The sequence below is a fragment of the Vidua chalybeata genome, chromosome 2 (assembly GCF_026979565.1).
Source record: "Vidua chalybeata isolate OUT-0048 chromosome 2, bVidCha1 merged haplotype, whole genome shotgun sequence".
Taxonomy (NCBI): domain Eukaryota; kingdom Metazoa; phylum Chordata; class Aves; order Passeriformes; family Viduidae; genus Vidua; species Vidua chalybeata.
Window position 1 is genome coordinate 25,043,488 of NC_071531.1, and position 72,089 is coordinate 25,115,576.

Sequence of the window (72,089 nt, forward strand, 5' to 3'; positions counted from 1 at the left end):
TTTTAGAATTATAAAGCATCTTTTTTTTTAAGAGGAAGCACAGAGATTCATCATTTTTTGAAAAAAAAAACAAACCCATAGGTATGCTAAACTGTGCAAGTTAATGAAGCCCATCTTATATCTAGTATGGATTGACGTCTTCATAGAAAATCCTTTTACACTGCTTTTTAGATTTCACCCCACCCCAAAAAAAATTTAAAGAGCAAGACAGCTGAGGTACTGCACTGCTCCCTAATTATGACAAAAGATTCCTGTCAATGGACTTCTTTCTCTGCCACTCTGGGATTACCTGTGAGAGTGAGTCAGGACAAAAATGCTTAGAAGAATGAAAAGCAGATGTCAGAGAAAAAATTATAAGATACATTTTACAGACTAATATTAAATGTCATGCAAGAAAGTATCATGTGCCTCACAGTGCAAAATGTTTGTTTAACTCAGAATTCAAGGCCCTGAAACTTAATTTCTTGTGTTTTGAGGACTGTTGATTCTCAACAATATTGTTGTGTTCAAGATGGACTCCTGGGTCACAATGTCTGATTTCAATATCAGAAGATGTCTAAAAGCTGAGTGTACTGTTCCCCTTCCCTCCTGTAACAGAATGATGCCATGAAAGAAATTGCTAGCTGTCTCTACACCCATAAGTAAAAACAGAGAGAGACCTAGAGTAGGCTATATAGCAACTGTATTTCTCAAAACACATTACAGTAACTCAAGCTGCTGAACTTTTAGGCTACCACTTCGTCTAAAGTCACTTTTCTCAGTAACGTGGCTGAGGACCAGCATAAGTATAATTTATTGTCGTTCATGAAATGTCAGTAGCACCAATCAAACTCAAATCCAAGACATGGTTCAGAAACATCACATCTATGCTTATTCCTTACATATAAGGTACACCATAACCTTTTTCTTTCTCTGGCAACTTAGTAAAAGTATCCCAGTCCACAAGTGGCAGAAGAGGTTCAACAGAAGTATCTTTTCTTTCTTGTTTTCATAAAAGTGCAATGTGTTGCTTTGCTGTCATATTTATTCATGCCAACAGAAAATGAATTCTTTTAGAGTGTTAAAAATCTAAATAGAGATGACAGATATTGGAAAAACACAGATCAAGACAAAAGCAGTGGGCATCTACCTCTTCATGACCCCCTTGTGAACTTTATTTTGTACCTCGCTTAACAAAGTCATCTTGCACTTTTTCACTGCCTAGCCAAAACTGTTACTGAGATTAAAACTAGCAAGTTACAGATGAGTTCAGGGATAGCTCTCACAATAACTTGCTTACTTTAGTGTGTCTCCCGCTGTTCAGAGTATCTTCCTTGAGTCTCCTCAATTGCTTCCTCACTTAGTAGGAATCTTTTGGACTTTCAGAGGCTTCTCAATGTCCTGACACTTCTTCCACCAAAAAATTTCTGACTTTTCCTCTGCAGTCTTGCTGTCTGTGTCTGAACTGATGTTTGGCCCTACTGTCTTACATAACTGACTTCAGGGATTGTGTGTTTCGTTTCAATATATTTGGAATTAAGCAGAACCTTGGAAAGAATTTCAACCAATCGAGGAACTGCCTGCTTGACAACAAAAGTCAATTATGAACGTATCTTAGGGTTCAGTTTTCAGCTGAATTCTGATCCATGGTTTAAGGTCCCTTTCTGATTTTTACAGCTGTCCATGAGATTGATCCTATCTCTTTCAGCATGTGTTCTCCTCTCTGTCTTAGGAAAAGACAACTGTTGTGACAGACTTGCTCCATTAGAATCACAAGAACTGTAAGGGAAAGTAACAAAAATGAGAGCTTGAATCATAAAAAATCATAGGCTCAAACATCTGGAGAATAAAATACAAAACTCTAGGTTTTCTGGTTGGCTTTCATTCACTTTGCCATCAATACATATAGTCAATGTATTTTGGTTTTTCCTTTTTTTTTTTTTTCCTTCTGTATATACTTTATCTTTTGTGTGTGAGTTCATCATATCCCAGGATGTGACTAGAGGAGCTTCAAACAGAAAACTGAGAAGACTAGTAAATGTTCCAGCTTTAGAAGAAATTTAGGTTAGATGTGAGTAAATACTTCAATTGATACTCATACACTGTCTCTCTATACTTCATTATAACCTAGACAATCCATCATTTATCTGCAGATCTCACACAGGTGAGGCAGCCTTGAAGAAGAGTATCTTTGCTTGATTTGATTATGAAGCCAAACACTCAATTGGGTGCAGGAACAGGATCTTACAATATAGCCATTTAAATGTTTGGGCTAAATAAGATTAGATTTAAAGCCCCAGGTGCTTCAAAAATTCAAATGTTAAAGGCAAGTTGCCACATCTTGCAGTGTCCCTGGCTTCCTAAAGCCCTAAACACATATAAATGTGTAATCCTTCCTGGTAAACATGACATTTGCCACTAAAAATCCCTGTACCAATGGCGTGTAGTGATTTTGCCACTTCATTTCAGATCTATTTTTCATTGTAAAGAGCACAGCATTTTTTATTAGGATGCAATCTTACATCTAAAGAGACAATCATAAGTTAAAACAAGCAAAACACACATATGGACTAACTATATGGATGACAATACCAATTAGTAGAGATTTTGTGGTTTTTTTTTTTATTTTTTGAGCACAGGGTGAGACCTGCCTTTTTCCAGCAAGTGGCAAATTTGAATGTGAAATGTCATTAGTGCTGTTTTTCACTAATACAATTTCTTTTCTGAATAACAAAAAACACATCAGTGTTATTTTTAATAAAAAAATCCACCCTTTAATTTACATACATTTAGGGTGAAGTAAATGAAAATGCATTATGTTACCACTGTGCTATTGAATAATGAGCCTATAGGGTTCTAAATGGGAAGGAAAGTTGTTTTTCAAGCCCTGTACCCACTGTTCTCTTTACAAAGGCTCCTTTGTGACCAGGATACATGAACTGGGTTTCTAACAGTAAAGATCCACCTTCTGGCTGAGAGACTGGGAAATAAAGCACCCCAGTAAGCCACCACTTCAGCAGGAGGAGCTGAACTAACGAAGGAAGGACAGGTGGAACTGGTCCCTTGGCCTTTCAGTGACATTTACAGCCTCTCTGCAAGGACATGCTCTTTTCTTTCTGTTTCTATTTTCTCCAGTTAATCAGGTGACTTGAAAAGAAGCTAGATAAGGGTATTGTTTGCACTGACAACATCCTGATGATACTGTCAGAGGAGATCACAGGAAAATGTTCCCTTTTTGAACCAATAGAGTCATTAGGGAGAGTACTCATCACTTGAGTGCATCTAGGTTAATTACCATGGAAAATCTGGAACTGGCAGCTATAATTTTTCTGAAGAAAGTACTGCTATTTTTACTCCTGATGCTACAGAATGTCTCTTAAAGTACCTCGTAGGACCCCATTTTACAGTTCAATGGTAAAATAATTTTAGAAATGTAGCTTTCTGGCTGAAATTAGTGGGACACTCTCCACGGAAATTTAAGGAAAGTGCAAACTGCGAGTTATGTACTATATGAATGAAATTCAACTCCATTTGCCAGGACTTATTACTCTCCTTCCCATAAATGAGCAAGCATATTTCTCTATTGCAGTGTCACTTTGGAAAAGAGAAAAGTGTCAGGTTGAGATGAATGACTTATCGCAGCACAGATGTAGCAAACTGTCACATGCATGATTCTGTTTGCTATGGTACATTATGGCACAGATTAGCCAAAAACCCTGCAGCATGAGACAAACACAGAATGCTGTTTTTGGATCAGCATCAAAGCACATGCAGTGGATGCCTTTTTAGGAAAACAGAGACATGGTGTAGTTTTAACCCACCCAGTATTCAATGAATGCTTACAAACCCTAGCAGTGTTCATGATGTTTAAAAAGCCTCAAACAATAAAAGGAAGTCGTTTGAGTGTGCTGAATACTTATTCAACTAATAATTCTTAGAGTATTTATTCTGTGCTGCCCGTTCTCTAAGGATCAGAATACTGAGTGCTTTTTTCAGCCTAATTTTTTCTTTTCAAAAATTATTTGTGGTCAGGAATGCTTTGTGGTGTTTGGCTGTCTCTGATACAAAGGCACGTGACTTGTCTATCATGTCTAACAGGTTATCAAGCCAGAGAGGCAGAGGAACTTGGAAAGTTGCTTGCATTCAGTAGCATAAACAGGACCTAAATGGAAACTTGCTCTCGTGGGTTGAATCTGCGGACAGTTAAATGGGTCATGTAATGAATCTCATGTACTGTTCTCCCCTTCCAGTTTACCTTTTTTGCTGTGGTAAAATTATGAGAATATCCACTGTAAGATATTCTTGAGAACTGTTTTGATTCTGTGATAGTTACTTGGGAATTGACTAACAGATTTCCTGTTTGATGTTAGTCATTTTCTATAAAAAGTGAATTATTTGGATGCACTGTCTTCTGTAAGCAGCTACCACATATAAACTGTGAACGCTTTCCACTTAAATCTAACTGAGGAAATGAAGTTTTCAACAGATTAAATTCTGTCAAGTTTCTTGAAAATGACAGCCACAGTAAGGAAATATACACCAGCTAAAACATATTATTAGACTTCATAGAGTCTCCATTGGACACAAGAAATTAAGCCACAGTTTTGCAAACACTCCCTGGTCACAAAACAACTTATTTATTTATAAAATTTTGGTTTGGACCCATTTCTAAATCCATGAGAGAATGAGGTGACAATAACTGTTTCAATGGGGAAAAAATATTTCTGGTTTCCAAAGCAAACATTTTAGTAATTGCCCCTCATTTATTTGTATTTTCTAATTTGCTTTACATACTACAGGGAATCCTGCAATTACCCATAAAATGTACTGTCTGTACCTTCCTGATTGAACTGCCACCTCCCCTACACTTTGTTAGAGCTGCCATTCACTGCAGCTCTGATTCAGACTCGAGGGAATAGCCTTGACACAATGCACTGAAGGCAATATTTGCAGAGAAAAGGGATAATCGCTGAACAGCAGCCTATCTCCACGTTTCCATGTCCCATGACCTCTTTTCTCTCTAGCCTTGGCATGAGAACTTAGTATAACTCCCTAGGACTCTGCTGTCCCCTTTGATGATCTCTTACCCTCAGGCACCGTTTGGAAGTACTTCTGACAGGTTAATATGTTTCACATGAAGAGAACAGGGAAATAACACAGTCTGTTTCTCCTAAGGCTTCAGAGAAAAATAGCGTGAAGTCTTTATCTGCTAATATTTGCATCATCACCTCTAACTGCACACATGCCCAGTAAAACAAACTTAAAAATGAAACTCAGTATGTCTTGTTTTTTTCTTTTTCTCGCCATTCAGGATTATTATTCATTCTTAATGACATTACTTTTCCCTCAGGCTCTGTTCAGTTTTCAAAAATCTCATTTTCACATCATTTTAGGAAAAATATTTAATAGAAGCTTACCCTTAGATTCAACTGTCCTTAAAAAAAAACAGTTTCCTTTGTGGTGTCCAGCTGCAGGATCTTTCTTCAATTAGATGCCAGTATGTAAGAAAGAAAAGTTGTCAAAGCACTGATGAAAATATAAATTGCATAAAATACCGGTGACAGTATACCAAAGTCACAACTCAACATTTACAATCTGGGGTTTTTAGCATTATGATAATAGGACTGTGTTTTATTCATGCAGTACTATAGATTTCCATGATGCTTTGTAAAGAAAATATCTAAGTTAGTATTTCTTAGTGCATTTTTCTGCATCAGGCACAGTAAAGCACTGCACAAAAGGATTTTGTATGAGAATGGAAACACTTTAACAGGGGAAAATAATCTAAAGCTTCAAATTCTTACCTAAAACCTGCTATTTTCATGTAACAAGTTGAAAATGTCTGCAATGCAGCTTAGTTACATCTCAGTCTAATGAATTTGTTTTGTGTTACCCTGATTTTCAGGAGGATGATATTTCACCCTTCAGCCTCTGCACTACCTTTACTCTTAAAGGGAATAGTGAATTACCAGAAGTGTGTGTACTTTTGTATAGTCCTCACCACAGAATTGCCAATCCTGGGGAGGGAAATTTTACATCTGCCTTCATCTGGTTATCAAAGATTATTTGCAAGTGATCACTACAGTCACTTTTGCTTGACACGTGGCTTTCAGAAAATGTCAGCTGATGGTATTGACTACAGCTCTGGCATGGCAAGGATGCAGCAAAATTGAAGGTTCATGAAGGTGTAACATTTATATCATAATTACCTACATCAGCTGAACGTGTCTTGTGTGTCAGCTCTTTGCTGGAGACGTGCTTGTGGCAGTATATATGTACACTAGAGATGTGTCCCTTTCCTTAGGTCATGACTGTACCTACATGAAAGAACAACATGAATGTAAACTTTGCAGGCTGCTGCTTATTGTGCATTGTTCATGCTGTGCAGCTACCTATTCAAATCTTACCTACTCTGGCTTTGTACACTTTGTCAGAAGATAAAAAAGGCAAGTCTAGTAAATAGGATTTGCTGGGACATCAGTCAGTGTATGAGACAAGCTCAAGGGAGAGGGAGAAGGGAAACGTTATTATTGTCTTGCTTTTTTTCCTTAAGAGTTCAAAAGAGGCAGTATAGAATAAAAGAAGCAAGCTAAAACTGGCCACAAACAAACCCCATAAATTTTCTGGCTAAACCTCAAAAATCCACAGTAGAAATCCTTCTGAATGCTGCAGCTGGGCTTCTTGGACAGGCAGTGTAACTCCCACGATGCACAGCAGCTTCATCAGGCAGGGACTCACTGTCATGCACGACAGGAAGCCCCTGGCCACAGGCCTTCAAGGACCAGCTACTGGGACCAGTCTGCAGGGCAGGTGCACCTTGCATGCCATAACTCCCATAAAGCATCTCACAGGTGTATTTTATTGTCAAGTACAGTAAAATTATGTTATATAAATGTAAATGAAAAGGTAAATATCAATACATTGAGGGTGTCTTCATGTGGATCTTTAGGCAAATTGAGTTAAAGTTAAATGCACATTTTAATGAAAAATTTACATTGATGAAAAGCTGGCCACATTTAAAAGTTTGACTGGCCAACACTACATTCCTTTTACTTCCAAATTCACTTCTGCCAAATACAAGTTTCTTTCGCCAATGTAAGATTTTTTTTCTGTGTACTCCTCAGCCTGCCAGAAATTAGCATTGCAAAGAGAGGTGAGACAGGTCAAAAAGCTTATAATATCTAGCACCATAAAGCCTATAGGTAATTTTTTTAAAACTTCTAACAGCTTTCATGTGATTGCTTTACACAATGCAATTTGTTTATTTTACTGACCTTTAGGCATTTCAGTAAAAGTAGCAATTTAATTTCCTTGTCATTCAGCACAGATCTCTCATTTTCATAATTCTTAGAATAATGGAAGTAATTAAAGCATTTTAATTTTTGAATTACTTCTTATGAACTTCTAGGTCCTTTCTGAGGAAGTGAAAAATGAAACAAATTTGAGGCAATCTATCCCTACTACACACCCTTCCTGTTATATTAACATGACAATGGTTAGACAACAATATGATTCTGGACATCATCAAAATCTTCTGAGAATGAAAAAATAAATCTCTGATACAATCTCAACTACTTACTCACTTTGAATTTATTTATTTATTTACAGTATTAGGAGAAGCTAACAAGAAAATCTTATAAATATATAGTTAAGTCTATTGTATACATTTGATTTAAGATATTTTTATAATGAAGTCTCTTTGTGGCCTTTCTGATTTTTGGCACACGAAAACCAGGCCCTACAATACTCCCTTTAATTCAACTGGAATTACTGGAAATTTTCACCACTGAAGCCCAGTCAGTGCCCTTGTAATTGTATAACTGAAGGAGGCATTCGTGTCCTACATACCAGCAGGTTACCTAGGAGAGATGGTAGCAAAACAATAATTATATGTATCAGTTACAGAGTTATGTTATTGAGAATCATTGGTGGAAACAATATGTACAGGATATTCTTAACTATTCTTTCACTTCGGTAGCACATTTAAAGCACTGGCAGAAATCTGTGTTTCCCTCTCCTTTACCCCCTGTCAGCTTCTGCCAACATATTTTTGATTAGTACTGTTTGAATTCAGTGTATCTAACCAATGGTATTTTTATGTCTTTCAAGACATATTTTCTGTATAATATTATATGAGATGATATTACTTATAAATTTCTTCAAAAATTGTATAGTAGCTTGAATTTTTACATATTTTAAAGTTAATGAGATAATTAACATTTTCATTCTATCCTGAAAGTATGGACACTTCAGAGCAAAGGTAACACTTATTATCCTGCTTCATTGCTTGTGTTGAAAAGTAGGAACTCACTTTATCAAAGGCTAATTTGCTGTATAGTTCATCTTTGGGGTACTTCAGTTAAAACCCTTTCCCACAGTAAGGTATGAGAGGACTGTTCTCTTCCTAAAATATTGTCAGAAATACATCGCCACCAGTACTGCTGACTGGAGGCAATTCCCTTTGACTTCTACTGAGGTTGGCAGTATGTTGTCTCCCGTGCTCGAGTCAGCAATCATTGCATAATTTATTTTTTAATTGCTCAAGAGACCTTCAAATTCTGAAGTTCTCAGAAACAGCAAGGTGAACTAATATAGTAGAGTTTATCTTCCTAGAACCTGTTCAACAGGTGGAGCTGTATGCTGCAAAATAGAGTTCAGAAATTAAATCCTTATAATGAGATGTTTGTTGAAGTTATGGAGAATAATATAACTGTATCAAACACACATTCTTTCAAGTTATAGGAAGAATATTTCTGCAGTTGCTCCAGACTGGGTAAAGAAAAATGTATCTTAAAAAGGGTTGTTTTGATTTTCAATGTATTTGTTGGTGGGCAGAAGTCCAGTAAGCTTTGCTCCACTCTTCCTCAGAAACTTAAGATGTAATAAATGTAGCTGGGAGACCTTGGATGTCACAGAGCTGATGCTCAGCAATGTATTACTGGTAAAGCATAAAGCTACATCAAATATTTATTAATCAGCACTCCTTATGACATTTCTTCTTGCTATTAGTAAAAGCAGTTTGGGTGACAGAAAACTCACAAAAGACAATCCAATGAAAGTGAGGAAATGCTAGAGAATTTATTAAAAAGCATCCTTCTTTCTCTGTCTCTTTCCTTTATTGCCAATTCTGACCAGTGCCCCTTTGAATGATAAGAGCAAGATCTCTGTTCATCTGCAGGTGCCAGCTGTCCTTTCATCCTCCCTAGAAAAGAGTACTATTTTCCTGAATTTTCTAGTTCTATTAGAACACACTGAAATGCAGCTTTGGAAAATGAGTGAGCTGTAATGATAGTCCTCATTCATTCATATCTACTGTTAGTGGTACATCAGAAGGTGTTCGATTTGCTCATGTCAGTGGACAGAGTATGATCTAGTGCATGATCTAGTGCCATCCTCAGTTTCCACCTCACTTTCACAGAGAGAAAGTGTTTTTGAGTAGCAGGAGATACCAAAGACCTACTGTAACACTTAAATGTATAAATAAGTAATAAATATATCTAGGAAGGAAAAGAGAGTTATTTATCACCTGTTCTTTGACAGCATTATATCAGTGCAGTGTACAGTGTCATACTACATCTGTTTACAAAAATCCATATAAACATTATCAAGCAGTAAAATGGTGGCTACTAGAGGAGTCTTTTATTTACAACCAGAATAATTTTTTGTCATAAATTAGTTGCCACTGTTCAACCTTCTAGCAATTTTGCTTCACTTCATTAGTAAGTTTTTCCCTTCATTATTGCAGACTATGCCAGATTTTCTTGCATTTCCTCAGGCTAAAGTAACTTGTTTCTTTAGCCAGGTTTCTTGGAAATGTATCCTACCCAACATGACAAAGGTGCAGACCCATGTCTTATCATTTAATGCTCTTAATTAGCTACCTTTATTAGGTTAGGTACTTCAGAATTGTATTCATTGATGCCACAGCTGGAAAGCTTTGCAGGTATGCAGTGCAAAAGTATTTCGGTTGATTAAGAGGGCCAGTGCTCCTCTTTTCCTTATAATTTTGGATACCTGGACTTGCACAGTTTGGGGGTTTTCTGTCACTTCTGGTAAATTATCTTATAATGCCAAGTTATATTACCTGTAAAGGCCTTGTGTAACATCTGTGTAAGCACACAGAAACCAAAAGTCCAGCTGTAAATCCCCTAAGGCTCAGGCAGGCAGTGGTAATGAGCAGATAGCTGGATGGAGTGCTGCAGCTGAGTAACAAGAGTTCTTGCATGCATGAAGGTGATTTCTTGTGCACTACAGAGAAACAGTTTCCAGATGTTTCCTCTGAGCTTGCTAGGAAGAATATTGCTATTGCTGCATTAACCTATAGAACTGACCATCAAGTAGGACCAACACACCCATCCCTGTTGAAGTGACCATTTGAATGTTTTAATATAGGGCTTCATTAAATATTATATGAGTAGGTGTGAAGAGGAAGGAGAGAGAAAAGTAGAAGATATGGCATAAACCAAGAAGGAAAATCCAAGGCATTGGCCAGATGGACCAAGAGAAATATTGAGAGAAATCTGTTTTGGTCTGGGAAATCATCAAAGTGGCACTGAGTCTGGGAGAAGGAGAGCCATCTGTCTTCAACAACCCCACTTCTCTTCAACTTCTGGAGAGCAGATTTAGATCCATCTGTGTGACAGGTAAAAGACTGCATCCAAGAAATGCTCGACTCAGTGTCACACAATTTCTGAAACTGTTAAAATAAGTAGTTGGGCACATCTGCCCTCATCTCCCATGTAAGGACAGTTCATGGGGGGTTTGCCCAACATCAGACGGGAGTAACTGTGTTGTTCAGGAGTGAAATGAGCCACTGCTCTGGTTCCCAGATATCTTCCTATTCAGTTGTCACATCTACTAATGTGATTTCTCATGATGAATACGTGTTTAACTGGTTAACATAGGGGAAACTAGCTGTATGACTAGCAAGTATCTATTGAACATGGGGCCACTTTTTGACTTTAAATAAAATAATCTGCTTCCAGGATATTATTTTAAGTTGATGAAATGACTGGGGACACTTAGTTAAAAGAAGATTTATCTCAACAGTAGAGAAAGAGTAATGTCTTTTTTTCTTTGTCAGCTTTTTGCCTGCTTTTTCCTTCAAAACAAAAGTACATAGAGGTTTTACTTCTCTTTTGACCAGCAATTTCATATGGTTCCCTGGAACAAAGTTGTAGAATTTACTCAGCTGATTTTTTTATTAATTTTTTCTGGGTAATTTAATAGTAAATTAGATTTGCTGTCATAATGTCTGATCTTTGCTTTCTATGATTCCAAGTTCTTTGAAATGAAATGATCACCCAAAAGAAGTTTCAAAAATCACAATAAAATTATAGGCTGGTTCACACAAACTGAGTGTATGGGTTAGTCTCGATTTTTAAAAGGATCATTTTTAATGAGCGTCTCTTGGCATCTCTCAGTATAAACAGCAAAACTGAACTTGAGATTGCAAATCAAAAATATTAAAAATTAATTAATTCCATAAAAATGAAACTAATATCAACTTGTATCAGACATGCTGTAGAAAATAATTTTGGCTTTTCAGGGTTTGTCTTTTTTTTTTTGTGGATGAAACTGTTAATGGCATGCGAGTTGCAAGTACAACTGACTTGTCAGAAACTCTTTTTCATTGTTATTTTTTGGTCATGAATGTGATTTGTTGCTTCAAAAATTGCTAAACAAATCTTGTCCATTGCTCTTTTTAAGAATTCCATAAGTATTCATTTGAAATTAGTTAAATTCTGTACAAGAACTTGGATTTTCATGTAAAGGGTTGGACTGAGAATGAAATAAAATCTAAATGAAAGACGATGTATCTTTTTTTTATTATTGAATCATCAGTCTATTTTTCAGAATTAAGAACTTTGCTTATTACTAGATTCTATTGTGGATAGTCATCACTTACACTGATAGGGTTTTTTAATTATCATTTCAGAGTGAAATGAGCATTCATTATAGTACAAAATAGGAGAAAAAAATCACTAAGCAACATCATCATCATTTTTTAACTGATTAGCTTAAAAGATACACCCGTCACAATAACAAAAAGTAGCATGGAGAACACAGTTGAGTTCAAACACATATGGTATTAATCTCAGGTAATGAGCTTTGCTTCAGTTGGCAGGAGAAACTAGACTAAATAGATGCTAAGCTACAAAGGGCTTTCTAAAAATTCATGGCACTTGACTTTAATTTGTCCTCTGCATCAGTTTTTTATATTTAAGAACTCTTATTATTAGGTCTTCTTGCTGTGCTCGCCTCAGTTCTATGCTACTAATTGGTTGTGAGTGAGTATGGTGTTCTCTAATACATCTTCCTCTGCTGCCACTAAGTCTGCTGGAATTGCCACCACCCACTGTCCTCCCAGTGCTGTAACAACTGCATTTATTACACCATATAATAACTCTTTTGTAGTATTTTCTAGTAATCTCTCCTGAACCAAAAGGTATTCTTGATAAGATTTTGGCATTAGTATTCATATTACATCCTTGATATTTTATATGGTAAAATTAAAATCAGTTAAGTAATTTTTTTTTACCTCTGTGTTTATCAGGTTTGAATTTCATTAATGCTAGAATATGAGGCTTTTTTGCTGCATTCACTGATGTTCATATATGTGGATGTGAATATTCTGCATGCATCTAGGGACATCCGTGTATGTGTGTCTGGAATAGAATCTTCTTGTAGGCAATAAATAGATCTTTAAATATGTATTGGTGAGACCAGATGCAGAGAGATATATGGTCACCTGACTGTTTTGCAAGCTGGGCAATGTTCCCAGAGGGGTTTATCAGCTTGGGCATGGAGCCATACTTGCACAGCTATACAAGTCATGGGACAGAGCTTGTTCACATGCAGCCAGATGAGAGCAAAAGCAAGACAAGGCAAATTTCTGCATCCAGATGTACCCCAAAATCTTCTCAAAAGCATTGTTTGTGCATTTCTTCATTTTCTTCTGATTGTATCAGATACCAGACAGACAGAATTTCCTGCTTTTGTAACTGAATTTTAAGATTTGACACATTGGAGGGAGGGGGGTGCAGGGGGGTGCAGGGGGTGGTGGTAAAAAAAGTAAATTTAGGTCTGAAGGTAAGATAAATTTTTTCCTACACCTTTAACTCTGGCCTGTTTTCTTTGCTGACAAATATTGGGGAGAATCAGTATTGTTTGCTCTGAGCTATTGAGTCCTCTTGCTGCTTCCTCCTTCAAGCAGGACCCATTCTTTCACATAATGCAAAAGATTAAATTAATGCACTGTGGAGCTGAGGCTCCCAGCTAACGCAGAATTTCTTTCAGCCATTTTGGGGAGCAGCTGTGATCAAAGCTAATAGCCTTGTAAGACAGTGACCATTGCCATCACCATAAAAATCAGGAAGGGATGCCCTGTGCAGTCCCGTATGTGCCACAGAACATTAGAATCCATCAGAATCACAGAACTCTGAGTTGGAAGGGACCCACAAAGATCATCAAGTCCTACTCTTAAATGTATGGCCTGTCCAGGGGTGGAACCAGCAACCTAGGCTTTATGAATTCTTCTCCACCATCACTCAAGTTAGGAGACGGAGCTTTTATTAAGAATTTGGAAAGTGCCATTCTAAAATTGCTTGTTTCATAAGAAGATGAGGAAGAAAGTGGTCAGTCTGGGCAGTTTGAAAATATTTTGATTTAACATCTGAGGAGGAGATGCTTAGAACTAATATTGCAGTATTGATTTGCATGCAGTGTTGTTCTGTGTCACTTTCAAACCATTTTTAGAACTGGCCAGAACTTCTCATTTGGTTTTCATGGAGAATTTTTACTCTTACTAAGATTTCCTGTTTGCATGGATTAGAAAAATGCCAGAGCTTCTATCTGCAAGTGTTTTTCAGATATTTAAAGCATTTCTTGAAATATTTTCTTGGAAAATAATGAAACATTGAGTCCTTAATAAAATGAAACATTTTGATGAATTTCTATTAAGGGATATCATTAAAGACTATGTTCCCATGAAACACTTCTGTGCTTTCTGATATATTTCTAGCAATTTTGACCAGTTATAGTAATTGATGAAAAGATAATTTTACTGTAATCACTTCTGGTTCCTCGGGCTTACACATATGCCCACCACACAGAATTAAATTAGGTACCTCCTGTTGTCTCTTGACATCTGTTGTTCCACTAGATCTTAGTGACCTGCATTTTTTTTTTTTCCTAAGAGGCATCATTGGGTGTTTGAATAATGGAAAACATATGTTCTACATATATCCATAAAACATGCTTCTTTTTTGTCAGTACATAAGCTTCTTCACAGCTTTCTAATAGATTTTTTTTCATCAGTTAACACAAATAGTCTATCATAGCAGAGAACATGCAAAGTATGGCACCAAGAACAGTTAAGGCATTTTTAGTTTCTTGCCGAAGGATAGTTTTTAATGTGATATTTTTGTGTGCTAAGTACTCCATATAGTTGGAGTCTATTGTATTATCTTTAAATACTTCTTCTTCTTCTTGTATGTTGACATTTTTGCTGTGGAACACATTCCAGAACATCCGTCATTTAGCTCTCATGGTTACAAGAACCTTTCAGCCACCAAGTGGAATCTCTGAAAGAAACATTGTTTCAAATTCAGTTCATCTTTTACAACTTGCTGTACAGAAAATTGTAGGAATGACTCTTAGCACCTTACAGGACACTGATACAAACGTGCACTTAGCATGAATTATAAAAGTGGTCTGAAAGTTGGTAAACTAGTCATATGCTAAGGCGGGCAAGTGCCAGAGCCCTCATTGAACTGAGGCTTAAGAAATTGCCATTATATAGTAGAGCAGTGTATGAACCCTTCCTTTCCAATAGGTCATTTACAATTCCTTGCAATACAATCTTTTAACCTTTTGTTTCTATAGGTGAAGTTTGGTATCCTTGTTCACACTTAAGGAGATGGATTTTTTTATTAATTTACCCTCTTAGGAATGAAAGAGACAGGAACAAAAGGCCTTTTTCTGTTCTGAAATCATCTCTGGCACTGTCTTTTGAACTGCTGTGGCATATATATGTGATAAATTGCATAAATTAGCAGTGTTGTCCCTTCTTGGTGGCTACCTCATTTTGTAACTGTCTGTGACCAACCTCTGACCATGGAGTGGATGTTTAGAACCCAGAGCTCTAAGCATCTGTGCCAGCCCTGTTCCTTACCTGCATCAAGAACACTCTGTCTTATATCCCTCTGCCACGTCTCGTCCCCACTTCACAAGAGCAGATCCCTTGCTAGCCCCGGCTAGCTCTTTTCGGGGCGAGAAGGGCAGCGAGAGGCACTCCCTGCTGAACCCAGCAGGGCTTTAGAGAGTGCCTTCGTGGGTCCGAGGACACTGCTGATCCCACCGGCAAGGAAGGAGGCGACACTCTTTTGGGGTAGGTCCAAGATTTATTGTGACTCTGAGGAGAACCCCAGAGCCCAACAGCACTCAAAGATGTCCCAGAAGAGAGCGAGCTCTGGGCCTCGAACAGGCCCTGATATAGGGTGGGCGGAAACACGATCAGCCAATGGGAGAATACATGGGAGTGGCACTCCAAGGGAAGATCAGCTGGGGTATCCACTGAGCAGGGAGGAGGGGAGGGACCCCAGGCCATTGTCCATCACCCAGCGACCCCGTCAGAAGCTTCCAGACAGACGGGAAGGATGGACAAGTCACCTGGGCGGGGTCAGGGGTCTGAGTCAGGGTTTTTGGGATTGATGGACACAGAGGTGCTGATGGGAAAACCCGGGATGAACCAAAAAGGCACAAGGGGGGTACAGAGGGATAAACCATTTTGAACATACATACAGTGGAACCTAAAAACACAACTTCACACCCTCTGTCTTAATCCTGCAGCTGATTGCCAAGACTATTTCCTTCTTCTAGCCAAGGAAGTGGTAGAGGACTTTTCAGATTCCAAAACAGTCTGAATCACCAGTATTCAAGATATTAATTCATACACTGATGAGTTGATTGCCTCCAAAGTTCACCTTCTTCCACTTACAGACCTTCTGTGTTACATATGCTGTGAGGTCACTAAAGAGCGGGGACTGACAGGCCACTCATGGTTATGGACTGAATTTGCAAGGCCAGGTTAACAGCTTGATCATCCTCTGTCATTATGCAGTACCTGCAGCAGGACTGAGTCTGACCCATGTCACTTTGTCATCATCAGCTATCAGCTCTGCATAGGCACCCTAAGGAAACCAGCCAGCTCTCTTATCTCTTTACAGCTCTGCAAATGGTCTAAACCTGAATGCTGCAAAACCTCACACCCTCGTTAGTACCAAATTACTCTGTGAATATTTCTGAGATACTTCTGTCTCCCAGACTGATTCAACTAGTACTGGTTACACACAGGTTGTATTTTCTAAATTACTTTGCAAGCAGGATGGCTATACATTTTTCTTTTGCTGTGGAAATTTGAATTCCAAGGTATTTTGAAAATTTAAATTTGCAAGGATGAATTCAACTACCATGGACCTCTAACATTATGTAATTCAGGTGCTTGAATACAAGATACTTGCAGTAGTGTGTCAGATGTAACTAGGCTCCTGTAGGTGATGTCTGTCAATTTAGAATGGCACTTGGAGGCTAAGGTGGATCTCAAAGATGAACCATGTTTGTCAGCCATATCTTCTCTCCAGTACTTCCAAGAGAAGAGGCTCTGGTTGTAATTCCATGCTGAAATATGCCCATGGCAGTGCCAACTGCTCTAGGACTAGAAGTGTTCAAGCCTGCAAATTATTTTGCTTTGTCTCTCCTCCACACCCATTTTGGAGTTAGAAAATACCAAGTTCATCCTGATGCTTCATGATGGTAGAGGGATACCGTGAAGGCTGCTGCATTTGTACCTTAGTGCGTGGAGGATGTACCTTAGTGTGAATTGATGTGAATAAACACCACTTAAAAAAAAAAAAAAAAAAAAAGCCAATATACCAGCAGTTAAATGAATATTGCTAGTCTGTTAGTGAATGGTAAAAAAGTTGTTATAGAAGAGTCAGCAGCATTTTTTTAGGTTTTATTTGCAGTAGGAACAGTTTGAAGGGAGCATCACTGCTTTACAAGGAATGTGAATAGCCATAGAATGAGACCATGGGTAAACAACTTTGAATTGATTCACTTGTACACTTATCTGTTAAAATAAATGTTAAGGTATCAGGGGTATTTTGTATATCTACTTGGACCTATGCAAAATCTTTCATCTTGGGGGGTCTTGGATTTTGAATAAGTTAAATAAGCATCTTTATATTGCCTCTCCATCATGCTCAAAATGTACCTTTTAAAAGTACAAGGTATCATGAAAAGTAGTCAGACTGGGGTTTTGTTCAGTGAGTGGAACAAACTTTTTAACCTGAAGTTTATTTGTGATCTCATGCCTATGAATTAGCATGCAAAGCCACAAAAACCTTGTAGAGACAGTGGAGGAAGCCAGCATTTGGAAAGAGCAGCAGCTAGAGAGGGAGAGAGCTGGCTGTAGGAGGAGGGGAACAAAAAAAAAAAAAAAATAGTATAGAAAGCAGCTTCCAAAAGGGAGGGAAATGAGAATGAGGAGGGCAGCAGCAACAGTGTGGAAGGGTGAAGGTGAAGAGGGAAGAACAGCTGCTTTTGCCTCTCGCATCCTTACTGACTTTTTCTCTGAAATACCCATTTTTTGAGCATATTGATTCTGTGACCCTCTTTAGCTGTTTGAACTCTCTATTGGAAAGAATCAAATTCAATCCACGTCTTTTTCTGGGGTCTGTATTATTTTGCATTCCCATGAGGCCTGAAGGAAACGGTAAAGACAAATGGTGTGATAATCACAGACCACACAAGAAATAAAACCAAATAGGGGTGAAACAGCCTGGGAGAGGGGTCTGATTTTCAGGGACTGACAATGTGATGGTCAAATTTCTTCACATGTAATTTAATATATCCTTCTGAGCTCTGCAGTGGTGGTGATAAAAATGCACTTCTTTGGGATATGGAATAGATTGATTTGTTTCAATTATTGGTTTCAGCACACCTTTCATAACACCAAAAATGTTTTTAATTCAAAAAAATCCCAAACACAACAACAACAAACAAACCAAAATGCACAAATGTAGAATCTAAAATTGAAAAGAAGATGTTTGAAAGACAAGGACAGGGTCAATAATTTAATAAAACCCTGCAAACATATATAATAACAGTAACAAATCTTAGCTCTATAACTTTTCGCAGGCAAGTTATTTTTCCCATGCATTTTGTAGAAATTTTGTCTTGGCACCTTTAGGTGACAGCTCCTGACGATTTGTGTAGTTGAAGATTTTTGTCCACCTGAATTCTGAGACCTCAGATCCTACAGCTGTATATGAATATATGACGATATATGTATCAGTCTGTGCTAAACAACTACTTGGGAATGGCACCTAGGGTTGGGTACCTCAGTGCAGCTGTGAATTGTAACTGATCCAGAGTGGAGGAGTGAACTCCTATGGAACTAAAATACATTAGCACAGCAGAGCCATTTAAATGTGAGTGCAGTGTAAATAACAAAATGTTTCTTGGAGAGGACACTCAAAAGAAACTAGACTAACTTGTAAAGGGAAATGAATGTTGATTTAATTGGCTATTTAACGATTATCTGTTTTCTTCTTTTTCTTTTTCTTCTTCCCTTTTTTTTAATCCAAACAGAAAGGTTAATCTAACTATACATTTAAGGCTTTTAAAGGCTCCATTACAAGACTTATTATGCTAAAAGAAACATACCTGGCATGCTGCAGTTTTCTAAATGTATCAGCGATGCATGTAATGATTCACTTAAACCATCATGGTCAGAATTCTTTTACATTATTTCTATGTAAATTGGATGCTTCATGATTACTATAATATGTGTGAAATTCCACTTATTATTTCTTTTAACATGAAAACTTTTATCACTTAACTTCAACTCACTGGACAGAATATTTGAACCATTTGCAGTCATTAGAGCATTTTTGTTTGGTCAAAACCCTTGTGGGATTATACTTTGGAAAAATAGCATGAATTACATTCGATGCAGCTGAATGGCAATTTTAAATATATAAGGGGCATCAGGAGTGCTCATCATTATACTTAGAATTCAACATTGTATTTTATCTGTTATGGACTTGTTTTTACATTTTCTTCTTTTATCTTCAAGAGACTTTTTCAGCCTATAGCATTAAAAAAAATCCATATAGAAAAGGCCATCTGATGATGTACACATACCTTTTCATGCTCTGGAGGACCAATTTAAAATAGAGGCTTGGATCAGAAGGTTTTTATTTTCACCTTAGTACTCAAAGGATATTTTCCCATATCCTAGGAAACACTGGGCGAACTGGTGCAGCAGGAAGTCTTCTCTAGCAAAACTGACAATGATGATCTTCTCTGCTAGTCTTGAGTTTTGGCACTGAATGTCTCAAAACTCTCTGAAGTTCCCAGAATTCCAAACTACATCAAGATGAAGAAAGCAGAAGAGAAAAGAAGGATTTCAGAGCAGCCAACAGCGTCATAATCCAGGCAATTAGGAATTGTAGGAAACTCTGTTTTGAACATCTGCTTTGCCATTCTCCCAAAGACAATCTAGCCTACTCTGTTGGCTGTTGGCTCTTCTGGATGGATCTCTCTGGCAACATCTGTTTATTGCAATAGGGACTTGAAGTTCAGATATCTTGAAGTTGTTCCAACAACCTCCCTCAGGGAATATTATTTATTAACTTTAAATAGGCCCCAAGAGTTTTGGTACTAGAGAGAGGCAGAAATCTAGAATAGCCATGAGACTTTGCTGGAGGTGGTATGCGTTCATGTCTTCCATAATCTAGTGTAGTAGGACATTTGCCTGTTCTGGGGACCTTTCCTTAATGCTTTTTCTTCCATTGCCTTCCAAGCCGAGTACATTGAGCAGTCATTTTAAAAGAACTAGCATCTTCTATCTCTGTTTCTTGTGGCTTTAAGCCTTCTCGATCTGTTTATATTTTAACCACACTTGATATCATTTTTCCAGAAAAGAGTTAACTGAAATTAGTAGATTTTAGTAAGATAATGGGGTTTGGTTTTTTGTTTGTTTATCATGTGCAGATGCCATTTTTGAAACAAACTGATGAAACAGGTTATGATCTCAATGCTTTAGCTTTTATTTCAGTAAATTCTGCTTCTCATCTCTCAGTGAAGCTCTTTGGTTTTAATTGGAGTCAAAATGCCTCCAGTTAAAAATATCCATCCTGACTTGAAGGATAAGTGCTCCAAGCCTTCCACCACTAATCTTACACCTTTCATTTCCAGAAATAACAGTACTTGATGCCACATAGTTCTGTGACTTTAATTTCAGCATCAAAACACAGAAGACATTTTATAAACATTTCTTTTACAGGAAAGTTGAAGAATCATATCCTGGGCTGTGGCATGAGGGTGCTGGTCTGCTGAGTTATATTTGATGTTTGAACTTCTGTGGCTTTAAGCAGAAAAAAATTGCCTCAGTTTCTGTTAAAGTGAAGGTATTATACAAGGTGATAAACGCTTTCTTTTTTTTGCTATGACAGGTATCAAGCAATAATTTTCATTCAATTAGTTAGACAATTCTTTCCTTCACAACAACATGGAAACAGACAGTGAAAAATAAGCTTAACATAATAAACATAGTTATTTTTCTTTATTTAAAATAAAAGCATTATTTTTTAATTTGAATTTTTATTTGCAATACAATTTTTGGCCAGTTTTATAAGTGCGTTGACGGACATATATTGAATTTTCTAGGCTTTTTTTATGTTTTGTATATTTCAGTTTAACTTACATAAATAACTGTAATATGTAAACAAATATCTATAACTTCATATGTTGTGCATACTGCGATTTTTAAAATATGTATTTAAACTTTATGTGGCTAGTATAATCCAGGACAGATTAGGTCAAATGATTTTTAAGACTGTTTCCTCCACGCCTACGCCTTAGCTGCTCTAAATGTCTATTATTTTAGATGTGGCATTATTTTAGATGTGTGCACATGGATTTAAAAATGAACTATTCTTCTAAATATTTGCTTCCTCCATTCATTATGTTTGTACCTCACTCATTAAAATGCTTACTTTAGATTATTCTTTTGAAACTAAGCAATCTGGGAAATATATTGTAATATATCTCTCCCCAGTGCACCCATAAGCTATTTAAACAGGTATAGCTAAAAATGGTTAAGACTTAAGGTTTCATCATGAGTCATATTAGAATTAATGACTCTGCTCACAGACATTGGTTTGTAAGACAGAGACTGAACAGTGCCATTACAGAGAATAAGCCACTGGCAAGTCAAGCAATTCACTGAGGACAGAATGATTAGCCACAAGGAGCACTTACAATGTGCACTGGTAATTTAGGTAATTGTATTGCAGGGTTTGTAGACCCATGAATTACAGAGATCTTTTTAAAAATATATATTGTGCAATTTGAACAGACCCTGAAACAGACACCAAGAAGAAACAGCTATCAAGTCATTCAGATAAGATAAAGCATCACTTATGTATAGTATTTTAGTATTTGGGAAAACATATATAAGTCGGCATACAGTAAAACAATAGCATATATAATTATCATAATAACTTCTTCACTAGAATGCTAGGTATTTAAAAACCACAAACCCCACAAATTTCCTGCAGAAAATTAAAAGCAAACAGAAAAGGTGGGGGAGAACCTTTAGAAGGAGGTGATTTCATTGGAAATACAATGTAAGGTTGATTTCTATATAATTTCTAAATGTATGATATAGTCATACCTAATCTAGCATAAAAATCCTTATATTTACTCCCTTTTTTTTCCACTGTATATTTTCAAAGACCTCCTATAGTTAACATTATAATATAGTTAGTTGCTACAAATAATCTGCACTGATTATAGGAAAACTGTCAGTGTCTGTTCAAGGTCTGAAAAGGCTGCAGCAAATAGCTTTTCTCTTTGCCATGGAGACTGGGGTCTGTTTTTACGGTTACTCTGGTAACCAAAGCCTTTCTGGTGCTAGTCCTTTTCAGTTACCTTAGCTATTAAACCCTCTGGTTGAGACAAAAGGAAGGCAGTATGCAGATACTTCCCCATAAAGCAAATCTCAGGGTTAAAATTGAGCAAAACCTGTAATAAAAGAAATAAAAGCAGCTTCTAATCATCTGGTTACATAGTAGCTGTGAGGTGTTTGCGTGCTTGCCTACATGTGGGAAGCTAAGGCTTGGTGTGTTTGAATATTAATCTGATTACTAAAGGATGAGAAAATGGATTAGGCATCTTCAGTGCTGTCTCAAGGAACAGTCTCTCAAACCTATGACCCTCATAGTGCTAAAGACATCAGTTTTTCAAAGTTATCATCTGGGAAGAGTTTCTTTTTTTTTAAGATGAGGATTTTGACATTTCTTGGAGCGGTATATATTAAGGTAATTGTAAGTAGGGATTACAAAATGCTGCCCCAAAGTCATGGGTTTGTTGTGTGGCGTTAATGACCCTTCACAGTGCCTGGGATCTTTTAGCAAACAAAGCCAAAAAATGGATTCTAACTGAAAGCTTATTAACATCACAATAATAAAATACTCAATTCAGTGATCAATGTCATGAAGTTGAGTACAGAAGACTGGCAACAGAAACATCATAAAGATAGAAGGCTGAGTAGTAAAATATTTAACTGCTAAGATGGTAGTAAGTGTCACTTTTGCTTGGAATCAGTAAGTGTAGGCAGACTCCCAGATTATCTTGTTTTTCAAAACAGTTAATGTTTTCACCTTAGGTAAGGGCTTATTATGGCAAGCTTTTACCATCCCTACACATTTTGGTTTGAGCTTTCTACTCCAAATGAAGAGGATTTTTCTCTGGAAGAAACAGCTAACTAAATAGGCAACAAATAATATGCTTCACAACTGAACAATCCATTCTTGCTCTAACATGGTCAAACTAAGTAGCTCTAAATATTGCAATACCCATGGTGATAAACCACTTTTGAGCTACAAAGTGTTCAATTATTTTTTATTTGAACTACTAAATATGGTCACACAGAAATTCCCCATTGCTGTTTTCACCAACATAGATTACAGTGTTTAAAATAAAGGAAAACTTTGTCCTATCAGAAGACAGTTCAAATTAAAACACCACAATATAGCAACTAAATGAAGATGGATTGGTATTTGTTAACAGAGAGGAAAACACCTGCAGTATTAAAAAAGCTAAAGTATCTGTTCATCCATAAATTAAGTGCAGCATCAGAATACTGGACTGATCTCAGTTGAATCAGATGTGTGCATTTCAATAGAGAATGCTCATTTCAATGAGCCACTGTTTGATGTCAGCATCACTACTCAAAAGGGCAAGTACTGATCCCTGATACCAGGTGTGTAACTAATATCCAGGTGTTCCCATACTAAGAAATAAAATATATTAAATACTCTCTTTGTTCTATTTCCTGGAGAAGACAGCTGTTACAAGAAGGGGAGAAACATATGTCTATGGAATGGCTGGCATCAGAAGAAAGTTGACTCTGGATTCACTGCAGTTACTGAACAAGGAATTTATGTACATTTGTGCTAAAAATGGCTCCTGCCATTTAACCTGGTTTTGCATGATGTTTCCAGAATTAGTGGGTTCAGTGCAAAACTTTGGGCCAAATCTGTCCCCAGGCTTTCCATCACGTTAGATATATTTCTGGTTTTAAAGAAGTGGAGATAATTCATGATAAAATATTGATCTTCAATATTCATATGTGTGAAGAAATACATATATATTTGGTAAATGGAAGATGGAAGGTTTGTGACAGTCATATGCAATCACTAAGCTAAACACAGCAAGCTCTTGACACAAGAAGATTTTATCACCATATTTATATCTAGCCTCTTTTACTAATTCCTCATGTTGATATTTTATTTCCCAGGAAATCCTCCAATGATGCAGATGGCATCAGTGGAGTGTATGGAATATAATCTATCAGGTCCCCCATAACAGAATGATCCACAAAAATCAAACTTCTTGTTACCTGAGGTAGCAGATAAAATGCAGGTCAAGCTCTGACCCGTTAGAATTGGTTTCCCATTCCTACACCCAGGAATTTTATCCCTATAACTCTCTTGGTAACCCTATAGCTCCCCTTTAAACCAATTACCCAATGCTAATGCTGCATGCAGACACATTTTTGTGGTAATTCTGTCTGGCTGAATAGTTGAGGATTTCCTTGCAAAGCACTGCATGAAGCGCATCTGCCAGGTGTCTCATACTCCTACTTTGCAGGGCCAGGCACAGAGACCTGCAACTATTGCTTTTGCCCTTTCTGTAGAAGGGGACAGAGATCCTCACTGCAAACTGTGCAGCCTGGAGAAGAGAAGGTTTTCTGGAGACCTCATAGCAGCTTTCCAGTATCTAAAAGGGGCCTACAAGGAAGCCAGAGATGGACTCCTTGCCAGGAACTGTAGTGATAAGTTCAGTCCTTGTAGAACAAGAAGTAATGGATGCAAACTGAAAGAGGGCAGGTATTGGGAAGAAATAATTCACTCTGAGGGTGGTGAGACACTGGAACCAGTTGTCCAGAGAAGCTCTAGGAGTTGTCCAGATGCCCTATCACTGGAAGTGTTCAAGGCCAGGTTGGACGGGGCATTGAGCAACCTGGTCTCATGAAAGGTGTCCCTGCCCATGGCAGGGTGGTTGGAATTAGAAGATCTTTAAGATGCCTTCCAACACAAACCATTCTATGATTCTGCATATGATGATAAGCAATCTTCAGTCCTTCATGGCATTTTGCCTGCAGGGAAAAAAAGTCATTATTCCCATTTGACAGCTGAGGAAGCTGAGATTGAGGCTGAGTGACAGCTACAACTAGAATTTAAACATGAGCTCTGGGATCCTAAACCTGGTGTTGAACTGAAAACTTCATAGCAAACAGCTTAGATAAAAACCTCAGCTATGCTTGAGACACATTCATCTGAGGCAAAAGCATTTCTGAACTGAAGAAAAGCAGTTCAGATTGAACTGAAAGCCCACGTGTGTGTCCTAGTTTGGACATCACATGTCTCAGATGGAGTGCCGAAACAGAAACCACAAGATATAATCATCTACCCAAGGGTAAAAGATACACAGGTAAATTAGGAGGATTTATTGATTTTATACATATGTACTGACACAGAGAATGTTTGGAGTGGCACATTTATCTCTAGGGGATGAGCAAAAGCCTCAAAAAAAACATGTGTTAGTGCATACCTGGAATTCTCAGCCCAGGATAAGATGCTTTATTTTATATCTTTGAAATTTACTTTTGTCAAACAAAAAAAAAGAGGTCTGTGTTTGCCAGACCTTTCACACTAGCTCAGGACTGTGCACAAGTGTCCTCAAGGATGATCTGTGGCAAAGCTTCTAAGAACCTTCTAGCCCTGCTACTCTTTTGTAGGATTAAAAGACAAGGGGCATCAGTACTTGACCTGTGACTTCTGGGAGTGCATGGATTTGTGGGAAGAGATTCAGCTGAAGCTTTAGGCTGTGTAGGTTTTTAGACAGGATATCTTCTAAAATGAATGTGTGATGTCTGAGAGGGCAGAGATAAAAACAGAAAAAAAGAACACTATTACTTGTGAAAAAGGATATTAACAATGACTCAGTACAGTGACAAGCTGCTGTATGCATTCCGTTTCATATGTCTCCCACAACTAAGTAGGTACTTTGTCCTCATACAATTGCACAGGATGTTTGGGGAAGGTCCACACTTTTCAGGTCATTTCTTGGCTGCAGCAAAGTTCTCTTTTGTTATATCATGATCAACTATGCAAATATAGTTCCAATTTCAAGGAAGACCTGTTGATGCAAAATAGTGTTTCATCGTGAGCTATGTTTAAGTGCAGACAACTTTTATAAAACATCTTGCAGCAGTCTCAGAAATGAAGCAATATTCTGAAGTACAATTTAACTGTTATCAAATCAGAGCCTTGAAAATATTTTCCTGAAAAGTCTTGTATTAGTTTGAAAGTCATGAAACATAACTCCTGAACCTGCTGTTATGTGAGTCTGGACAAGTCATTTGACATCTGCAATCTACAGCTACCTTCTCTGCAAGAAAACTATTTAGGACCTAGTTGTGCTAAATCAAATACATAGAACAAACCAAATGTGGAATTTTAGCAATTACAGATTTTTTTGTAGTGGGTTTATTCAAGTGAACAGGAACCTTACACATATAGGTAGTGCTCAGAGCCATTAGCAAACAGCACTCAGCAGCAAAGGTTGGATTAGAAGATGCATTGCAATGGTTGGCAATCTTGTGACCTTGCTGCAGTTGCTTAAATGTGGACAGCTACAACCATTTGAGACAACCCATTTTGCCTGACACATCCTTATGATGCTGCCAGGTACAATTTCAGGACATATGGAACACTAGCACTGCTCTGGACTGATGACTGAGGCAGCCTGGATACCCTCACCTATCTCAGAGTAGTTGCTTGTTTAGGCAAGTAAGGCAACTAAGTTTACCTGTTTAGGCAATTAAATCACACATGCAAGTGGTTAGCAAGAATAATCCCTGCAGCTTTTGCAGACATATGATCTCATGTAGCACACAGCTTTTTTTTTCCTGCAAGAGATGACCATAATAGTCCAAAGAACATCCTTGAACATACCTTGAAAATATTCCTCCAGCCAAAAAAAATTTACTTTTGGAATAAAATGTATAAAGTTGTTCTAGTTCAAAGGATACTGTACAAATAAGCATCTGACTTTCTCTCTGTCAAAACCAGAATAAATCAAAGCAACCTCCAACCAATTTTCTTTTAAACATTTAATGCCACCCTTGTAGTAGCTTACATGAAGCCCTTTTGAGGTGCTAAACAGTTAATAAATATGTTACTGGTGAGAATCTATACATTAAAACAGTTAAAACAGGTTTCAGTTGAGTGTGGACTTAAGTATCATTCAGGTATTTTTTTGTTTCAACACTTCCTAGATTTCTTTTTATTTTCACTTGTTAATTTTAACAGATTTTTTTTTCTATGCCATTAACCATTCATGCATTTGCTAGAGTTACTTCTTAAATTGTTCCTGTTTCTCTGCATATTTTTAATTTATCACCTCCCAGCATCCTGCCTATAGTTCCAGCTTGGCAGGCAGCCTCATCACAAGCATCATAATTGTTTTTTCTATGCCACAGCCCCTGAATGCTAGAGCTCTATTTTACCTTTTACTTTCACACCATCATTTAAGTGTGAGAGAGGTTTACAAACCTGATGGAATGCTTTACCACCTTTACAATGCCTTCTCAAGGTTTTATGGGTGGTCATGTTTTCATCAGCCTTGTGTTGACCTTGCCTAATGCTGAGAATGGGTTCCCTGCTGTACATACTCTATCCAAGCTCCCTTTAAACAGCTGAGGTGAAAAACATCCTGAAAACTCTAAATTTTCATTGAGAAATGAAGACCATGACTACTTGTTGGGTTTCACTTAGCTGAAGATGGAGAGGTCTGTTTTCAGTTTGCAGGTGGCAGAAGCAGCTCCCCATGGAGGAATGTGGGCAGTACCACATCTCAGTTGGAAAGCCAGCACACACAGGGCAGTGCATCCCTCACACCACATTCGACACCTCTCTCCCCAAAATTTTCATCTTGCCAGCTAACGTAACATGTCTGAGGAACTGACTAGAAGCTGATGCCACAGGGAAAGCTCGCTCTTCTGATGTGCCAAAGAGCATGACCCATGATGTGCATCAGAGCAAAGGAATATGAGTCATAAAATACGTTTCAATGTAATTATACATCTGTTTAAGATTCTTTTTCTCCTACCATTGAAATTTTCTTCACCACTTTCTGCTGAAAGCAGGATTGGTTTCATATACCTGCTTTGAGAGATGTGAACACATGTAGATAAATTTTTGGTAGGGGACAATACTAATTTTCTTATCAATTTCTGTTTACTCCATGCTTGTCTTGAAGAAATAGCTATTTAATATTTAAGTATATTGGAAATCTTTACCAATATACAGTAGCACTGTCTTCAAGATTATTATTTTCCCTTTGTAAATCAGGACATTTTGTTAACATGTACTCTTTGGCCAAGACAATGTGATGTCTTTGTTGGAGCCACACATAAATTATTACTTTGGCTATTGTAAATCTTTATTTAACAACTTATTCAAATGCAGCATGTACCCTCAAGCTTCATACATGTTCCAAATGTTGTAGAGACAAAATCCATGTAAAGGATTGACAAAGCTTTGATTTATTTAGCTACCTACACTTGTGCCTAATTTTACCACAGGAATAATTATGTGACCTTACAGAACTCAAATTTAAGTCTTCTAGGCCTCAGAACAAAGTTATTTGACCATAACATTTTTAAAGCACAAATAACTAATTTTGTGCAAGCCTGGAGTCAATACTGCTAACATTATTCCTGCCAAGCACCAGCTCATTCCACAAGATATATTGGCAAAACTGCCCTTGATCTTCAGATACAGTGCAGTACAAATAAGTGTAGCAGTCTGCATTTTTGTGGATAAATGGCTTCTCAGTTTAATTGTTATTTTGGACTCTGATTTTGGTTGATTGCTATTTCCATGTGCAACCAGCTCAGCCTTTCGAAAGATGAGTGGATCTAAAGTTTTTGATTCATGTTTACATTCTCTGTATTCCCAGTTACTGAATATTTTGAGACAGTTTGTTTCATTAGCAGTTTTCCCAGTTAATATGTTATTTAAGTATATATATAACCTATAATCTGTGGGCTTCTCTATTAGTAAAAATACTAGCAGTCCTCTGAAAGTTCTTGTGCTAGGTTTCTAAAAACAGATGATTTCAGAGATCACTTACTTCAGTATCATATAATAAAAACAATGTTCCTGTAGTCATATGACTATTCAGAAGTTTATGCAGACTTGACTTGTTACATTTTAAGCATCATTCTGTATTTTTTCTGTTTATTTTGTTTTAAAACATCTAAATGCTATCAGGAAATATATTGCAGTGAAGGAAAAAGAATGAGTTATACATCTGAGAAAGCTAATCTGTATACTTAACGGAAGAAACAATAAAAATACATAAGGCACTTAAATCCAGGAATGAGAATAAATGTATTTTTCCATATCCTATAATCTATTACCTCAGTGTAATGAGTTTAGCTCTCAAAAGTGTCTGAGTTAATTGCTCTGTAATTCATTTTTTGTCAATTTAACTCTTTGAATCTTAATCAATTACATATTAGTTGGGGGGGCTGTTGAATTTTAATTGTTTGCTCTTTATAGACTATCCCTAAAACTTGCTTATTCCTTTAAGAAAAAATATATGCCCCTTTTAGGTCAAGGTTAATAGAAAACACTATTAGCTTTTTATCCCGGAATTAACAGAACAGATACATCTATATCTCAACACAAAATAAAATTATTATATAAGCGTAACAGTGGAAACGTGTATCTCCACTTCCATTGGTTAGAAGGCTTGCGCATCATGTTCTGTCTCCTAGTACAGAATTTCAACAGGTACATAAAGGCCTAGCTATCTCACCATGTTTCATCTCACTGCTACTCCTTTTACCAAATGTGATTTATCACTGGTAATTCCTAAGAGCTCGCTTTTTTCTTTTTCAATAACTTTGTCACTTTTAACTGACACATCTCTGAAAAGAGGAAACTTGATATTTTCTCACAATATCTTGACTTGTCTTAACTTTGCAAAATGTCCTCTTCAGAATCAACCTCTGTCAGTCCCCATCGGTACTGTAAAATCAATCCAAGCAATTTTATGGGGTGGGCATCCCCAGTATTCTCCATGTCTTTGAATTGAGCATCTTTCAGCAGAATAGACCTTCTGTACCAGGCTTCCAGATGGAAGCCTGAAATGCCAGGGGCAGTTTCTTAGGGATGTTTATCCAGTGATACATGACCTATGTCTCGAGTTATTGTTTCTTTGTTGATTTTCCAAAAATGTAAAATACTCTGCATCCTCTGCACAGCTGCACCTCAGCAGATCTGCAATTTTATGCAAAGAAAGAAAAAAAAAAAAACATGTTAAGGAAACCCTAGCCATTGGAGAAATTATTTGAGTGTACCTATTTGTTTTTATTTAGGCGACCTATATGATGTTGCATGTTGTCCCTTCTAAGAGGACAAAAAGCTTTGGAAATGTCAGTGCCTTTTATAGCTCTATAGGGTTATGTCTGTTGTGTGTATACACGCACACACACTCTCACGTACATAGAAGAGAGGAAGTCATTTTATTTTACCCAAATCAGCTACTTAAGTAAATTGAGATATATAGAATTTACCAATGAAATGAGTGATTTGATGTGAATAAAAGAGGTGGTGTGTTGTAAATCAGTACTGACAGCCAAATGGGAAAAATTGACAGAGCACTGTAATCACTCCCAACATCCACTGAAGTTATTGATCCAAAACCTCTATAATCCCCTTCACATAACACAAGCAATTTCATATAATACCTGTAATAACAGTGCATTCAAACTCAAGTAGCCATCAGAAGCTTTGTATCTAATGGCAAAGCAGGCCTCTGCTGAGTAAGTGTAACAACTAGAGCACAAAAACCCCGATGACTCTTGCCTTTCATAGGTAGCGGCCTGCGATAAGAGCTAGTTCAGAAGATAAACAGTTCCCAACGCCAAGGAAAATGAGCTATTAATTGCCCTCTTGCTAAAGACATCATAAAGGCCCTAAAGCCCTGGGTGCAAAACAGGGAGAAGGTAAGCAGGATTTGGGGACTGATAACGCCCCGGGTGCCATCCACGCAGCAGCGATCTGATGTTAATTACAAGAGGGGAAGGAGGGCTGAGAGGTATTTAGCTGCTGGGTCATTACATCCTTCCCAGGTGTTTTTCCCATGAAATGTTCCACCAGTTTTACAAGCTCCTTCTCTGGCTGATGGATTATTCCACTGCCTTATCAAAGCTTTGCCAGCTCCTCATTAATATATAGAGCGAGCGGCGCTGTTCTATATATCATTGTCTTCTTCTCGGGGAGGGCTAATCAGTCAGGCATTATCAGCCCGTCAGCAGAAGGCAGGCAATCAGGCCTGACAGCGGAGAATCATGGGAGAGCAGGGAAGGTTAAATGAGGCTGACAGTTGTGATAATGATGATTATACTATAAATTAAGATATGATGATAAAGGAGAATAAAAGACACAATCTGAAGCAATATTTGGTTTAACATGTCTCTCTTTTTCGGTACTGTTAAATGGCCATAACATTTATCACGCCGAACAAGAATGGACATTTAACTACCATGATAAAATAGGACAGCATCAGATTGAAAACCCAACAAGTTGTGATTATTGTGTCAGGCACTTTTCCACTGGTTGAAAAAACTGGAGATAGAGCATATGTTATAATCATTCATGCATTATTCTGCAGAATGAAAAGAAAATAGATCTATTTTAGAAATGTCTTCCAGACTTCTAGATAAAAAAAAAAAATCCAAAAGGAAAAAATTAATATATTCCCCTGCTTCCAAGATCGTTTTTATCAATGAAACTATAGAAACATAAGTGATAGTTCTTCCCTGCCACCTCCTCATAATGAATGCATGTATTTATTAGTAGCTGATTTGAAGGATTTGTAATTGTCTCAGTGTTAGTCTCTTATTAAGCAAAACACTGTAAATGAAATTACAACATCAACATGTCATTTTCAAAGATCACTCTCTTGTCAGGTGGTAAAATTAAGTAGGTTCACACAGGTGAAATCAAACAAGACCTGGCATGGTATGACTGTAGGAACATATGTAATACAGTGGATGTTATACAACTATTTGGTTATTTGCTTAGACAGATGGGCTACATATGTATAATTTGTTAATGATGTTTGTGTTTGGGGTGCTTAACAATCCTAAATAAATACGATCAGACTATGAGAATGAGAATGATGCTCATTAGCAGTTTATGCAGTGTCCCAGGCCCTGTGCACTCACATGAGCAGCCAGACCAGGCTGAGTAGAGAGCGCTCTGTCCTTAGATGTGCTTACCGTGAAGAGAAGGAAAAGTTTGGGAGAAGAAGTGCAAAACCTCCTTATTGGAAAACCACATATTTTAGAACAAGTTGAACAGAAACACTATGCTTCCTGCAGATATGCTAAAGAAATTATTATCTATACGCATAAAGATCTTTATAGAAAACAAATGTTTATGGTTTGCACAAATATATAATTTTTGTGTCCATAGAGCTGACCATGATCCTATTGCCAAGGAAAAACCTCAGACCAAGCCAATAGCCTAAAGCTATAACCTTAATAACTGTTTTGTACATGAATACTTAAGTATATTTTTGTGTAATGCACTCATATTTCATGCATCCCTATCCATGATACTCTTGCAAATATGAGATAATTTGATCAACCACTGTATTATTTATTGCCACTTGATCTGTGCAAATGGTGCTTTTTTGCTAGATATGAAAGAAGAATAAACTTCAATTAGTGTATGCTGTATTAAAGTGATAGTGCAGGAGAGCGAAACGAATATTTTAAAAGTTCTCAGCTTTATTTTCTCCATCTCTCCTTTATTACTTCAGATTGGGAATCATTCACATTTAAAATGTTGATTATTAATTGTAGAAGTGGTTGAGTTGACTGCACAAGTCCGAGGCAAAATTATTTGCTTTATAAATGAAACAAAGTTAGTCCACAACAAGCCTTCCATGAAACATGACTTCTCTGGAATCTGCTCAGACTATGGTGATGGCAGTCACTTAAGAGCCTTAGACAAACAGAAATCTTTGCTGTGATTATAGTGATTACCTTTTCTGCAATGACTGACTCAATGGAAATAAAACCACAGCTTTTTTGTGACAGGTGAAAAAAAATAAAAAAAAAAGGAAAAAAACTCACAAAAAACCAAAAAACAACAAACCCCACACAACCAAAAAAAAAAGCCACCCTGAAACAACTGCTACAGTATTGTTTTTCACTGGAAATGGCCTATTGTCTAATGCACTTTAGAAAAGTATTTTTATTATTTGATCAATTTGATTTACCAGAGCCACGAAAATTGCACACAGATGAGTTTATAAACCTGACAGCCTGTAATGGAAATGCTTATGCAACCAGTACTCTCTGGCTGTGCAGTCTATGCTTCAGAAAAACCCTAAGATATTCATTACTAGAGAACAAGAGCCTGGAAAAATACAAAGAAAGAACTCTGATCGAATGGAATATCCTAATGCATCATCCTAGGCTTTATTTCTGTTTCTTTTCTGTAATGATACACAGCACTTTGCCTTGTTTCAGTTTGAAACATGTTATTGCATCTGAATAAAATCACTAGTGTTTTTCATGAAGATAAGGATTTTGTTTTGCTATTTATCCTTTCTAAGATCAGGATTTTATTAAAGGAGCAATGCTGCTTCAGAGACTTTCTCCCTAGCTTGTTCCATCAATTCAAATGCACACTGAAGATATATTTGCAGGACTTCAGTCCAATAAACCAGGATGTTTTAGTGTGATAATATATTTCTTCTAAGAGGCAGAGAGAGGGTAAGTCTGGAGCAATCGGGAAAGAGAAAGGACACCAGTCCAAAGATTATGACTACATATTTTAGGGAGATCCACTGCTGGAGTCAAAACACTCTGAGCATGATCAGATTGAACTAAGATTCTTAGTAAATGGTGATAAAATATAACATTCCCCTCCACCATTTCCACCCCAGTTGTAGCTACTCTCTAAATAAACTGAAGTTATTAGGAAATGTCTGTTTAAAAAAAAAAAAAAAAAAAGGTTGCTTTCAAAGCTTTTATTCATTTGCAAGTTGTAGAGCTCATAATATATGTTGAGATAAGCATCACTCAGTTTAGATGTTCCATGCAGACAATGACCAAACTGAGATCCAATTCAAGACATATCAAGTAAAATTTCAAATTTCTTAGTGGGAAACAGTGACTCCACTGAATTCAGTTGGGATTTTGCAATTCACTGGATTTCTTCCGTGGAGAGTAATTCGTGCAGACACGCATCCTTGGGGCCTAGATACAAAGGTTCAAGAAAAGGGATCCTTTGTCTTCCTTCCAACTTTTTTCCTCTCCTTCCCAGCCACACCCCTTAATGGCCCAGGTATGTAGAGCGTACCCCCACAGTAGATGTCCACTGCTAAGGCCAGCCAAGTCTGAAATGCTTGGCTGAGGCTCATTAGTCCTGTTATAAAAACCCAACTGGAAGTGTGGTTTATCATTTGGAGGTAAGGTTCTAATTTTGGCACACAGGAGGCTGCAGACAGGAAAATATCTTGTTCCTTATTCCATTTTATTAACTTTGTTTTGTTCGCTTGAGCCCAGTACTGTGTAAGACTTTGAATAATCACAGCTGTACAGGTAGCTCCAGTGGAGTGAATGAGGGGCTTTTTCAAGGGCTCTGCTCCCTGCAGAAATGATTTGTACCTCTGCCTGATTGTCACTAACAGAAAATGAGAAATAGGAACATTCAATGCAAAGTAATGTGTTCTGTACAATTACTGGATTAATAATTTTATTCCATTACTGTGTGGGGAGAGAGGACATCAGGTTGAAGATCTGCAATTCTAGTATATTTCTAAGCGTCCTGTTAAGAGAGTGAGCAAGGGTCAGGAAACTTAATTATGCCATAACTAGATAGAAATTGCCAAGTGATAAAAAGAAACATCCAGCCAGATTCAGCAGGAAATTACAGCTTTAATAATATAGCATAATGCCTACTTCTATACAATTATTGGAGAGACCCTGAATGATTTTAAATAACAGGCTTGGTTTTCCAGTAACGACAGGGGGAAAAAAAATCTGAAAATGACATTCTGCATTTTGCTGTAAATATTTTTCTGAGGTTTTGGGGGGTGTTTTTTTTTAAAGACTGAATTATTAAAAATCTCATATTTACTCTTGGTTATGTGGAAATGCTATTATACTGAAATGAGAGAAAGGTTATATTTATGGAGGAATTGGTATTTGTGGAAATTAAGCCTGTGGAACCATTCTTTTAGTGAATTGTGCTTTATTGTATTTCTAATTTTGAAATGAAAAAGCAAAGTGCACAGAAATTTATATTAAAAACTCAGGGCTGAGTATTTTTTGTTTTACAATTCCAGTTCTTTCCACACTCTGCCCATGTTAGTGTCCAATATCTCCCCAGTATTCTTTTGGTAAAATGTTTATGAACAGATTAAAGATTTCCTTGCATGCTGATACAGGATTTCCTTATAATTTTGTAGTCTTTATGAAAGATTAAAAAAAAAATACTGTTTTAGCATAAAGAAAACTCTTCATCCTAACGAGAAGCAGCTCTTTTTTTTCTTTCCCTTCTCAGATGAAATAGGATATTTTAAATATTAAACTCTTATCACCTTTTGTAAACACTGCATGTGATATTAAGGCCTTTTGCAATATACGTGTATGTGTTTGTCCATTTATTTCTAATGTAAGAAAGAAAAGTCATTTCTGGTACTACCCAGGAGAGCCCAGCATTTCATTTTGTATTCTGAGGATGCAGATTAATCAACCTGACTCTCTTACCCAGGGCTAGCCATTCTGCCTAGAAATCTGCATATCTGCATATTACTGTTCTTCCCTGAATTTAATTTCCTACAGGAGCTGATATTAATCACCCTGTTTAAACAGAGGGGATTTGGGGTCTATACAAATATGACATTTTTTTATGGAAGTTGTAGAATATTTTCTCCTTTTTCATTATTATTTAAAGAGACAATAGCATGGTACTTTAAAGCAAACTACAGGAGATTATTTTTGTTTATTTGAGTTCATATATGTTTCGTTTAGATATCAGTCATAACATATGGCACTCCAAGAAAGCTGTTCTATGTTTTCCTTTCCAGATTCTGCCTTCCTTGCCAAGAAAATTCCTCTAGATTTCACTGCATATGATGAAAGGGAGTTGGGCCATATACGTCTCAAATACATCCTGGCTGAGAAAGTTTATTTGAACATTTATTTAAAATGTGTGCCAGTTTCATTGCTTGAATATCAAGCATTACACAAGCAGGCAAGCATTTGTGTACTTCCGTTTTGCAACTAGTGAACCCAGGAAGAGAAACTTTGTTGGTTTGTCAGATCAACACTGATATCCATAAGGCAGACATGGCTTCTCTTGTGGATTTCAGTAGCCCCACATCCTCAGCAGGCACCAGGGGAAGTACTTGAGGAGCTGTGACACTGTCACTGAAGGGTGGGAGGAGGAAATTAGCTTGGTTGTCTCCCCATCCTTTGCCAGGTAAATATGTATCTATACAGGGCTACTGGTCCTGTCTGCACACAATCACAAAATTTGGCCAAACAGGGAATCCTCATGGCTGGTAACTGTTGTCTCCAGGTGAGAACAGAAGAAATTTCAGGAAGGCAGTGGCAGCAATGCTTTCACCATCCTACCTTAAAGCCCCTCCATATTTTGTGTTTGAAAGTGGAGAACAATGAACTGTCACCGAGTGACTCCACCGATGTCAAGCACATTGTACCAGGCAGGAATTCAGCCCAATCCATCTGTCCCTCAGCCAGTATTACTTGGCATATTTTACTTTGGCTGCCGAGACTGCAGTTGTGGTCCAAGCACAAACAACTCAGAAGAGCAACATGCTTGGAAATATGTGCCTGCATACCCCAAGAGCCTGTGCCAGCTGGAAAAACAGAGCATACATCAGTTACTGACTAGATATACTGCCTATGTTAAAAAATGAAGCTGCTATCCAGATTTTTGTTTAAATTTACCCCTGGCCTATTGTGGCACTCCAGGTTAATTTGGATTGGCACCTCCTTTACAGAGCTCTCTGATGCAGCTCTGAAAAATATCAGAGTTCCTTTTTCTTTTTTAGGAAGGTTGAGCTCTTTCACAGCCTTCTATCAAAGGAGTGCTTTTTCTGTCTCTTATTAATGTAACCCAAAACTTCATGAAGAGAAATTCAACATTTCATCCTTCTTGCTTTCTCAGTCAATACATACATGCTTTGAGTGGGGGAAAAATTAAAACACAAAACTGTTGACTGTTTTCCAGTCAATACAAGTATAGAACAGGTAAAATAATGAGTAAATTTTCACATAAGATGTGATGTGAACCTGTCCCTTTATTTGCAAATTTTTTACCATATATGGTCTGGTTTCTATTCAAGCTCCTGGTTCTGCAAATTGTGTTGCAAATTCCAGAGAGGTTATATTGCCAACATTTTCAGTGGGTTTGCTTGGGCAAATAGATTGAGCTGCCACAATGTATAATCAAGGCAGATATTTGTGACTTTGATAAATAGTCATAGTGATTTTATTTTTAATTTGTAACTCAAAACTGAATGTGAGGTTGATATAAATACTTTTTTCTTTTCTTTTTCTACAAATTTCATCTTTCCTCTTCATCTTCCAGAAATTCTTTTCTACTTAAGAAAACTTTTATAATAAGATAAAAAAATACCTTTTTTTACTAACACAATATTTTCGGGGGGATTTGTTATCAGGGGTCTTGGCATCAGTCTGAAGAGATTACCGGTGTTCATGTCATTCTTCCTGAACACCTAGGCTACTATATTTTCCTTGCCTGTTACAAATCACAAGGGTATCGCCCCAGGCAAATAACAGCTTAGCATGTTTATCTGTCTGTGCTAATAGCATTTCATTTGTAGTCTTAAAAGTCACAAGTGGCTTAAAAGGGCACTATTACATGACTTCACATTTTATTGCAAAATGACAAGGTCCAGTTTCATTTGTTCTGCTTTGAAGTGTTCTTGTCCCTTGGCTGCCTGACTGCAGCCTTTTTCTATTCAAACTTGGAGCACAATCCCCTTGAACCAAGATACTGTCTTCTCTAGACAACAGGGAGAACTTCACTTGTAAAAATACCATTTTCAAGCTTAGTTGTTTGCCTTCTACTCTTTTGATATTATCCACTGTTATTTGCTTTAGTGCTAGCTTGCCTGTAATGGAAAAGATTATGTAAAATTACAGTTTTGAAATTAACATACAGTACTTGTCTGTATTCATATGGAAGCTAGAACTGAAAATTATTTAAAAACATGAAAACAGTATTCTGTATCCTTGTAGAAACACAAAAAGGTGTGTAAAGGTGAGAGAGTCTGAACTGACTATAGTCTTCCCGACATTTGATAGTCTTTATTTAATTTAAACTAAAAATGTTTTCATCTTTAAAATTGTGCACCTGAACTGTTTTGTGGGCAACACAAAATGCAAAATAGAGCACAGTCAATATATATAAATACAGGCAGATACTGATGAAGCTTGCTGAATCGCACCAAAGACAAATGTGCATTTTACTTTTTTTTCTGTCAAAGGTCTTTTGAGACAGGATTAGAAGCACTAGAAAAAGACCCACTCTCATCTAAGGGGAAAATCATGTCATATCGCTAGAGGCAAATAATAATAGAGAACTCTTTCTGATGCAAATCTAAAGTCTTTTCATGCAATTATAGCAACTGAAAACTTGGTTCACATAGTTCCTTACCGGTCAGCTGTAAGTTACACTTAACTTCTGAGCATGCTATGAGTGCTGCATGCTGATTTGGAATGGAAGTGTTTAAGTTTTGTGAACTTCAGCCTAATCACACAGGAATAAATCTCAGAACATTTAGGAAAAAATCCTCACATTCTACTTGTGCTTATTGGAGCAAATTTTATAACACATATTTTACTTCGTACAAGAGTAAAAAAGACAGAACTGGCATACTAAATTTAATTTTAAAGTATTTTAATCACAGAATTAATTTTCACAGTGCTTTTAGCAGAAAGAATCGTCTGGTATCATATAAGTGGTGTGAACAAATGTATATGTATTCTAGGTACAAAACAAATGCCAACATTTTGTTTCATAGCAAATATTGTCATCTGAAAATATACCTGACTGAGGTTAACATGCTTACACCATGATTTTGCAATAGCAGGTATGAGATTTTCTGTAAATAAATCCATCAAAAAGTAAAAAGGGAAGGAATTGTTCTGAATCAAATGATTATACCTGTAGAGCTTGTAACAAGGAGATATCTTACTGATCTTTAAGAAACATGAAGCAGTAAGATAAGAAGCAATGACAGGAATATTTTTTTTATTTGAGTCTTCTTCTATAACCAGATTCTTATTTATTTTACTGAAATCAGAAAAGTATTCCGATCTGCAAGAACTTGAGTGGGGGAGATGTATGTCAGAAGAAAAGATAATTGATGGTAAACGTCAAATATTAAATCTTGATCTGGTTATTACCCAGCATATTAGCTATGTAAGAAGCTTAACAATTACAGCTATGATTGACTAGGTGGGATCCAAAATTCTAAATATCAACTGCCAGAAGGGATAATTATAACACATTAGCACCTGCGTGCTTAGACAAGATTGACAACTCCAGTCTAACATCTGCTTAATATCACTTTCATACTTTTCATATTTTTTTTCTTTTCGAAAGGAATAACAAAGATTTTCTTGAAGCATAACAATAATTCAGCATCCATGTTACACATTCAGTTGATTATAGTTGCTTGTTGTCTTTGGTCATGTTTTGCACTGACACGTTTAAAATTAAACAAAGCCTTTTTGGGATTAGACAGCCACAGTTGTGGTATATTTTAGACAAAATGTACCTGTCAGAATCATTTGAAGAAATCCCAACAAGGGGGCTGCTCTTCAATCATCTGGGGTGGCCAATGCAATTTAACAACAAAATGAAATTGGGCTGGAAAAGAAAGGCCTCGCTTTCCCACAACAGGAGCAAGAGAGAGAAGGGAATTTAGCATTCAGTATGAACAGCTCCGTGAAGGTGCCCTGCTGGGCTCTTTGCGGGGGCAAGGTGAAGCGTTCCCCTCCCGGCACAAGCCCTGGCTGTGCCCGCCCTGGGGCCCGCGCTGTGAGCTGGAGGCGCCTCTGCCTCCGGGCCTGCCCTGGGGCCTGCCTGGCTCCGCGCCCTCCGGCAGCTCCCTCAGCTCCTCCGCCCAAACCAGCCCAGAACTGGGCTGCCGGCGGGCCCTGCCAGGCCCCAGGAATTGCAGGGTGCCAGGACCCCCTTCAAGGTTGCTCCAGTTTTGGGGGACCCCTCCCAGTGAAACTCTCCAGCATATTCTGCCCAAAGGCAGGTGTTGCTTTCCTCGCGTTTGCTCCGCAGTGCATTTACTCGAGCAGTAACACCAGCTGCCCCGGTTCTGCAATGCACAAACTTTCCTGAGTGGGAGCTGGCCTCATAGAAGAGGGAGTGGTGATAATGGTCCCATGAGGGCACAGATGTGACTAAGCACAGACAGCTTAGTCACCCTTCTGTCCTGGGCAGAGAGATATTCCTCAGCTGGCAGTCTAAAGACCCCTCCTGACCCTGTGTGTTTCTGTGCTGGGAATCTCAGCAGCAGAGGCTGCTCTTGGACTCGTTGGGAATTTAATGGAGATTTTCATTGAAACAGGCAGAAATTTCTCATGGAAAAATATATAAGTGTTCAAAGGAATACACTTAGTAAAAATTTATTGAAAAGGGGCAAAAATCTCATTCCCCGTGGGCTTAGCTTTATGGTAGCAGAGCACTGACTAATTTTATATTAAATCCTTCACTGCCTTGAGTGAGCTGTGAAGCTTTAAGCCCACATAACTCTCTGCCCATTTCTTGAGGTACAATCCAAGGTTGTTTTTTAAGTCTAGAAAGGGTAGTTCAAGTATACACTGCTCAGACCTGATGCCATGGAAGACTAACTCACCCAGCAGTGCCAGCCAAACTACATAAAGAGGCAGAAGAGTCTTCTCAGGGTGCAGCTGCAGAGTATTTGGGCAAGCTCTGTTGACAAAATAAATCCTTTTGCTGCAACAACCACCTCTTAACATCTTAGGTGAGCTTTCTCCCTTATCGATTCCTCCATTCTTTATTTGGTCTGATGAGATATTTATTTCAGTTAGCACAGCTTTCACACCATGCCCCAGCCATGGCTGTCACTGTGCGAGCAGATTGAAGAAGCAGGAGGGGAAGGCTCTGCCTAAGTCCACGCACATATTTGGCAACTTAGCATCATGCAAGAATTACCTACTGCCTTCATTTATGGAAGCAGTGCAAAAATCCACTTCTTCATGGGCTTCTAATGCATCTGAACATAAACCTAAGTCTTGCTGGACTTGATAGTGCTAATAGTAATTTTTTTTTCTATTTTCACCATGAGGACAGTCAAACCCTTGAACAGGCTGCCCAGGGAGGTTATGCAGTCTTCATTATGGGTCATTTTCATGATCCAGCAAGATAAATTCCTGAACAACTTGATACAAGCACATAGCTGACTCCTCTTGATGGATGAAGGTGGACTAGAGGTCTCATGAGGTTTCCTCTAAACTGTATTTTCCCATTATTCCAATTTCTGAAAACAGTAATGAAAAATTTTGGTAACATCTATATGCTAGAGAGCCTTAGAAAGATGTCACATGAATGTTTGTCTAACTCAACCTGATAATATTACCTATTTTTAAACTCCAAACTATTATGCATCTCTCAGAATGTTTTTAAGCTGTTAACATCAATGTCTTACACTGCTGGGGGAACTGAAGCATTTTACATCACATTTTGATACCACTGCTGTAGTATTGCTTTGTTAAAGTTCATATTAATCTTCTACCAAAGATGATGCAGAAGTGATTTTTGCACTCACAAAGCAACAGTAATATCCTGATTTTTAGAAATCTTTCAATATGCTGGGTGTTCTTTTTTATTTTTGGAGCATTAAGGAATACATGAGAAGAACATGACCAAAAATGGTTATTTTGCATGTATTATCTTTGCTAGTTATAATGCATTAATTTGCATTTAATTTGAAGAAGTGGTTATTAAAGTTTAAGTGGCAAATGTAACCATTTAAAATTGTCTTTTAACTCCTAAGTAAACATCACCACTAATGAAAATGCCCAACAGAATTGCACTATTCAGGTTAGTATTAAAATAGTTTTCATTTTTGTGCTAGGACAAAAGAGACAGCATAAATCACATAACATCATTTTGCATGTGGCATATTTAGGAGAGGTAATTTATGATTCATTTGAAGGAACACCATCCAAAAGAGCGTCCTAAAATTTATACTGAGATATTTGTTTGGTGCTGCATGAAAGTGAAATTGTTCTGTCCAGAATTATTGTTCCTCACCTTCAAATCCTGATACAGCATCTCTATCAATGAAATATATTGAGTTAATAATACATGTACACAACTAAATGATGTCAGTCAAGATGGTGAGTCCTGAAAAGGAGGAAACTTCAGTAATTTTTCATTTCTAGATTTTCAAAGCCATTGTTTGAGAAGGGAGAAAGGGAGGAAGGCTACCATTCACTCCTTTGGCTGGCCACTTTAATTTCTTCCTTTCAGAAGAGGCTAAGATGACAGCTTTTCAATATAGAAGCTGCCATTCCTTTGCAGTCTAATACTGTTTTACATTTTGTCATGCTTCTTCCATTAATAGACATTTCAAATGAGGTCATGGTATCTAAAATAGACTTCTTTCTAATATCTTACCATCATTAAGCATATAAAATTATATATATGTTCCACAGTGATAACAGTTACATAAATTCATGGTCTTTCAGGTTAGGAATTGCATATATGAGTGCCTTGCTCATACTCTTGAAGTTAACAGTTGTTTTGATGCCTAAATCATTACATGATCAAAACTTTGCAGGTATATTAAAAGTAGGCTATAAAAATGAGGGAGAATTTTATTATTCATCTAAAGTTGATGTCTTATCCTGTGTTGATTTACTAGGTACTCTGGCTTCATAAAATTTAGCATAGTTAGCTTTGTGAGAAAATTCTACACATAGTTGATGAGGCTTTTTAATATTACTGGTTGTACCCTTCTTACAGCATTCTGAATAGGGGCCAGGTCCATTGCTGCTCTGAAATGATCAAGGACTTCAGTTAATTTGAAGTTCATTTATAACTCCATAACATGTATAAAAGCTAAATCAGCATTTCCACTATGTGTAAATGTTCTTATTTTATGCTCATGTGAGATGCTAACAGAGTGCAGTCAACATAGAAAAATGAATGTGTTTCCTTATTCATCAAATATAACTCAAAATATATCCATTGGAAGAACAGTTTTCTCATCTGTTAGTCTATTATATAGTCACATAATTTCCCAGATTCTCTATCAATCCACACTGGATCTAAATTTTTAAAATTTTGTTTCCCATACAAATATCATCACTTTACCCTATATTCCTGTCTAGATCATTATTTTACCTTACACAGCCTTAACTCATTTATATTTTGAAACTGAAATATTGGGTATTATTTGTCCATTTTCTACATCAGAGCACATTACCTTTTTTTTTTTTCAATTGTGTGGTTTTATTCGTTATCCCTTTTGAAAAAAACATTATTGTAAATTTCACTGACTACCAAACCCAACATATTTTTAGTTCTTTATTCATCATTTCCTGACTTCTGCAAAGAATACTGGTAGATTGAAGATGCATGATTTCTCTTTACATCAGCCATCCTGGTTTGTCCCTGACACATTTGAGCATTTGATGGACAACATTTTTCTCGGACAACATTTTTCTCAGACAACATTTTTCTCAGACAACATAAATAAATAGAATTCTTATCTAAATGGCAAGATGCTGTGTAACGATAAAGGCAATCAGATCTCCTTCTTCAGGCTGTTAGATGATAACAGATAGAGCAGTAGTGTTTGCAAGCTTCCCCACCAATAGGTAGACCAAATAATTCCCGATGAATAATGCATCCAATGAGTTTAGCTTCTCTGTCTGATTGTGGTGCTTGCACGAGCAGACCATGATTTTGTCTAATCTGTTCATTATTCAAAGTATTTGATTAGTTTGGGGTGAGCTTTTTAAACTCTGTGCACCATTTTTTATGAGTGTACACAAATTTCTTTAGTTATTTGTGATTGATCAGACACATAATGAAGGTAATACACTGTTTTGTAGAACATATTTGTGTGACACATTTGTCAGTAGTTTGTAAAAGTAATTTTCAGCAAAGAAAACTGTAATTTTTTAAAACTAGGACCCTGCTGAGATTGTTAAAAATCTTACTTACTGTGAGCCATTTTAATTACCAACAGGGCCTGTGTAATAAATACAGGAAAGGGACTTCAGCTTGAAGCCAGCTAAATTGTAACTTTTTATTTTGACCAACTGGAGTATGAGTTGATATATGCAACTACTGAAGCTTATGAAGGACAACACCATTCAGCTTCATCATCAATCAACCATGGTGTAATAAATGCTTTCATTTACTGATCACCTCTAATCTATGTCAACTCTATTATTTGATACTTGTCCTCTATTTCTATTCAGCATTTAATGTTTTTTTTCCCTCAGAAATACATCTTGTTTTAGCAATTAATCCATAAATTCCTTCACTTAAGGATGGAATTCTTCACTCTTCAAATTCATTATTGCCCTCAAATGCTGTTGGGTTCATCAGGGCTGCTTGACTACATTTGTCTGTGAAAAGAGTGTAAGACATTAAAAATGCTGTCATATTTATGTCTAGAACAAATGACACTGTGATATTCACAGTCTCTTCTGTTTCAAAATATAATGTATTAAAATCCTTTCAGAAACATTGAAGTGGCATTGCCAGTGCATCAAACTTCGCAAAAGCCTGTGATGTCAAGTATTGCTGGATACAATTCTCCTGTTAATGCTGTTCCATTTGTTTAAGTAGTTAGACATTTTTTAAGTGCCAACTGGTACATGTTTCAACATAAGATTGGTCCAATTATTCTGGGTTTTGACCACAAAATGGAATTGTGAGCAAGATTATACAAGATTATTATGCTTCTGTTGGGTCTTTTTAAACTTGCAGTCAAGAACATCTCAAAAAACTGTGCGATATTTAAATTTTGTTTTAAGACACCTACATCAAAGAACCTGAGTTTTTACTTACTCCATGTGATTGTGTTGGACTTGAAGCCCACATTTTACCCACAGAAATTGCTGATGCAACACTCCCATGCCACCCCAGGAAAGCACTGGTCTTGTAGGAAGACTAGGCTGCACCAAGAATTTTCACTTCTCGCCCCTGTTCTTGGGTGGCAAACTCATGCAAGGGACAGCCCTGACCTCCGACAGCAGTGCTTCAGGCCAGTGCAGGAGTTTGCCATCCAAGAGGGGAGCAGAGATCAGCAACTCAAGCTGGCAGTGCTTTTGGCTGAGCAGACACATCTATTAGCTGCCTCTTCCCAGACAGTAAACGCACTTTGTCCCCTCTCCTCTCTCCTGGGATACAGCATTGCCCCACATCATGATAAATAGGTTTCCCCACTGCCTTTTCTCTGTATAGGTGGTGAATAAATTCTCGCACCAAAATAATGTGCGAAACACCTCTTTGTATTTGCAGATAGAAGAAGACTTTGCATGGAATTGTATTGGACAATATTATTTAGATTTCATTATAATTTAGATTTCATTTTAATCTGTCACTGTCTGCCTTGCCTCCTGCTAATTACAGATTTTCAAGTATTGGGTAGAAATTGGGAATAGACTATATTGATGGAAAAATTAAGTTAAATGCCAGTTTCAAGGTTCAAACTGTAGGACAGCTGTTTAATCTGTTAGATCTGCTTACATCACTCTATGAATGAAGGCAATTGTATCATCAGTGTACAATACAGATGGCAACTATTTTCACTTTTCAGGTGGCAACTATTGATCACTTTTACATTTTTAGACTAAACAGACGAATAGCTCAAAATCAAGATCTTTGTACTCAAGTATATGTATTTGTTAATATATACATTAATTGAAGCAGACTGGGAGTAGAAGTGCCTGTGACTCACCAAAAGAGATATATAGAAGTCCTTGCTGACTGTGTTGGAGAGACAGTATCACAAGTTACAACTTTATAGTCATTATTTACTGTTTCAGTACGATAAAAAAAGAGGAGTGGGGAAAGGTCATTCTAATGGAGCCTTGATAAAGGTCCACCCCTACTTGTCACGTGATCTGCACGCATGGAATAAGCTCCAGAAGCCCTGAGGTCTTACAGCAAGCAAGGTGTGGACAAAAATGAAGAGTTGATATTGGTAATTTCCTTCTAGTAATTTTTTGGCAATATGACAAAGAAGGTCAATTTTTTTCCCAGTAGCAGTTTCCTGAAGAATTTACTTGAATAGAAGAGACATCAGCCTGAAGCAACCTTTGTGGGGGGAGGGGTTTTGGGGGTTGTTCGTTGTTTGTTCATTTTGGGGCTGTCTTGTTTGTTCATTTTTTAATCTTTATTATTCCCCATGTTTTTTTTTTAAACTTGGTAACATTAAGTATATCCACAGTTAAGTATAGACCTGAGACATTGTGGGTTCAAATTTTCACCACTGCTTCATGAATATAACTTAAAATAAATGTAACAAATACCCTATTTAAAATGCAAAATACAGAAAAGAACAAGGATGGTGGTCTTTCTATGCTACCACTCCCAGTATGGACTTTACTTCAATGATTTTATTGTGCAAAATGTCATTTGTTTGTTGCTTTTTGTTTACTTTTAGAAGGTGTTTTCTACCAAGTCACACCTTCATCAGTAATGTGCCTTAAATCTATATTTTCTTCAGAGAGATCCTCCTACACTGCCAAGCTTCTCCAAAACCAATTGCACTTGTCTCCATTTGAGGAAATATTTTAATTCATCCCAAACTATTTGGCACATCTCTTTAAAGACAATATTGCTGAACACTGAAGCTTTACTTCATTTTAAAGTTTTGTGGTTCATGAGAAGTTTGATCTCTTTTTCAACACTGATGTAGTTTTAGAAAACTGTTTAGTTTTCTGCCTCTGTCTTTTTTGACATTGTTCTGTAAGTGCTGTCTTGTTAAGAATAATGTTTCTTCTGTCATGGGTATTCCACTATCGTTTCTCCATCTCCAAATATGTTTTTTCCACATCCACATGTCAATCAAAGCTTGCCTTAAACTAGCAAATGATAGTCAGTGTAACGCAAATTGAAGATAAAGGTTTTTGTGCTGAAACTTAACCACTGATGGCAGAATAGACAGTATCCATCGTTTCACGGGAACAAACACAACTCCAGCCCTGGGTCTCCACTACTGCTCAAGTAGATCACATAAAACAGATGTGTTGTATATCCTACAGCAGTGCTCCACAAAAACAGCTGCCCGTTTCTGACACATGCTCTACTGCTTTGCACAGGTAGAGACCAGTGAACCAACAAACATGGCAACAATAATACCTGCTCATAGTGACTGTATTAAAGCCAACTATTACCATATGCCTAGGCACAAAACGAAGAACTGAAATTCACTGATGACTGCTGACCCTACAGAATCACAGAATCACAGGATGTGTAAGGTTTGAAGGAAGCACTGGAGGACATTTAGTCCAACCCCCTGCTCAAGCAAGGAAAGTTACTTAGGATTTCCCTTAAAGAAAATTACTCAGGATTGTGCCCAGACAATTTTTGAACATCTCCACTGAGGGAGACCTCACAGCCTCTCTGGGCAACCTGTTCCAGTGCTCGGTCACCCTCCAAGGTGCTCCGTCCTTTTGACACCCTCCCTTCAGATAATTATTGATAAGATCCCCTTTCAGTCTTGCTTCATGTAGCTTTGGATCCAGATTAAAGTGTAGTAAATGTCTGCCTCAGTCTGTGGTCTGTGACCAGACTGCTGCAGATTTTCAGCATCTGTAATGTATTAGCAACTTCTGTTATCGTCTATTATACATTTTCAAGTGTCTATCTATGAGTGTATATCTATTTAAAAAGTATGTATGCATTTATGTATACATATACTGTTCTCATTATCTTCTATTTGCTTTTATTATGTTTTCCATTCTGTGTCCTCCTGTTTGTCATGTCATTTATACAAAGCTTATTTCCTCTTTTATGTGTGGAATTCTTCCCATTTCTCACACATTTTTTCAGTCGTTCCTCAGGACCTATAGGTACCACAATGTCATTTTGTTATGAGATAAATAATCATATAATGATTTATGCTGCTATGATATATACTTTGGTAAATGTGATCATACCAAAAAAAAAAAAAAAACCCCAAAACAAAAACAACAAAAAAACCCCCATACTAAATCAGTTTTACTCCTCAGCCTTTTTATTACCTGTATTTTTAGACATTAAATTCTTATTACCATCATATTCTCAGAAATGCTTTTACTGTACTCAACAGGCTGAGACCTTGATCTTAAGAAGAAGTTCTTGGTGATTTTGTATTGCAAAAATCTTGTGCACTGGTTTAAATACCAGTGTACTGACAATACTAGTTTAAAAACATTTTTCCCCACGACGGAACAAACCATCTTGACATGCTCAAAAGCCCATCTTGTTTTTAATTTACTGCTTGCGGCAAACTAAAACTAAACTGAATTTAAATTCAGGCATCAAGTTTAAATGTTTGAGCACCTCTCCTCTTTGACCTGTTCAAATAAATGTTCTACTGATGGCAGCCTGAAGAGAAAATAATAGTTTAAAAGCTTTAAAACATTTTTTCTGATAGAACATAGGTCTCAAATCTTAGTTCAAAGTAGACTTGTGGCATATATGAATCTCAAGAGGCAGCAAAATTGCTGAAGAAAAGCAGATGACATAACTTCAAGTGTCACCTGAGTATAATCAAGAAAAATTCAAAATGCAATTACCTTGGTTTTGACCTCTAATACATGACAATAAGTAATAATAATGATATATGATAAAAAGCAATAACTTTGATTGTCAACCCTTTTATTTTCCTGGTATTCTAACATTTATGCTATGATCAACTGCTGTCATTCATTAGCCCCAAACTGCCTCTTTATGCTCCCAGCTTTCAAACTGAAAAGTGAATGCTCCTATTCCCTTCAGATGAAATAGAGCACCCAAATTTTCATAACAGGTGGACTGGTGATTAGTGTTTCACCACAACAGCACAGCACCAGATTTTTGGTTTTACATCCCTACTTGCCAAAGTGAAAGGTACTTCCCTGAGGGAAGCAATTCAGTGCCTGCAAGGAGAGGAAAGGGGGTGGGTTCCTGCAGGAGGGGGATCACATGGGATGAGGTGTGGCAATCATCCTCACACGTTCAGGCTGCTGAACCCAAACTCTCTCATGAGGGCTTCTTTCTCTCTCAAAAGCACCACAAGAATCTCTCTCTTTATATAAACATTTTCATCTACATGATTCCTTCATTCAGCCACTACTGCTCATGTGTGTCTGTGGAGACTGGCATCCAGACTTCAAAATTTTTATATAAAGCATTTACAGAGTTAAAGCATGCGTTAAGATAGACTTTGATCAGTTGCCTTCACAGATTGCTATGAAGTCTATATATGTTATAGCCTTCCTGACCACCAGAGAGGCAACACTTTCTGCCTCTTGATTTAGCAATGCTTAGAAAATAGGCACAGTAATAAAAACACATAATGTACAAATATATGACAAAACCATACCAATTGCTGCTACCTATTATGAAGACTGCAAAAAGGCTGGAAAATTCTGAAGCTGCTAAAAAATAGAGGAAGTAAAGTAATTCCACTTGAAAATTGATAAGTCAGCACTTCTCTTATTCTTCCATATAAAAGTTAATTATTTGACTTGGAGGGTCAATTCAGCAGTATCTTCTAAAGAAACAGCTTTTGGGAATGTAAAATCAACCAGTTTGAATTTATTTTGGCAATAATGTTCGTTGTTTGGTTTCTCCCTTTATTTGTTGTTGCTGTGATCTGTAATTTGAAGAGATTTTCAATCTCTGTGTAGCTCATAAAAAAAGGTATCTGGAAAAAAATGCCAAACTGTTGCACCCTAAGTTTCAGGGCTTTTAAAAAATCAGTCACAAGATAAAAACTGGGTAGAATTTAAATTTTTAGTAACAAAGTTATAGAAGGGACTTTGCTCCCACAGATTTTGGTGGGACTATATGCTTACACGGTCTCAAGACTCTGGTCTGTATACATTAAAAATACTATCCCTTTCCATGGTCAGCATTTTACTGAATTGATTAAGAAGCAAATCCATTTGAGCATCCTGTGTTTATGGTGCATATTATTGTCTTGTAATATTGTTATTATATTATAATGGCGTAAATATAGAATCATCTGAAAATAAGTGCCAAATCTATGAAAACTAGTCATAACCTAGAATGTCAGCAATTCATATTATGATACAGGCTCCAGTAGAAAACATTATATCAATAAAATCAGCAAACAAAAATTGAACCAGCTCATACTATTTGGATTGCCAGAAAGCAGAGGTTGGAATTCTCATGTATTATTGCTATAAAGAGAGTTTGAGCTCAAGCAATTTAAAACCTAAGTGGGAATTTATTAACAACAAAAATACATTTGCCACCTGTTATGCTGGGGTTGTGTTGATATCAAGCATATGGTCCTTCCTAGCCTGTGAAAAAGGAGCAGCTGTTCCAATATGTCCAGGCTGTAAGCTGAAAGGATGACAAAAAGCAGTGAAGAAACACCACTCCAGTAATCCTTAGGCTTTCAAACTAAAAACAGAAGAAGTGAAGCTGGCACTAGATGAAAGGTGAGACAGAATGCACACATGCCCTCAGCTTACAGAAGTACAGATACACACACGTGCATGTGCTCATACAGACAGATGCTACCGTCTTATGGGCTCAGAGGTAAATCTATAAAGAGAGTTCAGGAGTTCTTGGATCTGCAAGACCTCTCTGATCTACTATATTGAGCTGGGTTGTTCAGGCCTTTACCAGGGGACTGTTCGATAGCTCAGGAGAGACACAAATAAGCTACCTGAGGTCAGCATAGAGTCAGTATGAAAAAACTGCAGATGAGGTGAATCTCTCATTTTATCAAGTGTTGCTCAAGGTGACACACAACCAAACCTTTCCATTCCCTGGGCATTCACAATCCACCCCTACTAAAGGTAGGCTTGCAGACTGATTTCCTTGCAGGTTCATTTTTTGCCTTTCAAATTTGGCTGGCAGAGCCACTGTGATAAAATTTTTATATCATTATTAGATGATTTTGAAAATCAGTGAGGAAATTAGAAGTTATTTTGGTGCATTTGAATCTTCTCATGAAGATTTATTCTAAGCATTGGTACATAGGACAATTACCATCACTCAGGCTTAATTTGTGACCTTATTAATAAAGGAATGAAAAATTTACTAGAAGAGACTAAAAGGGACAAGGACTGTTGTCTAGCCATCTCCTGAGCAGAAGAGAATTTTAGCTCTGATTGATCCTCCTAGTCCTTTCTCTCCTGGATTAAATGGAATTGACTCAGAATAATAAACATTATTTCTAGAGACTGGAAGCACTACTAATCTTACTTTTAAAATCCTTCTTAGGCCCCTTCCCGAACAGTGATGAACTTCCTCTTCCTCAGGATGAGAGCTAATAAGCGCAAGGTTAGGACATGTGGGAGGTGGTACTTTGCATCCTCTCGTGAAAGAAGAGAGCACTAACCCTGCATCTTCCCTATGTGTAGGTTTTCTATCTGGACAGCTGTGAAGTAAAAAGAGGAAAGTGGCTATATTTTAGAAGAAAAAAATGGGTGCAACTACACACAGTAGGGAGTGTGCACATGTAAATGAATCTCAAAGATTTTGTTCCTGGACCCCAGCTGCAGTAAAGCATGGTCATGCTATGCAGTTTCATATAACCCAAGAACATTTTGCCCATTTAAAGGGAAATATTAAGTTTTAAAGATGATGTCAGCAGAATTCAAGCACTTCCAAAGCCAAGAGACAGCTCAGTCTGACTTCAGGATTGTGATTCTTACGACAGACAGTTGCCTAACATTGAAAATCTGGCCCTAGTACTTAAGCAATTCTTGAAACCTACATTTATGATATCTAAATGTAGGCAACATACAAACTTTCCTGAGTTACATGCAGTCATATATATTGGCTCAATATTTATCTAATGGTGAGAGAAAGGAATATTTAGAGAATTCCACCTAGAATTCAGTCTTTTAAAAAATATTAGCCACCTAAAGTTAGACAGGAAAGAAATCTCAGGTGGGTGACAAATTCTGGGGAATTATGCTTATTCCTGTTGCTTCAGCTGTCTACTTGGACAACATATTCCTTTGCTAACTACAGTCCATTCTATGTTTTTTTCCAGTTTCATTTTGATTGTTTCCAACCATGATTTCACTCTTCTATTTATTAGTAGATCAATTAGTAGTAAAATTTCTTCTGTTTCCACTGAAATTTTCTAGACCACATATTCCTCAGTAAGATCCTTTTTCTTTCACCTCTGCAAAGACTGCAGGCAATTTTGTTTTGTTCTCTGACCTTTATGAATAATTAAGTTTGCTGTCTACCTGATTCTATTGTCCAGTCCCCTTTGCCTCTGCTATTTTTATAAGGCATAGAGAACTCCTCATAGTATGCAAATGCAGCTTTGTTCATAAATCCTTCATGCAAGAGCTGGAATAACTTCATCTATGATGTTATTGTTACCTCTCTGAACCAAAATAGCAACATTTTATATTACTGTTAACCACTATCCTGAAGGTTTTTGAGCTCAGTCTGTCTCCAGATCCTGCTTCTAGTCACTTTTTTGTACTACATGATTACATAGGGCATAAGCACTTTCTCTTATTTTGTGTCCCGAATCTCATTATCTCACACCTGTACACATTTAATTGCGTAAGGCACTTGTCTTCCTAAGGGCACTGTCTGTTAAGAATCATCTTGACTTTTTTTCCTTCTATTTTTTTTATTGATTGCTCCTTCCTACTATGTATCATCAACAAATTTCATTCCTTTGGTGTTCATCTCTTGTCCTGGTTAAAGAAAATTCTAGTACAGAACTAAATGGTGTGGCAGAACATAACCCTTTAGAACAAATTGTTACTCTCCCTTATGTACTTTCCCACTCTGGTTTCATAACCATTCTTTAAGCACATATGTGTTGTGTTTATGACACATTTAATGACCTTCTACCATACGTTTTGGTGACATGTTAACTATGAAACTCTACTCAAGTTCTTTTGACTCTTCTGGTTCCTTGTTCTTGATTGAGCCACAGATTATTGCTGCTTATCTTCAACATCACCTGTGGAAACTTTGGCTGTATTCTTCTTCAGCATCATTACAATTAAGATCAGCTTGGTGGAAATGAAGCAAGAACACAGAAAATACATCTGATTTGAAATGAGCAACACACCAATATATCTGAATTATAGGAATGTTTATAACATAGAAATTACTGCTATTACATTCTATATAAAGATTTTAAAACTAATACTGTATAAATGTTTTATCTACAGACTGGAATTGTTCATGACTGGTTTTGGCTAATTAATACTAATTTGCTGATTTAGTAAAAGTCCTGCAGGTTTTCCTCTGTATACCTTTAACTTCCTTATGCATTTTAAATATTTTCTTGTTCTATCTCATGCAGAGATTTAGTTTTACAGACCATTTGTAACTAGGTTCTCTTTTTATATCATTACAGAAGCATCATCTGCAGCCACTCAATAATTTGTCTTTATGCATTCAAAAATGCTTTCCTCATCATTTATCTTTACATGTGCAAAGAAGCTATTTTGTCTTCTTCCCACTCCTTATAAATAAATAAATTTATTAATAAATAAAATGCTAAAAGATCATTCTCTTATTCTGGTGTTACATTAAAGTCTAAAAATTCTCTGAAATTGACAGCATGGAATTAACCATTATGTGAAATTTCTTGGGGGTGAATAGGGAAAACTCCATGAAAGGAGCTATTTTCTTGTAATAATTAACAATCATTTAACAATCTCATGGGTTTGGGCTCTCAGCTGATATAGATTGCTCTGCTGGTTTAAACCAGCTGAGAGTCTGACACGTCAACACTTTCCTCTATTGCTTATTATTTTATACTGAATCAAAATTACATTTTGCATTTGTGCAGTCAGAGGGAATTGAAGGGATAGGAAAGAAGCAAACATTTAATGTTTATAGCTTCTCTTCTGTGTTTCCATGACCCTTTTCTCTCTGTGCCTGCTTTAGTTAGTTACCACCTTATAGTTTGTATGTACTTGCCAAAGCCCTCATTATTACTCTAATTCTTCTTTCTTTGAAGTGACTAGAAATTTAAACACTGGCTTTACATTGAGTAGATCTAGGACAAAGATAAGTACCTTAGGGAGTAGTTACTTACATCAACACATAAATTAATAAATAGGAAGTGATTAGGTTATACACTTAGCTCTAATGCAGGGTAACCATGAAAGCAGGCGTCTCCTATAATACAGATCCCAGGCAATGTGGAGATCTTCCATATAAACACGTTCCCCCCAACCATTTTTATTTACTTGTTTTCAAAATGTGCAGGTAATAATCTCAAGGATTCTACTTTTTTTTACCATGGCTCATATGTCAGTACTTTAAGGTCAGTGTAGTATTTGCTTATTAAACACTGTCTTGTTCTTCAATTTTTAAAATATTGCTATCACAGATATCATCAGGTCTCCTTCAGTTATGGAAATGCTCTTTTTAAGTGCTGATATGACAGGATTAAAATTTAAGCACTCATGTTGTAAGATATTAAAACAAGGTATTCAATGATTTACCCTCCTTTTCCCTTCCTATTGCAATGGACTGAGCCTGTAAATTCACACTGTGCAGATTAATGTCAACACTGCCAGCTTTCCAATATTCAAGGAAATTATAGTACACACACATTGAAAACCTCAATGTCTTTTTGAAAGCCTTTTCTAAAGCATAATTGCTTATAAAATAATTTGTAATTTAGAATTCTACAGACTAAGTTCCTATGAATGCCCTCTGGTTTTGTGCTTATAGTAATATATTGAAAGGAGCAAACAAACTCTTTTCAAGGTATCAGTTGAGCTCTGTCTATCCCCTCTGACTTCCCTGTTAACTCTGAGAATTTTCATTGTTAAATAATTCCTGAAGATTTGTCACATAGTCCACTCTGGGATTTGGCACTAAAACTAAACATGCTCAGGAGCAGCAGGAGCTGTGTGAGGGAATCGGGGGAAGCTGTGTAGCTGCTCCCATCCACACAACTGGGCAGGCTGCATGTGGCATTGCTTTTTGAGATCTGGGATGAGAGAGATGATTGGTTCTGGGAGGTCTTCCATCTGCCTCAGCAGTGTATGCCTTAACAGACACTCCAACCTTTCCACCCAGCTGATGGCAGATGGGTTTTCCCTGTAAATGTAAATTTCTCTGAGTTAGCCCACATCTGAGACTGCAGTGGTTTCTCTGAACACTGAAAAAGTCTGAGGGAAACCAATTCAGAACTGACAGCTGCCCCTTCTGTAAACATATTAAATGAAGGAAAACATACTAGCTAATGCAAATCCTCCGGTCTGTGCATGAGTAAGGCCACTGCAGCTTGGAGCCTTCTTCTTAATAATAGCTTGTGAAAAGATGAGATTTGAGATCATTGCTTTTAGAAATTTCCTCTGAAGAAAAAAAAAAAAAAAGAGATGCTTTTTCCTCTTGAAATTTTCTATAATTAATCTTTATTTCATAATTATATTGCTGGCTCAAATTTTACAGGCTTAGACTGTAAATAACAACTGTGAAAAATAATTCAGGACTGAAATGAATGAGACCTAAAGCTAATTCCTACCAGCCTTCTTCATGTTGCATGACACACTGCTTCTTGAAACTGACTGCATTTACACCGTGTGGGAGAGGATGCTACTTTAGGGGGGCATCTGCATTCATATCATCCTGAAGCCTGCAAGCTTTATTTTGGAGCAGGAGACTCAGCTTGGGCTGCAGCCTGAATCCTTACCATCTTGTCAGGTTAAGACCCTGACACAAGGTGTCACCTTTTCCATAATGCCCACATTCCTTGTTGAGGGAAAAAGCTGAAAGCAAGCCCAAGAGCCAGATAAACTTCTGCACAGGCAGTCAGGAGACCGTGGTTTGGATTGCCCTGGAAGTTAAAATGCTTAACACCAGAGGTGGAAACCAGTGTAGATTCTTAAGAAGTGAATACCAATAAAGTTTCATCATCTTGCCATGACTAACTGAACTTAACTAAGAAATATTTGTTGTAGTTGAATTGGACTTCATCATGGACAAATGCAGACATGCAGGAACATTTCTCTGGGAGTTGGTCAAACTCTTATGACAGAGACTTCAGACTCTTCTGACTGAGCTCCTGGTGCTGACTCTCAAATGGAGTGGCTCACACTGGGCAATATTCATCCTATTAATGCCTGAACACAGACCAGAATTTTTGCAGGAGAAAAATGTTCACAGAAGGCTTTTTTACTAATACCATATCTTCTGTATGTGAAGATAAAGAGGGACATAAGACATAAGAGGGAGAGGCTTGAATGCTTTAGGAGCATTTTCCTAACAAAGTTTGAAACTGTCTGAAATTAGGGAAGTCTGCATGGTATGACTTTCCAAATGAGAATGTTGTGTTAGCCTGTAACCATTTTTCAGTTTCAGTGTTCTCTTACTATCTTTTTAAATGGTTTTAGTGGAAAAGTAGTGTTATCTAATAGAAAGAAATTGTTTCTTGAAAACTGGAGCAATTTCTTTCCAATGTACGTTTCCGTGATAATTTACTTCTAAAATTAATTATACCAAAAAATACAGTTTACAAACATTCTTTATAACCACTGGAGAATCCAAATAGGAGAGATGTGACAAATTCTCAAAATATACAGAAGATTGAGATTTGTGGCCTGTGCCTTAACAAAAACATGAAAATCTACCCAGAATAGAAATCTTAACTGGGAAGCAGATTGCTTAGTGTCCATTAGTTGAGCATGTCTGCATGCATGCACACACACATTTTGTATTCTCAAACTTTAAGTGCCTGCATTGTTATGCCCAAAGGGATAATCATTTGTGTTAATTATTAAGAGAAGAAATTTCATATTGGAAATGTTTAAAGAAAATAGATCCAGTAGCACTGTGTATAGAGCTTCTGATTGCTTTTCATGTTGCTGAAAGTTAAGGTAGTCTCTAGGTACTCAGTGACCTGCCAGCTGGCATCTGTAACAAACATTTCTTCATCCATATCCCTTCAGCAGCTTGCACCACTAGTTGAACTACTACAAAATATGCAGTCATGTGAGAACTAATGTACTTTTTTGTTTTAGACACATCAACATTAAATTTTTACACAACATTCCACAACAGGCTGATGTGATAGAATTAAATATTTGTATTGAAGCTTGTATAATAGAAGGAAGAAGAAGATCTGCATAGTACGTTAAAAGACAAACAGCATTTTGGCTGTGGCTGTGAACCTGAGGCATTACCTCCATGTCTGGATGTGCTAGAATGAGTTGCTTATTCCTTTTTACTTAGGTCAGCAGCTGGTAAAGGTCCTTGGGTGAGATATGTAAAACCTCAGCAGTTCTTTGAAAAGGCATATGTGGTTCATTCAGCTGGTTCAGATTGCAGTGGCAATTCACTTATCATTGGCATACATTTTCTTTGCTGGATGTACAACACTGAGCTGAGCAAGAATGAACACAGGCACATCAGGGAGAACTGTCTGATTAGAGACTAACTCCACTATACTGTATGCCATTCCAATGCCTTCTTTTCTTTTCTTTTCTTTTCTTTTCTTTTCTTTTCTTTTCTTTTCTTTTCTTCTTTTCTTTTCTTTTCTTTCTTTTCTTTTCTTTCTTCTTTTCTTTTCTTTTCTTTTCTTTTCTTTTCTTTCTTTTCTTTTCTTCTTCTCTTCTCTTCTCTTCTCTTCTCTTCTCTCTCTTCTCTTCTCTTCTCTTCTCTTCTCTTCTCTTCTCTTCTCTTCTCTTCTCTTCTCTTCTCTTCTCTTCTCTTCTCTTCTCTTCTCTTCTCTTCCCTTCCCTTCCCTTCCCTTCCCTTCCCTTCCCTTCCCTTCCTTCCCTTCCCTTCCCTTCCCTTCCCTTCCCTTCCCTTCCCTTCCCTTCCCTTCCCTTCCCTTCCCTTCCCTTCCCTTCCCTTCCCTTCCCTTCCCTTCCCTTCCCTTCCCTTCCCTTCCTTCCCTTCCCTTCCCTTCCCTTCCCTTCCCTTCCCTTCCCTTCCCTTCCCTTCCCTTTCTTCCTTTCTTTTCTTTCCTCTTTTTCACTCTGTCTTTCTTATCTTTTCAAAGACCAGTAATTTAAAGCAGACAGTGCTTTTCAAAGATGCCTGGTTTCTTCTCTAATGCTGCAGCAGATCATTATCTCTTGCAATGGCATATTGACCTGGTTTTGTTCTATACGTCTCTATTCTGGTAAACTGGCAAATCCAGCAAGTTCTGTGCTGTATATTTGATTTCTTTCTTGAGGTTTTCTGTGACTAGTAGTAGGTTGCATAGATAAACAAATCATTCCTTTCTCTGTATGGCATTTTTTTTTCTTGACCAATGGGTTTCAAGTGTACTTGTTTTGGTTTTGAATGCTTCATAAATCACTGCATCTTGAATAGTTTGTTTAGATCTTAAATTGATATGAATGTGGTTGGCCTCTTTGAAAGATAAAAGAGCAGAGGTTTGCAATATTCTGGGATTTTCTCTCTGTCTGGCAAATTCCATGTTCATTTTATATTTGCCTCCTTAGGAGGAAAAGGTTACTTATGAGAATACAGTAAGACACAAAATACAGTATCAAGGTCCCTTGGATTTGGTTGATACGTCCCTCTGCCAGACTTCCCTGCTGCTCATTCCATTCTTTAGTTGTCACATCTACTTTGGCATTAATGTCACCCATCACAAAGTGTAAGTTGTGTTTTGGTATTCTGTCAATCACACTTTTGAGACAATTGTAGAATTTGTCCTAGTCACTGTGTTCTTCTGTCAGAAAACATCTCTGCATGATTGACATCTTTAGGAACTTGGTTTGGAATCTGGCATATATGATGTGCTGGCTGATAGCTCCCCCAACCAAAATGTGATTTTTCCACAAAATCTGTCATGGTGAATGTTTTCTAGTTTTCATTTTCTTTGTCACACAGATGGTTCAGCTTTCAGTGGGGTTCAGAGATGAGTCCCCAGTTTTTATCTTTAGCAAGGATCATGACAGGAGTAAAGAAGAGAACGTCAATACCCCTTACAGGGGTAAGCACATGGAGGGATAGGTAAAAGAAAATTTCCCTGAAAATCATCAGGACAAACCACAATCTCTGCATGTTTACCTTGTTCCAGAAATTCCTATTCCCATGAGCAGAAGTAGATAATCATACAGCAATTCTATTAAATAGCTGGTCAGATTATCCAGGGTGGTGAGAATATTTCCTTGCTTTCTGAGTGACTGGACTCCTGCAAGGCTCTTGGAGATGGTACAAGCTCCTCATCTAGCACTACTAGTCTTAGAGATGCAAACTGCCAAAACAAAGGAACTATGAAAGAACGATATAGACCCTGAAAACATTGGCATGATATGGAAAAAATATGAAATTTGTCTTAGGAAAATGTGACTGATTGCACTGTAAGTAATAATAATTTGAGAGGTATGACTCAATATGCAGGAAAAACACAGAAAGTGCTAATACTGAAAAAAACCCCAAACCATGGAGTGGAAGGTAGTGATGAACACTTTGTTGCTATAGTGATGGGATCATACTGAATACTACTTTGGACTGTCTACTGAAAGGCATCCTTTTTCCAAAGGAACTTCTGTGAATCCTTCTGGAAAACTCAAGCCATCACTTAGCAAGAAAGATACTACCAATCTAAAGGGAATTGGAAGAGCAACAAAACTGATTAAAAGATTGCTTGGACTGAGGTATAAATATAAATATATAAACTACTGCTGGATTAAGCCATGACTAAGGTGATACACCTAGTGGAGGAAAATCAGGGAATGGGATAACATTAGCATACCCATTGATATGGCTATAGATATCCAATAAGTGTTTATTGTGGTTACTGTTCATTTTGTAATTCACATTATAAATAAAACACTTTAAATGGCTATTGCAAGGAAAATTCTCACTTTTATTAGGCTGTGAAAAAGAAAATCATACAGACACTAAAAAGTGAAAGTCTCCAGCACTGGCAAAAGTATAGAGTAGATAGTCTCACAGTTGCAGGGAAACAGATTGGATGATCTTTGATCTCTTTCCTTTCCCTCATTTCAGATTCTGGTACCAATGCGTATTTAGTATTATACTGATCAGTTTTCTCTTCTCATTGTGGTAATCTTTCACCTGCTTTGCTTTCAGAGTAGGAACTCATGTAACATATTCATTATTAATGCAATATTTAGCTAATCTTCTTATGCCGTGGACTGTTTATTCAGATTACAAAATAAAGAATGTCTTTAAAACTGTAAAACAAAAAGTATTATTTGGAAGCCAACAGTGGAAATAACTTATCCATCTTCCTATTTTATGTTAGCTGTGAAATATTTCTGGCCTTCCTTAGTTATATACTTTATACTTTTAAATAACAGTCAAAGAACCCCAAGAAAAGCTGCTTGTCTAAAAAGATAGACTAGTTTATTTCAGAAGATATGGAAAACACATAAATACAATGTCCATTATAGTATCTTCATCTGGCAAGAACAAAAATTATACAGTCTTGCATTATTTTTGTCACTATTAATATAATTGACTAGGGGACAGGGTAATCTAACAGCAACAGCTTTGGCAAGTTACAGTGGAGCCAAAACATTGGCATAGTTAGTTAATATCCTCAGCCTAACCTTCGTATAATCGCATTACCTCCAGAACCTCTGTCACTCGTGACAGATGTCCAGGGAGAATTTGGTTGTGAGAGGATGAACAAGAGGATGAGTGAGACTCTGGTCTGCAGCTCAGCAAAGCCACAGACATCTTCCATGAACATGGGGATATTGCACTGCCAGTGGTTTATCTCTCTTGCCTCTGAATGGTTCATAATAATTCTGCCTTCTCTCCATCCTGAAACACCATTTTCTACTTTTTCTGAGCAAAAGCCATGTTCATAAATGCACCCAAAACACCTGCCAACAGCTGGATCAAATCCACTGGCTGGCAATTAGCATGTTTTGTTGGGGACAGCGCAGCACTGGCTCTGTCTGCCAGTGCTGTGATGTGCCTGCCAGCAGCCAGTGTCGTGGAAAGGTGTGAAAGCATCACAGCCACCACCACTTCTGCCCCACAATTTAGAAGGTACACTGTGGTTTCTGAACTGAGAAGCCTTATGATTTCTCTGAAAAATATGTATTGTCCTACTGTAATGTTTTTGTGTCACTGTAGCTGGGACCAGTACAGCTAAAAGGAGAGCAACAAATGTATGCTTTGCAGTTTGAATTGTTCCCCTAGGTTCTATATCTGACACCTAAAAAGGATTTCAATAGGATTAGCAAAATTTTAGAATAAAGCATTTCTTTTCTCAAGCCCACCTCTTAGACATTACTTGTGGTAGACCTGCAATACCTTGTTTTGCATCTATTTTGGCAAACACTGATGCTGATGTTTGTTTCATTTGCTGTATTTCATTTTAAATGAAAATGTGCGAAGTCCTGCAGCCCGAGTTCACTGTGAGGTGAGGGGCAGAAATGCCCCTTTTCTGATTATCTACCAAGACAACTTCAATCAGTCATGATTCACATCTTCAGATTCACTCTCCAGACTCTAGCTAACCAAAATGCTGATGCCCATTTAAATTAGGCACCTTGCCTTCCTACTTTTCAGGTCTTTCTGACATCGTGTCAGGAGAGAGGAGAGAGCATGCTGGAGTAAAGCTCACATTAATAAACAAAATAAGTTTTATAACTGCTTGAATGAAATATAGTGATATTTTGAGCCTCATCCATAATTGCTTTACTGGTATTATATGATCGTAAAGATTCAATATTGGAACAAGGCCTGGCATACAAATATTTCTAATATAAGTTATATTAATTGGGTTCTACATTGTGTATCAAAAATAAGGAACTGTTACTGTAGTTAGAAGGATTTGTGCATTACTAGGGATGCCATTATATGTGTAAACTACATGCAGAATGTTTTTTATTGCTGTTTCCAAATTGACTTTAGGTGAAAGCACAGCTGGGTGCGGAGGAAGCAGGCATTTAAATATTCAACTCCCACTTTTTGAAAATTGCACTGCAATTTGGAAAGTGCATTCTCTCTTGGGAAAATTAGGCCTTAAAGTCCTGCTGCAGATGACTGACAGTGCCAGCTCTCCATCACTCCCTCCATTCCTGTGATCACTGGTAAATTCTCCATTTAGATGGCATGACTGAATTTCATATTGTCTGCTCACACAGTGAGGAAATGTACTGCCTGCACTGTCTTTGTAGAGATACTAAGCAGATAAAAAGTCTTTTGCATTAAAGACCTTTTTTCCCCAAGATCACACTTGTGCTCACTGATGTCAGTACCAGTGGCCAAAGGACCAAGTTATAAAAAACTCTTGGGTCTTGAAAAACAGAGCAAAGCATGCCACTGGGATGTTTGCCACTGGGATTTGGTCTGTTTTAAGAGAGATAATGGCTTCCTCAGCTATTGTCTTGTAAAGGACCCAGGTTAATTAACATTTTTTTGTAATTACAGAATACAGTTACCAAAGTTTAGTGATCAACTATGGCTATAATTCCACTGAAGAAGCAGTTCTCCTTACCATTGCTCCTGACTGGACATCTGTATACCTTACACCAGCTGTGTTCTCCTTTTGATGCAAGGAACCACACAGCTGCCCATGAAAACATGACAAGAAAAAAGTTCAGAGAAGTTTTGTGACCTTCTCCATGTCATGGCTACAAAAAGCCACCTGTGCAGATAATAAAGGGAGGGTCCATGACCATGCAGCTACATTTGGAAGGAAGTGCAGCTACCTCTTTTAGTAGAGGCTTGGATTTAAACTGTCTTCATCTGACCATGAAGCCTTTAATGGTGCGATTTCATATCATGCTATTATCTAATGGTAGAAAGGATGGCATTGTACCCTTTTCCCTTCTGTCCACTTCCAAGATTTCTGATCCATTGAATGACCATGTGGTGGCCTGGGTCAGTTTGTTGAGCTACTGGAAAACTGATCAGCCATTCATGGTTGGACCACAGCATAGCTGCACAGCCTTGGGAAGAGCCATTGGATGGGAAAAAGTTGCAATTGGCCTGGTCAGCAGTAGCTGTGCTTGAAATAGATTAGCACAAAGTTGAATAGAAACCTTGAAAAGCAAAGGTGGGTTCAACTTGTTTCTGCAGAAGGTGACATCTACCCCAAAATGTTTTAGAGGTTCACCACATCTCCCTCTACACAATTCAATGCATTTCTTGTCTCAAGGTAGCATCTTTGGTTTACGGACTGTTACGTTCCTTTTTGTTACCTGTCCAGCAGGGTTTTGTGCTGGCTTCATTTTGTCATGGAGCCACTTACTAGAGTTTTCGATGTACTTGATCCCCTAAGATGCTAAATTATATTTATATGCACTTTAAGGCCATTTTAAGCTTACTGGAACAGTGCTTGTGAGGCCCAGTAGAAAACAGATATACTTATTTCCCAGCTGTGTTACTCTATTGATGTCCAGATACATTTTGGTTCTTTACTCCTTTTTTTTTATTTCATGTTGAGTTCAGTGGCACTTGGGGAGCCGCATATGTCTCTTGTTCTCTACTAGAGGGGAGTAGTAATTTTTTTTTAACAGAATCTGTATGAGGATTCATAGCAATAAATATTTCTAAAATTCATGAAGGTGACAAAGTTCAGCTGAAGAGATCTTCTTTATTGACAGAGAGTGCAAGCAGTGAGCACCAAAGTCTCAGTAAATAAATGCCTGGTAATTGACTTTCAGGAAAAAAAGTCAGCCTTTTAAGAAGTTGTATCATTAGCAATGCAAAACCAGTTCTTGATGTTATTGTTACAGAGATTTTTTTTTGCTTGTTTTTCCCTTCCTGCTTCCTAGTTCTAATTCAATCTTTATTATTTTGTAAGATTTTGCCAACAGAAAAAGCCTCTGTACATCAAAGTGGGTAGTGAGTGGCTGGGATGAGGTTCTGTCAAGGGAGAGAATGGGATACTCAGCATTAGGAGGAAGTACTGTGTACTTAGAGATGAACAGTTTTATTTTAATCTTTTCATCTACTTTAGCTCCTTTTTGTTTCAGCTGCCATAAACACTTGCTGTGGAGCCAATGTTCAGTACTAAAAAGATTTTTTTTATGTGTGTTCCTCTCATTTCTGTTGAAACATGACACTCAAATTGGAGATAGGAGCAGAGATCAACAAACCCTGTCAGCTCTTGTCAACCCAGGTGTGACAGTGTGATCTTCTTAAATTGCTTCTAATCTGCCAAAGATCTCTTTATCTGCAGTCTCCATCATGCTGTTTGCTCACATTTGGTTAACACTTTAAATTTCCCTTTTGGAGGTGTCACTGTTTGCCATTTAGCAACTAAGAAGAACTGTGAGAGCAGCTTAAAGCACATGGATTTGGGAAGCTAGAAAAGCTGATTAGCTATTCAGGGAGAATAATCTTATTGAAAGTAGTAAGAGCTGTATAAAGAATGCTTTTCCCTTTCCTTGTAACAATCTTCTAATTATGTTGTCAAGCTTGCTGTCGTGTTCTCCCCCTGTGCCATTAAGAAACCGTTTTCTAAGTTAAGAAAGAGATTTCCAGCTTGTGATGATGTTTGCTGGGTTTTTTTTTTTTATTATTGTTTAAAGAATCTGTGTGTATTAAGCCAAACATTAAAAATATTCATGTGCAGTGTAATTATCTGTGATGAGGCCCTCAAGGCTGTGGTGGGGGCAAGAGAGGCAAGGGGTGCTCGGCAGGTGGGGGTTATTCTTCCATATGCCAGGGGATTTCACCTCTCTGACTGGGATCTCAGTCTAGGAGGAACCTTTGTAAGTAAAATATGATCACAAATCGATAGGTGCTCAAGGAGTCAGAAGCAAAGCCAACAGATATCTGCAGCTGCAGATTTACAAACAAACCCCAATATTTCTTGGTAGTGGATGAACAAGTCCAGTTGTGCCCAAATCCACTCCTTTATTTTTCCTGTTGTACATATTTTGATGAATAGAATAGGAGCCAAACTTTTAAATACTCCCTTCAAATTGGATGTCTGGTAAGTCAATGGCTCAGTATGGATCCATTCACTGATATCAGCATGTTGGTGGACATACAATGTCATATAGTTAAAATAAAATATATTAGTTGCCAACCAAACCTAGACCTGCTCAACTGTCTTCCTGTTTCTGCTTAATGGCATAAACACCACCTAGCCTGTGGTGTTGACTTTAATATTTTCCTATTAAAAATGCAGTCATTTGACCAAACATGATATCAGAAGTATTCATTAATTTGCTTTTGCTGATGAGTCTCCAAATGACAGTTGAAGTTCATATTAATAGCTGGTAGGATTAGGTCGATCACATGGCTAAAACCATACCACAGTTGAGGAAAAATCTGCAGAATAACTATCTTTATCAAAATGACTAACTACGGTGTCAGTTCTGACACTGTGCATTGTGTTTTGTTATTGAAACACAGTGACTTATTTCTCCCTCACAGTTAATGACTAAAGGTGTGTAGAAGGTGTTACTGAGCAAATACAGTGCACTGTGTAAGTTATTTCTTTGAAAGTATAATGGTATGCCATCACATATTTCAATTTTCTGGATGTTTCCCAGAGTCAAATTTCTTCTTCTCCCATTTGCCATTGTGTGACTCCACTTTAGTCAGCAAAATTACTTTTTATTTCAACAGCAAGCAAAAAGAATTTGACTACAAAATTTTCCATATACAAAATACTTGCTATTTGAGTGAAGATAGTTCTGCTTGACTGGTGCAATTCACCAAATCTAACTATTTTTCTTTATAACAAAGTAACAGTCACTTTAGAAGTGATTTTTTTTTTAAATCCCGTTATGTTTTTTACTATGTGACACACGGATCCATTATCTTACTTAGGTATACAATTGGCCAACTGAAAATTTTTTATCACTTTCTCATAACATAAATAAGTAATTTATACACACACACGTGCACATATATATATATAGAGAGAGAGATACATACATACATATATACATACAACAAATTCTTCTGAAGACTACCAAGTAGGCTGACAGAAATTATGAATATTTCTAACAGAAACTTATTTTATTTTCACTTCAATTAAAAGTTAGGGAAATATTTATGTACAATATTTTTGAGTTGACAAATCTGCAGTTTCAGATGAAACCATAGAGTATTTTCCAAAATGAGGAAGAAATCACTTTTCCTTCAAACAAACACATGCTATGTACTGTATTAGCAAGGACAATATGTTCTAGTCTGTAAACAAATCCTCACCATGCTGAATTTTATAGGAAAGATAACACTACTACCTAACACAGAATTTGCCTCTATGAATGGAAAGCCAGATGTGCCTCAAGGATTTGACAAGTGGGAAGAAGTTGATATATATTTCATATTTACATATGCATATTTCTTTTAGTGGATAGAACTAAACTTTGCTCTCATAAAGTATGTATCTATAGTAAAAATCTATTTCTCCTATGTGAGATTGTCCTCTTTTTTTGGCCTTCTCAGACACTATAATCACAATGGAAACCCTGTAAAAATTATTGCTGTTCCCAGACCCAATGTCATTTTAGAGAGTATGAATGGTATGTAGGTTTTTTGGTCAGTGTTAGATTTGACAAGACTCTCAATAAGCCAACTCTGCCACATACTCTTCCAGCACATGACCCCCACACCTATGGGGCCCATCTTTTCTCTTCAGGGAAAGTTTTATCAGACAGAGCAAGTTTATGATCTGTACCTAGCCTGGCATTCTCCCATAATCACATGGGATTGACGTTCATTTCCTATCTTCCTTTCAATGGTGAAAACCAGTATTCTTTCCAGAAAAATAATCTCAGGTTTTTTACATACTATGTGAATGTTTAACATGAGAAATTATGTCAGATTCTGCTGTTTAAACCTCAGGAAATTCAGTGAAAGGAATGTTCCACAATCTGATTGCAAGAGATAGCTGAAGGGTGCATAAACTGGGAAATACTGCAGATTGCCTGTGCAAATTTGCATAGGGTCTTTTGGCCATACTGCCTGCTGGGATCACTCAGGTGCAGCAGTACTGTAACAGGTACATGTCAGCCTACACACAATTTGACACTGGAGGGCATGGGAAGCATCTTTCAAGCTGATAGATGCATTGGCTGCCTTCCATTCAGAGCAAGAGAAATAATTGTATTCTTTCTTGGTGTTGTAACAGAGATACCACATTTGGTGCTCATTCTTTTTCAAAACTTTTATGCACTAAACAGGCTACCACACAAAGGTGTAGTATCTTCTTCTGACTTCACATTTCATTTGTTTTCTCTGCCTCCCTCTTCAATGCCACTACTGAGAGCTCTTCCAGCAGAGGATGGTACAAGCTTGTTCTGGTCGTTCTAGTATTCTGATCATTCACAAGCTGTATCATTCTTGACCCAGAGTATATAATTAATTCTGATTATTCACCATTTATTAATGTCTCCAATGAATCATAACTTTTATACATAACCTCAGTTTTTCACAATTATGGCTATCCCAGTCCCCAAGATATAGGAGGATGCAGTGTCTGATTTGAAGAGCTTACTTTCTAATTTGATCCAAGACACAGGTGAGCATAAATGAGGAAAGAAGAAGAGAAAGAAAGAAAGAATAGTGGGTTCCTATTCATTACATAGGTTAGTAATGTCACAGCTTGATGATTCTGAATAATTTTCAAGTATCCCTTTTATAAATCAATAAATAATGATTGCTGTCATTACAGAGCTGTTTAACCACTATTTTTTGGCTGATTCTTTTAAGTATCACTTTCAGAAGTGGCTTATGAAGAGCAAAAGAATAGGGTAGAGAAGAAAAACAGAACTGTTTCCATGTGTGTGGAATTGCACAGATAAATAGTGTAGAGGAGAGTCTTCCTAAGAACCCATCCATGAACTATTTGCTTCAGTTTTCCTGGCAGAACAAAGACCAGCTTAATAGTCTGAAGTGACAGAAGACAGCAACAGGGGGACTGAACAAAGGCAAGATGGTTAAAGAAAAAGACACATTATGCATTTATAGCTGCACTCAAACCCTGCACATGTGAATGAAATCAAGGTAAAATGCCAGAAGGAGGAAGACTAAATTGCAGAAAGGATTTGGTTAACTGCATAACAGATTACTGCTAAAGGTTGAGCTGAGAGCTTAGAACAATAGTTGTCTCTAGATATATGCTTGTGGACAAGGTTATTATCAACCTTAACTGTAAGGAAAATGAATTTCAACTGAGTTCTTGTCATCCAGAAGTCAACTGTCCAGTCCCAAGTCCAGAGACAAGCAGCAGCACTTCCAGAGCAATATTTACATGCTCTTGCAAGAAGGTGGTAGTCATCAAGAACAGAGCTGAACCATGCACCAACAGAATCCTCTGTTTCTGCAGGATAAACTACTTAAATGTGCATTTGCAAGTGATTGCTTTCATTCTTGTAAGGCCCATTTTCTTTCCATGACAAGCAAAGAAGTGTAAGAAGTGTGCTGTGTTTCAGATTTTAGGGTTTGGGTTTTTGGGTTTTTTTAACACTATGACACTATGTAGAGTCCATCCAAGTGGTAGTTGTTTTAGACACAGCTGCAAAAAAAATCTCTTCCCACTTCTTGTGGTTAAAAAGAAAAAATGTTAATTGAAAAAATCTAAGATAAATAACTGTAGGTTGTCTTGACATAAAATGCCTTGTGAAATAATTTGCAGGAAAACTGTGGCTGCAATTAGACAGATACTTCATTATTAGTATTCCATTACAAACTAACTTCAGAAGAGGCCTCAGGAGGCACCACAGTTGCTTCCACAAAAAAAAAAAAAAAAAAAAAAAAAAAAAAAAAAAAAAAAAAAAAAAACACACAAAAAACCAAAACAAAAACAAATAAAAACCCCAAAACAAACAAACAAAACCAAACTGCAAATGAGATATTTTCTCATTTGAAGGCCCAACCAATGCCTGCATTTGGCATTGATTTTTCCTAAAGGTTACATCACTGTAAGAAATCAGCAGAACATCTCCTACTCAGCTGGTGGACTGTTGTGCCCTGTTGTGCCCTGTGGTCCTCCAGGAGTTCAGTGCAACAACCACTGCCATTACCCTGGGTGCAGCTTCCTGTTCTGAAGGATTATTTAGAAATGGTAAATGTTAGCAGATTAGAGGAGGAAGAAGGAAAGGGAGAGGTAGTCTTCACAATGTCCAATAGGTATCTGCTAGGCTGGTCTTACCAAATAAGTGTGACTTCAGCTGAAGTTTAGATGGAAATGTCAGAGGATGGGAAAGTTTCTTTTCATGTTCTTGGCAAGGAAAGTTGTAGGGCATTGCAGGGAGGCAAGGAACCAAACTTGGAGCTTAATCTTTGTTCCTAACATGAACCAAAATAATTTCAAGCTTACAGGACTCCAGCAGAGCTAACCAAGGAGATGGGGGTAGTATGGCCTTTCCCAGACAGAGTGTGCAATCTTCTGGCAGTATCTTTCCTGAGGATTGCTTCTAATTTTTTGCATAGAGCAATGAAATACATACTTCAGCCTGAGCACCTCCATGCCACCTGCTGAGGTTTTCTTTGAAGAATATCCATTCCTTCTTTGCTTTCTGCTGTGCCTCAGCTCTTTGGCTGGATCAGTGTGTAACTACATGTCAAAGTTCCAGCACTGATACTAGAGGGCACATGAATCCAAATGGGGTATTGAACTCAGCAGAGCAGCTGGAATGTGCTTTGAGAGGTTATAGTCAGAAAAGCATAAGAATCACTCACTGCAGCAGGTTTTCATATAGTGGAAGTTCACTCTTTAGGAGCATAGCGTTCTATCCCCATCAGGAATATAGTGTTATTAATATGAAGTATATGAATGAGCTGTAAATAAATAATTAACCAGTTTACATGAAGGTCATGTATTCTCTAGATGATGGGAAAAAAAAAAAGTAATCATCTTAATTTTTCTTAACTTTCTAGTTCCACTGTTCAAACTAGAGCTGTAAACCCAGGTCTTCTTGCCTTCTTATCAGTACTTTCTCTACTATTGTTTGCCTCTAGAATAGAAAAAACTCCAGATGCAGAGTATTGTAGATGTAGATGAGATGCAGTCTAGAATCTAAGTCACCTAAAAATGACAAGTACATTGTTCACCCAAAGCACTGTCTAGGCTCTTTTGACTGCACATCCTATGTACAACAAGAGCTTAAACCTTCCTCCCATGTAGACTTTTGCATTGCAGACACCCACAGGTAGATGCCTGAGCATTACTCATGAATTTCAAAAATAGTCTCCAGCTTTTCTTGTAGCACAGCTGCTGCAGGTAATTGATCTACCTGGGTGAGGTGGAGAATATTTTCTCCAAGCTGTTTCTCTTATTGCTTCTTGATATGGTGAAATGAACTGGAGAAAGCAGTTATGCCTATTTCAACTTCATGAAAAATAAGCCTTCATGCTTTGGTTTTGGTCAGGTTTTCTCATAGAAGTAGAATCAAGTTTGTAAACATGAACCAAAACAAAACTGACTCGCATTTCAAAGGAACAGCACATACCTCTTCAAGGCTTTTCTTCATTTCCAGTTGAATTTTGCTACCCAGCCTCAAGGCAGGTCTGTGTACAGCAGGAAAGGTTTTGGTGGCTGAACTTCCTTACTAAGTGGAGTGTTGAACATTATAGAAGCACTGAAAGAAGGAAGAGAGAGCAGTAAAATTTGAATTAAGTTGGTGTATCAAAAATGTCTCCTATTTGCATCCCTGTACCAAACTAAGATGTTCATAACTTTATAATGGCACAAGTGTGCCCAATGTGTATGTTTATGTACTAGTTTGTCATTTCTCTTCATTAAGCATAGATCCCCAAGATAATTAGATAATAGTATGCATATGAAGTATCTACACAGCTTTGCCCAGAGTCACATTAATCTGTGTACTGAATTTCTCTTTGGAATGTCCTCTTGGTAATTGTATTCAGAAATGCATTTTTACTCTTGATCCCCCCTGTCTTTGATTTGCTGTTCTTCCCTTGCTTCTTTGCATAAGGACCTGGACTTACCCTGGTTGGAGAGCCACAAGTGTTTGCTTTCTTCTTTTAGAAGTGGAAGAAGTAGAGTCTGCATAATGTATTTTCAAGTATACTATTTAAAAGTCAGTTCAGGGTAAATGATCTACAGCAACACTTAAAGGACAGCAACAATGAGAGTGAAATAATTTTTTTTTGCTTTCTCCCTCCCCACAATTTTTATAATCCATTAGTTAAAACTAAATTATATCCTTGCTCAAAGTCATGTTTGTTAACAAGATTTTTCTTTCTTAGGTATTTTTCACAGGCCCTTTGAGAGGAGCCCACAAATACCACACCAAAGCGAACAGCTTTTTTCCCAGGAGGAATGGAAGCCCCTGGTGCTGAGAGTAAAAAGCATCCTAGATTCCTATGGAAAGGATGGGAAACACTAATCATGGTGGGAAAGGCAGAAGAGGGGTATGAGTGGCAGACCTTGTTTTGGTTAAGGACAAAGCAATCAGGAAGACTTTTTTTTTTTAATTGTTGGCTCAATTTCTGTGACTAATTCAGCCTAAGGAGATGACTCCTATTCTAAGGCCTAGGCCCAGTGAAAGTGTTTAACTGCTAACTGCTTAACTGCTAAATGTCTGTCAACACCCACAGCAAGAAAACCTGACAACCATACAGGAAGTGTTCACAAGAAGGGACTCTCTCCTTATAGCTGAAGAGCTGGTTACAGGCAATAGCAATATCTGGCAGACAATGGTGCCACTTCATCTCAGATATCATGAAGGTGTCTCAAATTTATAAGCCTAGTTTTAAAGAAACATTAGGAAAGCAAATGAGTCTGCAGCTGATGTCAGTGAGCCCTGCCTGAACTGGACTATCTCAAAATTTAACGCCCTTCCTGCCCCCCAAAAAAGAAAAAGTCTTTCTGAATTTTATTCCCTCATTCAAAAATCCATAGACTGAGAGCAGAAAGAAATGCTGCAGTATTTGGTTGGATTGCCTGTTCCTACAGGACACAGCATCTTTCCTAGAAATAGGAACACAACCTATCTTGCACAAAGAGACCATTTTAAAGACTTAAGAGACTAACAAGAGACTAACAGGGCTACCTGCCCTGGTAAGAAGCTCCAGCATTTATTCACCTTTACTTCTAGGGATTCTTTATTTTCCAGTTTATGTTCCAGCTTTTGTTATACATTTGTCTGAAAAAGTGAATAGCTTCTCCCTACAGAATATCTTTTCCATATGTGATAATTTAAAGAGAGTGATCAAGTTGCATATCAACCCTTTTGTTTAAAAAAAAAGAGTGGATAGACTTTCCCAAGAATAGCACTACATGAATTTTTTTCCATCTTTGAAATATTTCTGTGCTTCCATGTT

The 72,089-nt window shown here is 37.3% G+C and overlaps 1 long non-coding RNA gene across 1 annotated transcript; it reads left to right on the forward strand.

Annotated features, from left to right (window-relative positions):
- The first annotated feature begins 38,707 nt into the window (after window positions 1–38,707).
- On the forward strand, window positions 38,708–44,131 carry LOC128784149 (uncharacterized). The gene is made up of 2 exons (XR_008429376.1): window positions 38,708–40,713; window positions 43,951–44,131. It is a non-coding gene; the product is annotated as an uncharacterized LOC128784149 (long non-coding RNA).
- Window positions 44,132–72,089: the final 27,958 nt, after the last annotated feature.